Genomic DNA, 60,948 nt, shown 5'->3' with positions numbered 1-60,948 from the left:
TTTGCTTTCCCCTTGTTCTCTGGATTTCACAAATGGAATGGCAATAAGACTCCTACCAGCCCTGCAGCCTCGTGTCAGAGCACAGCATCATGGTGATACCAGAACAATGTTTTGGCAAAGGGATGGCTTTTTCTTTGTGTCTGATTAACTGCCTTCTACAAAGTAAAAACACCACCAAACCAACCCACCCAACCTCCCCACCTTCCAACCCCCCCAAAAAGTAAAGGCTATCCGTGTAGATCAGCGACAGAACACCTATGTACTACGTGTGTGATGGCACAGAATGTGAAATATGTTAAAAATGACATGAATATCACATCATTCTCTTCACCTCTTCTCTCCTTATCCCCTCCTTATCTCAGAGGCTTTACACCACAGTCATTAAAAGCAAAATGGCCAAAGTACGTGGGCCAGCAACTGTATGCACACACCAATAGGTTTTCACTAGAGCACCTGTACAGTAGGCTCCTCAACAATTAGCATCACTGAATCTCTCTTAATGAACCTTTAAATTCGTGTCTATCTCAGGAGTCATTTTTTTCCTTCAACTCAAAATTACTGACTAGCTTGCAGAGGCTAGTGAAATTAGTAGGCTGATGGCACTGCATTTCTCTTTGTATTTCTCTCTGAGATTAATGAAGAAACGATCAACAAATTATTCCAAAGGTATTTATTTTTTTCTTGCACATGAAGTAAAAATAAAATCTGAAATAAAAAATTAACAACTCTTTACTGAAATATACAATCTTATTTATACACCAAGTATTTTTTGAATATAAGAAGCTAGAAAAATAGAAATCTCATCTTGAACCCATATAATATTCTTGCAGTACTGCTTAGAAAATTATGTTAAAATAAACATTCTTTCCTTGAAAAGGCACAGTGCACTTTGCTTAACTAGACAAGTGAAAAGGAAGCAAAGAATTCAGTGCAAATTTATAAAATAAGTATTTGGATTCCATCTCCTATCATACACGATTTCTAAATGGTTAACCGTTTGGATCTTTCATATTCCAAAACAGAGTTGATTTAAATTGAAAAGAAAGTTGAACATGCCATTGCCTCTTCCTCTTGGAATTTCATTTTCAGGAATGTCCTAATAAACACTTCTGGAAGTTCTTGTTTGACTTGAAGTTAGGCACAATGTATGGAAGCAAAGCATCTTTTAATTTCTCACCTGGAATGCTTCATTTAAATTTTACAGAACATTTTGTCCATTTGAGGTATCTGTGAATCATCTTCATAGTTAAAATTTACAAAAGTACACATTTATTATGTTCAAAATCCTGTGAATTACCACTTTAAAAATTCTGTAACAAAAAGTTCCATGCTAAAGTTTGGTAGTTTGCTAAACCGTTATTTAAGTTAAAAACATCAGTCTGTGAAGCTGACAGACCAGTTAAGAATCTCATTAGCATCCATTTCCTCCGTGTTTTATGTGAACTTTGACATTTTTATTGAAGTTTACTTTACTTCAAGAGTCAGACTACTCACAAGCCAGAGCTAGGTGACATCTTCTGGATAATAGGTCAGGGTTGGTCAAACCCAGTCAAATCAAACTCGGTGAAATGGTTCTTACAAAAAAAAAAAAAAAGGATATATCCTAAGAAAAAGTTAACTTTTTTTTTTTTTTTTCATTTTAGATGATTCTAAGTCTGAACAAATGGACTTTTAGTCCAAAAAAGTATTTGGATAGAATTTGAAAAAGAAAGGAGAAAATTGTATGAAACATTTTGCTACGCAGCTTCTAAAGCTTGAAATTATAGCCAATAAAATCATATGCTCTGTTAAAAAACAGAACAAAGACTACAAAAAGGGAAATTAATACAAAATCAAGTAATTATTTAAGATTTGCTCAAGGATGCTGTTGGTCTGACCTTGCAAAATACTTAGGCAGGTGCTTAATTTTAAGCATGTGAGTCACTGTGCCAAGAGAGGTTTTTATGGCAAACACTAATGCACAAATATTAGCTAGACCGGCTCTTCCACTTCAAGATAAGCATGGACGTAAGTGCTTTGCTGGATATGGATCAGGATGCTCAGCACCTAACAGGACTTTAGGCGCTGGTCCAGCAAAGCACTTACCCACACGAACAACACTGCTGACTTTAAGAACACTGCTCATGTGCTTAACATTAGGCATGCTCGTAAGTGCTTTCCTGGAAGGGCCCGATAGACCAATAGTGTATAAGCTATAAAATTTGAAGCACTGTATGTTTAACACACCGCATATTTAACAATGTTAATCTGCTGAGATTTGCTTTTTCTTGGAACAGGGCATGTCTAACTTCAAGCATTTATTTTCAGAAAGTGCGTAAAAAAAGCCTTTAAAAGCTGCTTCGAGATTATGGCAAGTTAAAATAATATTAGCGAGTCTCCTTATGCTCCTTTCACTTCTTCTTTGGATGTCTTTGTGCAGGCATCTAAAAAGAAAAGAAAACCCTAGGCGTAAGCATTAATCTATTCAAATAAGCACCCATGCTTTTAGTTTCCCTCTACAAACCATAAAGTCAGATGCAACTGAACACGAGAAAGCAAGCATCACTGAACGCTTCTAAATTTCTGATCGGAAGGCAAATTCTGCCAACTGTGCCACCTTTTCCAATTAAAAAAAAAAAATCGTATCACCAATTGTCACTTCTACAAATAGAACTAATTTTACTATGTAAGACTGAAAATGATGTGCAAGTCCAACCCTGACATATCCTCAAGTCAGTGCTGGTATTTCCGTATGAAGTTTTCCATGCTCAATGATGTCAATCCGTTTGCAACGTGAAGTCTTAAAAGAGTTGGACTCTAAGAGCTGCTTAATCCGAAAACAACAACTATAAATGCATCACAACTCATCAGTTATTTACATGAGCATGTAAAGACAGCATGCTAATCCTGAAAAAGAAATAAAGTAAGACCATATTTCTGTAACGGCGCTGGCATATTGTCTCATGCTAAGCTAACCAAGCAAGAAATAGCAAAGCAGCACTTCATAATGACCTAGCGCTACCGCTGGCTAGTCATAGTAACTATATTTAAATCCTCGTTGTGGTAGGAAATATTGTTTTATGTATTTGGCACCACATGTTCTTCATAACGTCTTACAGCTACATGTTAAGGAAGTTTCAAAGTTACTAAATGTATTTCATTCTTTCCTAAAGGGAAAAAAGAGTTTTTGTTGTCACGTGAAAGCTGTAATGGCTCTTGGAAACGACTCGTGCTCTTTTGTCATGCACAAATTTCTGCTCAACCAAAGACACAGTTGCTAATAAAATTACTGGTGTTGTAAGTTACGGCGTAGCTGACAGCCGAGGCTGAGATGTGACATGCTACAGCACAACGCATCCATGCACAGAGGAAGAACTCTGACTAGTCCTTATGCACAGTGACGGATGTGAAAGTCATGGCTAGAGAAAGAAAAAAAAATTGGTACCCCAAATCAGAAGCCATGACAAAGTCTCCCATCTGTATCAGGATTGTCCTTCTGCCCTAAATTCTGGCCAAATAGGGGTTTTGTTTGTTTGCTTGTTTGTTTTCTTTGAAGAAATGTTCTCAAACCGTTCAGTCAATGAAAAGATGAAATTCCAAAATTTATTTCACAAAACCTTTGTACTATTAAAACCCCCAAACCTGAAAGTAGCACATTAAAACATTCAGAATAAGAGATACAAACATGCATCTGTCCCACCTCACAGCTCCTCTTTCTACTGTAACTCTCTCCCACTCTTGGATTTCCACTGAAACGTCCATCCCATGCTTGCTTGCTTGCTTTCCCAACACCTTCCAGTGCTTGGAATTGTCCTTCTGTTAATAGATACACAATTCCTCATTTACCACAACACTCCCTAAGACATTGCTTATTGCACAAAACTCCATTAACATGACAGTAAGTGCCTGTTTGCTCTTTTTTTTTTCATTTTATTACATTACATTATCCTGCACTTTGGTGTTTTTCAAAAGGATTCTTCTACTGATATGAACTTGGAGGGCATATTTGATTGTCAAAGAAATTCCTGGGTTAGTTTGAGTGCTTTTCAAAATCTAACCCTTCTAGTTTACAACTGCAGTTCCTCTGTCTGGGCTCACCAGATGCTAATTCTTCCCAACTCATAGGAAGAACCTATTAGATAAAGCAAGAACCTATTGGATAAGCCAGTAAGTGCTACTACAGCACTGGGTCTTCACTTATAGCCCAGACAAGTAAGGTAGGAAAAAAAGCAAGACGGCAATCCCAAAGGCAGCGCACATCAAAATTGTCATGATGCCTTCTATTACTTTTTAATCTTGTCTCAGAATTAATATCAGAACAGGAAACTCGATTGACAGGACTGCTGAAATTCTGCTCAAGAGAGCTGAACTGCAAGGCAGTGTGGTGTAGCAGGAATTTCTCCATGGCCCTACATAGCAATTCCCATTTTTTTTCCGTCCCCTACCATTCTCTACCTCTTATATTGTTTTAGAAAGTTTACAATCACTAATGGAATTTTATTAATGCACCAAATGACTTGGGAGAATGATTCTCACTGAAAAATCAACAAAGTGTCTGCATCTGAATCACATATTCAAACCCTAATACTATGGACTGACTTCCAAAGATAAGGAAGACACTATTCATTCTGCAAAATGTCTGAAAAGCATTTCTCCCAAGGAACATAATTTTGGGTCTGGATAAACCACTTCAACAAATGTTTTTAAAACCGGAAGCATTGACTCTGTATTTGTTCTCATCTCAGTCCAGTTTCATTGGGAAGGCACCCACATTTGTGAAATAAGTACTTCTGTAATCAGAGATAATTCCATAGATTTCCATGTATTTTCCTTTATCTGGAATTCTAACCATACCGACTTCTCCATTTACAAATATGACTTTGAAAAAACACTGCTTTGAAAGGCATACAGACCCCCCAAAACTGCGATTGCAAAAAAACGTACAAGACACAGCACGGTTTTTCATTCATTTCTGTTTGGAAAAAATGCCACGGAGCTCTTTAACCTAACAGAGACCACAGCACTTCAAAGGATTCAAACAAAAAGCAAGTCAGCTTGAAGTGGAACAATGGCCTAGTTACCAAAAATGAGTCAACTCCCAGTTTCACTGAAAGTCCCCAGTATCAAGGGATACAAGGGGGGTTCTCCACTGAGCTTAAGTAGCAAAGAATGATGTATTTTAAGATTCCCTTTCTAAAACATTGTAGCTCAACCAGAGTAATGGCTTGGTGCAAGAACTCCTGGAGGAAATCAGACGTTAGTATTGTGCAGGACTGGCTGGGTCTACACAATTGATCCCAGTAACTCAATTCTGTGATCAGGGAAACTGCAATACAGCAGATAGCTGTTTACCTCTGGATATATGGGAATACTCTCTAATAGGGAAAGAACACACCCAAGAGTGAGTTGTATGTTTTAAGCAATAGACAAACTTTGTGCGTGTCTTCATAATGCTAAGCCTTACCTAAGACACTCCGAGTTAAGCTTTTGAATTAAACATCCAGCTCCACGTGGACTTTTTTTTAACCCCCCCACTTTTGTCTTTAAATAAATCTTTCACTAATTATTTTGGTAAGGACATACTGACCTTGGAACTGAACAGAAAATAATTCTATATTGCTATGTGTTAAGAGATTTATCATTTAAGCCTGAAATGCTGTTGTAATTCTTCAAGGATTAATATTTATACACAGGAAAATACCAAAAGCCCACAAGAAATATCCTGAAGCCTAACCCAATTCTTGAAACATACAGCAAACACCACAAGCACAAGTTTGTTACATAAAGTACTTTATTGCATCACATGGATGTTGACATTTATTGCAATTTGTTTCTAGCATCTTCAAAACAATCAAAATCTGAATATAGACACAATATCTTTGCCTCAATAAATTGCAGCGCTTATCTCAGCACTTAAGATTTGGGTCAACATAAAAATCTGATGATGCCATCCTATTCTGGTGTCATATTGAGTAAAAACCTCCAGAGAGTCTCAAAAAATAATGCTCCTAATGAACAAAAAACCTCTCCTTTAAAACTTATCACAGGAGAGGGCATGTTTCCAGCCCACAATGGAGTGCAATGGAGAAAACTCTGCCGTGTTCTTGACTGAGCTTGCTCTAGAAGGCAAGGCAGTACATACAGCTGTGCTGTATGCTACGTGCTAATTCCAGGCTGGAATTTCTCCATGGTACTACCTTGCCCCACTGAGACAACAACTCTGTCCCACACTAGCTTGCAGATTTCTTCATCGCACTACACCGTGAACATGAACATGCCCTGCATATATACGTAACAAAAAAACTCCAAGAGACGTTTTTAGCTTAATGTAAAAATAAACACCGTATAAAACTTTTCCAAGAGCGAGTCTTTATTTTGATGCTTTAGGTTTGGAGCTAAAGAAAGAAGAAATGGATTTCATTCCACTCTTATCAACTTTGGCCAGAGCCTTCTGAGCTGCAGTCATCTTGCTGTTTGCCTGTAAATGAAATGCGAGGTAGAACAAGTTAAAAAGCATTTTTGTAGGAGGGAAGTATAAGCTACAAATTTCTAAATACAGAAGTCAAACAAGAAGCTGAATCGCTTTTTTAGTATACAGCAGGAAAGATAATTTTATGCAGGCTTTAAATTGTAGGGGAAAAACCTTACAAAACAAATTTGAGATTATTCAATCAGAAAAATACTTGTCATAAATTGCTTAACCTCAGACAAAGACAGAGAATCAATTACAAAGACAAGGAGGTGAAACATCTTTGCCTTCTGCAGAATGAGATATCCCAACTCAAACGTTTACTTTGGGATAATCCCTGAGTGTACATTAAGAGGAATAATGCATGCAATATAACAGATGCATACTGTACCCTCCGACTCAATCTCATGATTATGCTGTCAGCAGGCTGAATTACAGCCTTGCATTACAGATGATGAATAATTCACACTGATTTATTATCAAAGTCTCTATGTGCAGTGAAATAAAGGGAAAAGAGATGGAAGAGCTAAGAATGAAGAAGGTGACCAACATTTGCAAAGCACTTTGAGGCCACTGGGACAACTTCCCAGACTTTTACACCTAAAACACATTTTATGAGCCACGTTTTATAGAGCTGACCTCTTTTCTTTCTTACATTTTAAAAATGTTATGTTTTAAATCTCTAGCTGGTTTACCTATTAAGAAAACTTTGCGTTGACCTTTCTTTATGATATTTCTCAGTCTACAGGACTTCACAATTACACTACTTGGGATCAGCTAGAAGGTTGCGGACAGGATGGAGATATGCAACTGCAGTATGACTGTCTGTGTTACTGTACAAACAAAAACACTGCCAAAGTTATTAAAAAAAAAAAAAAAAAAGTAGTATACTGTACGGAGTCCAAGAGCTATCTTTTCTTTCCCAGATTCTCTCATCAATGTGCTTCGTTATTTTAGAAGTAAATCATATTTAGCATTAAAAGGAATTATCTCTCCTCGGTCTGTTTCTATCTTTATGCTCAGTTCAAAACCTATGTGTACATAATAGAGAGAGGGGAAAACATGCAGATTTTACACTATTTATTACCTCCACTTAGGGGGCAATCCTCTAAGTTCAAAACAAGTGTGTGTCCCAGATACGAACAATTCTGGGGGGTGCTAGGGAAAGAAGGAATCTATCTGTCACCAGCTGCTTCTCTTTGCAAAAGGATAAAGAGTAGTCAGCATTAGTCTGAAGGTCAAAGACCAGAACAGAGGGCCTTTTTAGTTCCCAATGGACTGCAGAAAGATTCATTTTCTTTCAATGCTCAGAGAAACAACCCAGTGCAAGCCTCACAAGCTTGGCACACACAGACAATCTATTTTTCACATCTCTGCTGCTCTCCTAGGAACGGTACAGTGGCAAGCACCACTGGACTCAGATTTGAATTGGCCTCCAAACTTGTGTTGGAGCTGGCAGTCAGCAAGCTCAGTGTTGATTTAACTGTATTAAATTGACATAAATAAGCGCACAAGCAATATGTCTAGGTAAAAATACAGCCTGTCTCAGCAGCCCTTGGAATTTAAGTGCATGTTGCCATCATTGTTTCTTTTTCAGATAACCAAAAGTTATCAGGTTGCTATCACTCAGGCGTAGGATTTCTCATCTGAAGTTCTCAAAGAGCTTTGCAAACATTATCTGAGAATCTTAATGTGTCAAAGTCTGCAAGGTTCACTGGCGTGTTCACCAATAAAATACAGTCAAACAGTAACGGTTTAGAAGAGTTCAGAACGGGACATGAAGACCATCAAAATCAAATTAAACCTGAAAGTTCAAGATGATACAACTGCAGAGATCTGCCATTTGGCTCCCCCCCCCCTTCTTGTGTGTTTTGGAGGAGAATAAAAGGGACTCTGTGCTAATGTTAGGTTTTAATCTATGCTTTAACAAAACATGCATGAGTGCAAGGCTGGCTTACCTTTTTGTTTTTCAGATTGCTGCTGTTAAACTTAGTATAGTCTTCTTCTGCTTCCACAGGGACATCTGATAATTTCCTTTTCTGAAATGTTAGAGTGATGAAGTTTCTCTGTCAACCACTTTTATGTGTACACACATGGAAGTTTAAAGTTCTGGCTTTATAAAGTAACCATAGCACCAAAACAGGACTGGCAATGAACAGAGGAATCTGCAATAACAGTGGAAAGGTTTCGTTTTGTAATTGTCTTCTTTACACATGATTATATACCATCCCTAAAGTATTCAGAAGAGATCATTCAATGCCGTAGGAAGCATTTTCTTCTCCCTAGCCTTTCTGAAGAATGACTTTACAGGAATCACTTTAATCCAGTTTTTAATTTCCATGATTGTGTCTGTGGTGTCGGAGTCTAAATATTTAGAGAACCTTTATGGAGCAGCTGTTGGAAGTTAATTGTCTAGCAGCCAGGGAACCCAGACACTGGTCCCCACAGACTCATGGAACCGTGAAGTACCAGCAACTCCAGCGTTACTGCTATCTGCCAGCACGAGTGGATCGTCATCAGGTCTGTTATCTGTTTGTGCACAACCTCTAGGAGTGATTAGTTTCTACAGTTTGGCCACGATGAAACACTGACATAGCTCTGCTGGCTGCATCAGCACTTGAATCCAACAGTACATTGAGAAGCTTGACTGTGCTTGTGCTGGGTGCTTTCTAAACTCAGAAATAATGGGAGTTAAGAGTCCTCAGCACTTCACATGATCAGGCTGTAAGAATGAATATTTCTTTCCATAAACTGTGAGCATGTGTTTAGTTTAAAGGTGAAAACTTTCTGGTATGCTTCCAAAAGGGAAAAAAAAGTATATGGTATTTTACAACACTGTATTTTTATTATTATTATATATCTGATATTACTACCCTGTCCTTAATATCCTGTGAAATCTAAGCTGTGGCCTTCCCAGGTCTTGTGCCAAAGAGAGTGATTTTGCAAGCAACTTGGATGGTACCGTACCATTTTAAGATCCTGTTTTATTCATTTTGTTTATGGTGCTTGTGATCTCCCTCCCTCCCCCCTCCCTTCTGGCACAGAAGCCAGGTCTGCAGCTTAGATTTCTCAGCTCTTAGAACCAGATCCAACAGCAGCCTTCTCTTCTGATTTCAATGGGATCTGGATCAGTCTCTCTGGGAGGCTGTTTACTGAGCTGTGATTACATTTTCAAATGACAATGTAATGAATAATGACTATTCTCCTCTTTTTGGAATCTGATAAACAAGTTTTTAAAACTTACAATAAAATGTTTGCATTTCGGCAAAGCATTTGCTGTTCAGTTGTAGCAGAGCCTACATATCCTTTGTAAGCTGTTATCGTCTGCCCATGGCCAGACTTGCCTATGCTGACGAACTAGACAGTATAATGATTACAACACAAGATCAGCGGCTTACAATTAATACAGATAACATCTTTTTGATTTAATCATTAAACCACAACGTCCAGACTGCACCCAGTCGACTTGATATTACAAGAGAGAATCTGTCATAGCTTTTCTGTCAAGCATTGATGTTTCTAAATCTCTTCTCCCTTCAGAATTTAACACAATTTCTAAACATGTAATTACTCTGCTGTATGAAGTAATGTATGTTAGACCCTTATTTGCAAAAATCATATACTGTGTCTGTCGATATACCTTGTCCTCATAAAGAGAAACCTCAATGCAAAGCAAGTAAGAAATTACAAAGTGAGTAAGTATGGTCTAAAGGAGACTCCAGAATTTAGTGTACAAGTCTGCCTTGCTCCTCTGAGGGTGTGAGATAAAGGAGAGATTTAAGCACCCAAGCTGCAAAGACTTAAACTCAGACACATCATGCACACCTTGGTCAGTGCTCTGAAAATTAATGGTATACTCAGTAAGATTTCACTGCCCAGCAACTGAACGGTTCTAAGCCTCGTTTCCTCTGTAACCCAACTGCTGAAATAAAACTATTTTTAAAAATAGAGCCTCAGAACTATCCCAATAGTATAAAAGCTATTCATACAGAATATGTAATGTACATCACATGTAGTTTAATATAGTTGTTGTAACATGCTTATACAGCTAATGAATATCAGTTGGCTCCTGATGTGTGTTTAATATTTCTTACAATACATAAAGATAATTCTTAACAGAATCAAAGGGCCAAGTAACTGTGCAGCCAGAACAACTGTCCAACCACATGGAAATAACTTATATCCATGGATATACATTGGAGAACAAATGCTATTAATAACAGTAGGGCCCAATTATTCCTGCATGTGCTAGCTGACATACGGCTTAACAAAACAGTCACTGAACCGGCCAGAAATGAGGTTATTTTAGACTGTGTTTCGGTAAGTAGCAGGGACTTTGCAGGAAAGGTCATTGTAGTAAGTAACCTAGTTTCAGTAGACACAGGGTGCCTCAGTTTAAATTAAATGAAAAGGAAAATCAGAAGTGAGGCTCTTGATCCCACAGGGGCAAACTTTGCAAACTGTTTGCCTTCTTTTCAAAAGCCAAAGCAAAGGGCTTGATGCGTGAGAGGAAGACTCTTGGAATGCAAAAGAAAAAGATGAAATACATAATTTTGGATCTCTTATCTTAACAAAGTGAAGAATTTTGAAGGAAAGAGCTTCTCAAACTAAACTAGATGAATACTCCCCCCCATACACTCACACAGATGCACACATTTTCCATCCCCCTCAAGTAAAAAGATAGTAGTAGTAAGCAAAATCTAAAATGAACAGGGCAAAAAAAGCATAAAGAAAAGATATTTGTTTTAGGCGTCAGGTAATACAGGGATAAAGGGAGAGCTGCCAAAAAGTCAAGCTGAGTTAGACCTTGGAAAGGAAATTAAAACAAATAGTAGAAGGTTGTTTAGCCACAGAAGCAAAAATGGAATCTAAAAAGCAAGGCTGCTACAAATGAATAGATATTAAAGCTAATCTAGGTCTAGCCCTAAAATGGAATAAATCCTTTGCCTCAATAAATTGTTTTCAGTGAAGATGAAGAGGTTAAATTCAGGGTTAAATTCAGATGAAGAGAAAAGAAATCACTCTGTTCAAAATAGAAGTAAAACTCAATATGCTGACACTGTTGGGAGACTGCCTCAGAAAATCACAAGTCCAGGAGCAAAACCTGGCAACCATTCTACTAGATAGGGACCACATTGCCACAGAGTAGCAAAACACCCATCTATTTGTGAGGAGGAAGAAAAAGTTAGAGTAGGCTTCAGCAGAATGGAAGCTGTGGGTGTGTGAAAGAAGGAAGAATAATTAAAGACATGGAGTAAATGAGAACTAAATGTAGGCAATACCTACTGACTTCTTTTTTTCCACAAAGATAATACAGTTTCTGGTGACAGAAAATGTAAGGGATTGCCAGAGGATTTGACGTGGTGCCACTTAAGCAACGGAAATGAAAGATGAAGATTGCATAAGAATTTTAAGGTATGTAAGAAACTGTGTGAAAGGGAAACAAAGGCAAGTAATGCAGAAAGGGATGGCATAGGGATGGATGAATATCACAAGTGGAGTGCCATGAACAATACCTATTCAAAATGTTCGTTAATTGTTAATTAAACATAACAGCATGCTAACGTTCAGTGAATGTAGACCACTGTGTAGCATTATGAATACCTAAAGAGCTTGTAACACTGTGAAAGAAAAGCAGAAGAGCCTTCAAGACTGGAAACATTATAAACAGATGAAATGTACAGAAGTGTAAGGTCGTGTATACAGCAACATCCTGCATGAATTTCAGTGTAGTGTAGAAAAAAAGACCTGTGTGTCTTAACTGTTCACTGCATGACTATCAGCTACATCACCCAGTAAGAGAGGCAAATGGGATATCTTAATATAATGAGATAAAGTTAAGAGTTAAAAGCTAAAGTTATGAGATAAAGTTAAAGTTAATCCCTTCTAGTTAAGACCAGAAGGGATTAATGCCATCACATTGTATTGGTAAAGATGTTACCATGAAAAATTATATCTGATCCTGGTCACCTGTTTTCAGACAATTGAGTTCATCTTGGAACAGGTGCAAAGAAATGTTCCCACAATGATAACAGAATGGAGAACCCATCTTCCACAAGCAAGTTTGGCTTCACAAAATGAAAACAGAAGGATATATATTTTCCCTTTACACGCTGAGAGAACTTATGTTAGGGAGGGAAAAGAGCCATTTCAATTAAAACAAACAATGATAATGTTAGCACAAAACCACAAGGGAATAAATTGGCCACGAATAAATTCAAGGTGGAATTTACAGGAAGGTTTCTGAGCATCAGAGGAATGAGGTTATACAACAGTCTTCCAAGAGAAGTAATGGAAACAAAAAATCCTAATGAGACTTACAGTGGAGAATGGTCAGTGTAGGAGAGATTATCCAACATGGTTGTCTGGGAATCCATGACCCAGGAGGTCCCTTTCAGGGTCCTCATAAATTACATATGAAAGAAAACCTATGAGGTCATAGCGTCCCATCAACCTCAATAAAACTAAATGAGCAAAACACAAAGGAGAAGACTGCTGACCAAAAACATAAAATAAGTCTCTTTCCCTCCCCTTTTTTAAACAACAAAACTAACCAAAATATTGCTTAACATAAAATATAAAAGTACCTGGTAATGTTCTCGTGTTATTTCAGACTGTGTTTTTACAAGGCCAATTTACTCATTGTATTGCACCCAGTGCTTGGCCTAGTTCAGTTTTAATAACAATTCAGAGAAACTAGCTTACAACATACTATTTCTTTTAATATCGTTCTCTTTAATGCTCTCCTACCTTCAATGGTGGCTCTGGTGAAGGGCTTGTAAGTTCTGGGAGGCTGCAGAACAAAAAACTTTATGTTATAAATTTAGACAGCTGAATGACCCAAATTTTAATTCCTTTCCCACAAAGGTTGCTTTGTGTATCAGCTGCTCACACATGGCATATGTTTGCAAAAAAAGTGGCTCATGGATCTTGCCTGTATTTCTGACTTAGACAACTGAAAAAGAGCCAGGCACCATGAAGAAACATGGGCTCTTAAAAAAAAAATAATAAAAAATCTTAGATTGGGCAGCCCTAACAGGAGAAACCCACATTACTTTGAAAACTTTGGCTTTATTAGTAAGATGATTTTACAAAGCACATAACACCTCTGCAATCAAACTCATAAGATAGGGGACTTCTGAGGTGTACACTGTGCACTTCTGTAGGCCACAACAACAGAACACAATGAACAGAACTGAACAGAGGGGAAAGTACAGGGTGCCAGTGATGCCCCCAACAATCTCTGCTGCTGGATGAGAACACCAGCATGAGGACGCTCTCACCTTACAGATTTAAGTATAAACTAGCATGGGTTACATATGTGAACTCAAACCCCACACCGAGTGAATGGGGAAAATTGCATTATTCACTGTAATTTTGATGACCAAACACCAGCATTCAATAGAAATGACCAAAAGGGTATTAATGCATGCCACATAAAACTAGCACCTAGCTGGAACAATACTTACCCTAAGTATTTTGACAGCTCCTTACTCAGATCTTCAGGAATATATTCTGATATTAACCCGTGGGCATACCGTACATAGTCTCCAGGAACAGGGCAGGGAATGAAAAGGAGAAGAAAAAGAACATTCACATTATAAAGTCATGCTGTCTTAGCCATGTTGTATGCACTACCATAAATCATAAGGTTGAACTAATAGTAAGAGACTTCTAATGGATACACTGTGATGGTTCTCTGTGTTGAGTAGTTTATGTTACATGACACTTGTAGGTTTATTTAAAAAGTAAAGACTTACTACACTCACTTTGTCAGCACATGTTATTAATATCTGCTCTATGTACTTTACAAAAGCTGTTCACTTTCTGAGAATACTAGATATCATGTATTTTTCCGAATAAATTAAATTTTAAAAACCTGCAAAAGTAAAAAGCTGACTCAACAGAACATGCAATCATTAATTTTAAAGCATCTGGATCTTACAATTATTTGGCAAGCGCTTCAGTACTAAAGTACATTTTCTGGCTTCAACTGAAAACAATTAGATGAGACAATGAGTCTATTTCAAAGTCTTGTACTTAATTTCAGTACTTTACGGAAAATGCCAAGGCCTATCTAAACATCACTGGCAAGACAGGATAATTATCTGTGGAAATATGAACTACTAGAAGCTGTTTTCAGTACAGGGCACTCCTGCTATAAATGTTTTTTCTGAGAGACGGGAAAAAAAAGTGACCCTTTTATAACATGAAGTCCTAAACCAGATCTTTTCCGGTCACGTTCTACACTCACACTTACTGATCACGGGCTGGAACTTTCAGACTTGCTGTTGTTGGGGCTGCTAGGGAGTAACTTTAGCCATGCACAGGAAGTATTTGCCAGACACACATTAAGCTAAAATCTCACCTCCAAACTCCATCTACAATAGGCCAGCTCTATCTTTTTGTATGACTACACACTTAGAGAGTTAAGAGGTACATGGTAAACTGGCCTCAGAGTAGTGAAGAATTTTTTTTTCTGCAACAGAGAGTTTCCTCCTTTTTTTTGAATATCTAAAAAGCCCAACGCAAATTGGCACTGAAGCAGAAAGCATTAACCAACTGACACCAGCATATGCATTTTGATCGGACTAGCATCAAACTCACAGTATCTCCTGTCTGCACTTCTCTTCCCTCCACTGCCTCAATTCATCAAGTCTTTGTCACTCCCTAAGCCCATTTTAGGGTCAGGAGAGAAGAAGAGAAGAATAAATAATTTAAATCCAAGACAACTTCACCTTTGCACTTAATATGACCAATTTATCTCTTAAGAAAAATATTTCCGTCATTTCACTCTTTGCATTATGACACTGAATGGTCAGGCCAAATCAACTGCTATTATAACCCAAATACAAAATCAATTTTCTTTGCATTTCTGCCCCGAAGGAATCTTCACTGATTTCCTTTACCACTTTTAAAATACCACTGTTTGCCTCACCTTAGCCTTGCTTTGTCATTAACCTCCTGTCAGACACCAGGAATAGTTGTACACCTCCCTTCTTTGTCTTCCTCGTGAAATATTCAGGTTTCATATGTTGAATCTTCCCTCCTTTCCCATTTGTACCCATTATATCCTCCCAAGTTTTTGCCCTACAACATCTGTAAAAGCTAACTACAATACCCATCTATTTGTGAGGTACTGGTATTTCATGATACCGTTATGCAAGAAGAAATTCTCTACCAAAATAAATTGCACTGTCATGGCAGTGAAAGGACCAGACAAGAAAATTAGGCTTATTAAAAGTAAGTGTTGAGTAAGGTCCATTTGACTTCCTGTCATTCACCTTGCTGTATACAGTGGGACTGCCTCCGAAACTTACCTATTTTTAAACCCTCATATTCCCTACTCAAATGCTGCTCTTTTAAATCTATACATCTAAAAAGAGAAATATATGCATGTTTTTGTAAGTAAGCAGGAAGGTGGAAAAAGCACTACAGATTAGCTATTTGATTGCTCATTTCAGAGATAAAGTATTTAGGCATAGTCAAGACTGTCACTGTCAGGACAGGACAATTTTCTGTTTCTTTAAAGAAGTAGGGGTAGGGAAAAAGGGTAAAAAGCTACTGTAAAGTTAAAGTAACTTACAAATTTTGCAGCTTTGTCTCCCTTTAAAAACCATATATTACAATCCCTGTTCTATAAAACTGTCGAGCTGCCTCTTAAATCTCATTTATGTTGTTTCCTTTGATATCATTACTTGGTAACTCATTTTCCACTTCGTCAGCAAGTTGCTTTGTTTTCCTTATTTTTCAATGGCATGCAGACTTCTGAAAGTCTTAGTAATCAGAAACAATTTGCCTTTGTTCATTTTGTTCTGAACCTTTCTTAATTTCCATTAGTGTCCGTTTTCAGGTTTCTCTACACAACTTCATATCCCAGTGACATTCAGGATGCTGCCCTCCCCAGCAAAAAGGTGACTAGAAGCAAGCAGGATCACTCCAGACTTTTTGGTATCAGCACTGTCACTTTCAGAGAGATTTAATATGCATACACTGCTGAAGTTTTTGCCCTGAGTAAGTGTACACATCTATTCTGTCCATTTGTCACATAAAGCAATGTTTTTGGTCTATGACTGTGCCTTCCTACCATCCTTTCTCTTCTAAGAGACTTCTATCAACAGCATTTGCATACTAATAAAAAAAAATAGACTTTTCTAATACAGAGGCTTTTATTGTGTGGATACTCATACATATTATGTATGGTCTCAGTTCAGTAAAGCACTTCAGCATATATTTCACTGAGAAAACATCTTCTCTGTAAACTAAGGAGAAGCCAAAAGAACCCCAGTTGTGATCTAATGTCAAGGAGCCCCTAACAAAGATACCAAAGAACTCAAGAAACTTCAAGAGACACAGCCACAACATGTATGGATTTTTCTGTGCAAGGAATACATTTACAGCAGAGACCACTTTCAGTCCATTTTAGATGCTAATCATGTATTTTATCTGCAGGTATGCGGTTTCACAAAAACTGAATTCATTACAGCGCTTAACAATGGTTAGTTTTCTTACCTTCTTCAGCATCTGTGATCTGTTTACCGCTGATAAATGTAGGTGCCTGTACCCTTTCACCTACAGATATATTGTTGCTTTTAAGTGCTTTCACTGTTTGATTGACCTATAGGAAACCACAGAAAGAAATGTCTATATCAGTGTTGTTATGCACATGTTAATGCAGTGACAAAGCTCTTGTAATTTTGTTTCAAGCATATAAAACACTCAAGTTATGGACTGTGGTGAAATTTAATATACATTTGTAATGACTAGCATATGAGCTCAAAAACGCAACAAAGCTAGCCCGTTTTTGAACGTGTTGCCTTGGCAACACAGCACCACTTTTGTGGCACCCTAAGATGCGATGAGCTTTTCAGATGTAACAGCCACCCTTATCCAGGTGAGAAATACACCTGCTGGAAGAACAGAGAATGTCTCAACCCAGTTGGATTGCAAAGGCAGCCCCGACGGAAATCAAAGATTAAGAACATTGCAGGGCACTGTGATACTGTACCTAATGCAGAGATCACTGGCAAAGAAATTTTCAACACAAATCGGCGCCTGCTCAAACATTCAGGCATTCATTGGAAAGGAGATAACCCCCAGCTTCATCGGTGCAGAAAGCAGACCAGATTTTCTGCTCGTAGCATCATAGTAGAGGCACGTCTACGTGTAAAATTAGATACACCTTCTTTACACCAAAACACAGACAACACTGAACTCAGTCATACGAGTTATTTCTTTTCAGCATACTGTACTGACTTCTTGAAGAGTGTGGTGGGATTAGGATAGCAGCAACCATATCAGGACCGTTATGAAAGTCTCTGCCAAGACTTCAGGAGGGATCACATTTACAGCACAAACCCAAGCTGGACTATCTGTCCAGCTTTAGGGCACAGCAGAATTTAAAAGCTGCAAAGAGAAACACTTTAACCCTACCTCTAGCCCATTGGCAAAGCAGATAAGGCAAGAAATAAGCCTCTCACTTCGTGCAAAGCCGACAGAGCACAGCGATAAACTCAACTTCAGCTTCTTCTCCTGCCTCCTCACTTCAAATCCCTTTCACACCAGCCCCATCAAAATGAGAAATGTAGCAAACCTGTCATTTCCCTAATACCTCATCCCCTTCCTGCATGCAGCAACTGCAGTGTGCTGTCTATCCTTCTTGCACAGGACATGTACTTTAACTGAGGGATGCCACATGGCTCAAATAGATACGGACAAGTTAATCTGCATTTTCCATTTAAACATAAAGCAATTTAGAAAGCAAAATAGAAACGTGATACCTTTTTCTTTAACCACTTCAACGTCTTCTCTTGGCTGTACTTGTGAAATTTCTGACTGCCAATCTCTGAGATAAACCAAGAAAGGGGAAGAAAGTCATGACTGGTTTAGATTGCATTTTCAATACACTTAAAATCTTCAGAGTTGTAGACAGAGCACGGAAGTTAATTTGCAGCTTGCACATGTTTGATATCAGGGCAAAAAGTTCCAAAAATATTGGAAACATGGAAAAATAAACAGACTGAGCTGATATGCACAAGTTTGAACAACCTAACAATCTTTAATTAGGCCCTAATCCAGCAAAGCACATATTTTATTTATATATGTGTAATCTTGGGCTGCCTGAATTCAGTAAGGCTCTTCTCAAGCCCTTGTAATTTGCCAAACTGTCACTACCCTGTGTCACCAGACCGGTCATTTTAACCACACCGTTTGCAACATAAAAGATTGTTTGCATGACTGCAAAAAACCACACAAGCACCCACAACAGAGTATCTTAAATCTTTGGCTTATGAATTCCAGCACCTTGTAGGGGGCCAGGAGAGTTGGGTAGGGAAGACAAACCATTTGCCCTTTCAATAATCTCTTTTCCTATCATTTCTCCACTCCCATTTCACAGGGTGACTATTGCAGAACTTTTCTTCTATCCCCCTTTTACGTACTTTAATACAGTGTCAAAGGAAAATAAAGAACTAAAATAATGAAACACACTCCTAGTGGGAGGAAGTACATGATTCATTTATGATTTATTGAGCAACATAAATTAACTCGATGATATAAGAATTTCAAAAAGTGTTTCCCCTGTGATAACTGGGGTACCACAAACATATGTGAGTCAGGATGCTGAGGCAGAGGAGAGAGAAAATTGCAAAAGCTCATGGAAATTTCAGGATAAAAATTATTGAGCTTTAATTCACAGTGCTCCGTTTTAGAAACGGAACAAAATGCCTAGGAAGATTACACAGGAGATTTCAGAGCCCACTGTGTTTGAATCTATTTCTTCAACAGGTATTTCAATAGCTTTTAATCTCCTGTATACCGTTCCCATAAATACATACATCTGTTTCATGTCATTTACTGACCCAGTATCATATTCCAACACTAGGTTCATGGAGTTTCCTTCTCCCCTTGCAAACAACAACATTATTTATGATTGTTTCAGCATTTCCTTCTTTGGGGTTTATCTTGGCTCTTCCAAATTGCATACAAATATCTAACTGTTATGTGCTCTTTGTGAATGCATGGTAGGGGGTACGGAGAGGTCGGGGAAAGCTGTTTACAAGATAAAGTTTAAATCTATCTCAGCACAACAGCTGTAGAAGAGTAAAATGCAAAAAATTCTTCAGAGCAAAAAGGAAAAAAAATGCTGATATATACTTTGCTTCGTGAAGTTGATGAGTTGCAGGTAAAATTGCAGCTGTGACAGTACTGGCTGCAGCCTTCAGGACTTTGAAGTTTCTAAATGGCTCTGAAAGAGAATCAGCAGAAATTGGGGGAGACTGTCTGTATGCTTGAACCTGCTTCTCAAAGAGCTAACGTGGTTTGGGCCAAGCACAGTGAGTACAATTCACGGATTCCTCTCTTATCTGAGAAAGTTCGAGGAAGGGACATCCTCCTGCCACCATCCCCCAGCCCATGCTGAAAAGTAATTCTCGTCCAGATTCCCAGGCAGACTCCCCCACAACAGCATGATTCAGAGTGACTCAGTTAGAGAAAGGAAACGTAGAACTGTGAAGCCATTTTCATTAAAACATGTGAAAAATAATTACATTGAACCCTTCAGAGATCACTTTGTTTGAAAACATTTTGTGTGCTTGACAGCTTTGACTATTAAACTCTAGAAACTGACAATATTTGAGACCTCTGAAGAATTAAAGTGAGTTATGAAAGTCACAAACTGCTGACAAAAGGATTCAATATTGGAACGTGGATTTAACATGTGATGCACATTTGATATTGGTGAGAGTTAGCGACTATGTTTGATAATATGAGTATATATTGGAAAGCCTTTTGTTCCCTAATGTGTCTGGTGCCTATAAAACTGGTCTGAGACATCTGGAAAGATTGGGTTTGAGAAATACAGATGGAATATAAGTGGTTCTACAATTAAATAATATGTTCAGCGATCGGGTAATCGCTATGTAGACTTGGAAGTTTCCCTGATGTATTGTTGAGCAAACTGCCTAAAGCACATTTTAACATCCATTTTCTCAGTGTTTTCCATAACTCAGAAACTCATATGGCCCCTTTTTTCCTACCTTCTGGGAATACAAGCTTGGCAATATTACTTAGTTATTCTAATCAGGTAAGTTTTCTTGGCTCTTCATGTTAATCACATCAGACAAGATCACAGTGCAGTTTTTGCCTTGCAAAATGAAACAAAGAGTAACTCTCTAGAATTGGAGTTCATAACCCTTTCCTAATCCTCCTCTATTGTACTCTTTATCCAATCTTTGAATTCATTAGCAAACAACCTGCCTCACCCAGATTCAGCAAGCTGTAACACACCCTTTCCCCAACTACTAAAGCAGGTAAATGGGAATTTAATCCAGCAAAATGAATTTTCAGTGCCCTTCAACACCGAGGCCAGGGAAAGTGGACTTTCTGCTAATTCAGTAAGTGTAAACTGTGAGTGCTCTAGGGTAAGAATTTGTTATACAGATGTTAAAAGTCTTAAGATTAAATTAAGAGTGAAATAATTATGTTGTCAGGTTCTGCCAAACGGATCAGAGTTGCAGAAGACCGAACACAACAGATACTTCTTGCCCTAAAGCCCTGCTCCTTAAATGAGAAAGGCTATGTAGTAGACAAGTCTTAGAGCTAGAAAAGAGTACATTAGTCATAATATTGGTATTTTTTACAGGCAATAAAAGAGATGTGAATATGAAACACGTAGAAGGGGAATGAACAGAACGGTGACCTGTGCATGACAGGCAGGCAAGCACTGATGTGTCTGTTGCATAACTGTAGGTTTGGTGTTCTAAAAATTGAAAGAAATCCTAAGAGCAAGGTCTAATGTTGTTACTTTCAACACAACCCAAACATGAACAAGAAAAGCAGCAGCAGGTACATGTCCAAGATTATCACATACAGCCAGTGTGCAAGCACACACAGCATTAATGTCAACAGCAATCCTTGTCCATTACGTTTCAAAACAAACAAACAGAAAAAAACAAACAGAAAATGAATGTAACTGCTTTAGCAGTTAATATCATTTGCTGACAAAATGTCCCAAACTGATTGGTGTACATAATACATTATGAAAAGCATCAATACAAAAAAAAACAAAACCAAGCAGAAAACAAATTTTCATTACTATCTACTGATACAACTTATCAAACAATGCTCTGGTGGACCACAACTGCAAATACGATTTCAGTCTAACCTCTGTATCTATTCTAAGATATAAGATCTTGTCTATGGCAAATCTGTATACTTAGTTATTATTTTGCTGTTCAAATGGAAACACTAATACCACCCAGAGGCAGCACTGCTGTTTGGAGGAAGTGCCTCTACAGGAAAATAATGCTGGCTTTGCCCTATATTCCTTTGCAAAGTTCTTAGTTTGACGGTCAAAAGGATCTGGCAGGATTTTTCACCTTCTGAGGCAGCAGGGCAGAAGTTTAGTATCCCCTCTCTCACCCCTCACTCCTTAGCCAGTATTGGACAAGTTGTAGAGGACAGTAATTGCCTAGAAGTTTAATCTTAGTTTTTACTGGAAGCATTTATCACTCCATGGGAAGGCAAAAGCAGTTTTGTAGTTCAGACAGATCTGTCTTAAAGAAGCCTTCTTGAAAGTCAGAACTCACCCTAAGAAAAGGGTTGCCTGCTCCCACTGATCCTGAATGTAACTCAATGCTTTCCAAAGGTTTTTTTGGAAATCCAGGACAGCACACAACTCCAACTACCCCAGTCTCAGCAAAATGTAACAATTGTCTCACTGCCCAGATTTCCTGCTGTCTTGTTAAAGTGATCATTTTCAATGGAAACATGTCCCACCCTGAAGTTCAAACTGATCCTTTTGGGGAAGTAACTGCTCTGTATTAATGCACATGTACCATATCATACAGGAAATATTTGAGCTTGTACATCAAAATCCTTCAGGAAAATCTCACAGTCCCCTATCTTGATGCTCTATGCAGCCTAAAAGAGGTCTGGCATTTCACTCAGCAGCATTTTTCTTCTTCTATCACCCTTCCTCAGCCTATCTGTAGAGGAACAGCTAGACAGTTCATATTATATATATATCAACAAGGGCAGAGTGCTTCTTGAGAGCATATTCATAATATTTCTGACTTTTAATCTGTGTACCTCTACTACTTGGAGGTACCCTATACACATAAAGGGTCAGGCAGTTAACATTTTTTCACTTGGTAGATTCAGTGTTCTCAAAGTCCTGTACAGGTAGATCTCCACTATCAGAAAGTCAGCAAACAGAAGTATAATGCCCTTTAAAGAACTGAATGTAAAAACTGAAGTCTTGCATCTTTTGCAGGTCTGCCAAGCTGCAAAAATTATTATGTAATGCCCCTTTCTCTTCCCCAGAAAGTATATATTGTCCTCAAAACAAGAGCCCCCTGTACCAAAGGGAATTCTGGGCAAAGCTTGAGGGCACTATGTATAGAATTGACACTTTGCTATTTTCTTCCATTCAGCTTTTCTCTCACAGTTATGAATCCCAATCAAGGTTTGCATGTAAAAAATTAAAATAAAATTAAGTCTTTGAACTTAATCCCACAATAAATTATGCAAAGCTAGAAAACTTGTGCTCTCCTTTCTCAGCAGTATATTCACTCTTCCTGAGCTTTGTTCTGCTTATTGTTTGAATGCTTTGCTACAAAGGGGAAAAAAAAAAGTCACATGGACAATGGTTTCACTTCTTCCACACAAGACTATGCTACACTAAAGAAAGACTTTAGGAAGAAGTAAAATTTTTATCAAAAGGCAAAGAAAATTCATAGCACATAGCCAGCTCTGATCAATTTATCATTTTTATGCCACCAGGCAGGAAGACTTGCACAACTATTTTAGCGTTACAGCAGATAATTTGAGATCCACATTTTACTATTCACAATACTGTAACAAAGACTTCTAAGCCTAAACTTCTGCTTTTAAAATACAGCTTCAACCAGCACTTTAAGTAAAGCGAAAAACAGTACTTAAATCTATTTTGTAACGAAGTAGCACTAATAAATCCAACCTCCCCTCCCTCCCCCGCCCAAATCTTTTCACCTTTTTCTTCCGTTACATGATGTATGGACTGTTTAACATCTGCACACTTCAGCAGCAATGGGCAATAAGGGTACTCCGAGTCTAGCACAACTTGATCCAGTGGCTGGAACTTTCCTTGTTGCTGAAAACACATCAAAGGAACAATAAAAGCATTATTACAATGTTAAGACATATACGCATATAGAGAAATATACACGCATGCAATTGCCACAGTTTTAAACTAAAGTATTTAAAGAAGATCAGATTTTGAACGGTACCACATGACACATTTAGAAACTGATTACAAAGCAAACTATAAATATTTACTTCAAACCAGTAAGTAATCTGCAAAATGCTGAACTCTTCAATTACTGCACTTAAGAGCCCAAATTTAAAACAACATGGGGAGAAGCTAATGTGAAGTACAGCGAGATTTTTTGGAAGATGACATAAGACACAGTAGTCAGTGTGTGCCAATAGTGTTTGAGACCAAAACCTGTTGGATTAAACCCAGTGTCATAACTTCCATTCAAATTTTGCTTTTCCTTCCATAAAAGATAAATCTCAAAGGAGCAGGGCAGCTTCTGGAACACACTATTAACCTTTCACCTCTGCAAAGTCAATTCCAGTTTGGCCAGAGTATGCATATAAAGGGATTTTGGCACAACTTAAATAGCCCCACACATGACAGAACCATCAAACAAATCTTGTCGTTGCCAAACAATGCATAATCATTCAGCACAGTTTGGCACAACTGGCAGCCTTCTCTTTGGAAAGCTCCTTCAGCGCATCAGTACAAAGACTCAGCGAGTTCTCCATCCTTGGAGAGCGCAAGGTCTCAGGAGCCAAGGCTGAAGTCATTACAGCGGTCAGTATGAAAAAAGCACTTGGGTAAACTGTTTTCATTATTAATTAATCCTCTTACTAAACAGTCAGAGGCTTAATAAAAATAACCATCCACTGTTCAATAAGATTTAAAAAAAAAAGCAAAACCAACCCACAAAACCAATGAATTTCAATTTGTTTCTCATGAAAATTGAAAAGGTACAATTACAATGGCAAAAAGGTTATGATGGGCAGTATGATGGGCAGAAATAAAGCTTCAGTGAACTATTTCCCATGGATAACTCACCTGCACAAACCACTTTGTGTCCAGAAGCAAGACAGCCATGTTCACCTTGTGCAGCAACACAGAGCCTAAGCTAAGATTGGATAAGACATGGCTCTGCTCAGAAAGCATCATCTCCCACTATCAAAACCAGAGGATGGTGCAAAGAATGATTCTACAATACTCAGAAGGTATCTGAATACTCATTAGTTCACACCAGAAGTGAATGTGCTGTATTCAAGCTGGCCTTGCTTGAGACATCTGCTACAAAATCCTCAAGACTTCACTTTACTGAAGGATACGCTAATTTAGGCAGGGCACTGCAGGAATGCGTTTGTCCTTAATTAGGAACCCATAACAGCCCTACGAACTTACCAGGCACCATTGCCTGGTTTAGAAAACCCTTCCAGAAGAAGGTACCTAAGAAGCAAATGGCAGTATTGGATGCTTCCAATGCAGAGAAGGCAGCAGCAACGGTCATCCTTTATTCAGGCTACCTCTTCACTGTCACAGTAGAGATTTACTCTTTCCCTAAGTTTGGTTTATAAAGCTTTCAAAGGAGTGCTGAATTCAAACAGAGTGCAATACTGAGAGAAACAGCTCAGCTATTCCTGTGCAATGAGTTCTTCTGATGGCCCACCCTACAGCAGGAACAGAGCAGAGAATGACTGAACACACCGGCACACCCTACACCATAAATTATTTAGAAGTAATTACTTAACAATAGGTTACTATTACAAATGTCTAGTAGGACTTTATTTCTTCAGCATACATGAATAGTTTTCCTGCATTCTCCACCTGCAACCCAGAGCAGAAAACAGCAAGCCACTTGATAGGAAGTGCTCTTAGAAGAAAACCTCTTAGGATGCATAAAGTGAAATTATTGACCCCATGAAATACAAAACGAGGATTAACATTTTTATTTTATGCTCTCTTTTCACAGGCACATTACAAACTATAAATCAATAATATTGCCTAGGAGTTTTGATACATGTTGGATATTTAAGTAAGGTTTTGCAACACCCTTGATATATTGATTAACCCATTTATTACTCATCTTTTGGATACTTGGTCATCCCTTTGCTATTGCATGATACACCAGTTCAACAAATACTGTTTGTAAAAAGGCAATGTTTCCTTTCAAGTTCAAACTGCCACAGAAATGTTTCTTCTTCATCTCCCATAGCATCCAAAATCCTCTTTCTTTCTTTTGTTTCTCAGAGTGATTCATCTGCTCCTTAGGACGGGCTCTAGTTTGTTTTATTCTGATGACATCTATCATTTTAAATTCAATAGTTCTGGGATAGGCTCTCACAAAAGGACAAAAGATTCTCTGCTTCTCTTACAAAGAGGGGATTAGGTTTTGTTCAGATTGCAAGCTGACTCCTGGAATATTCTTCACTGGCCAAGAAAACTGGTGAAAACAGAAGTATGTCTAGGGTGGACATCTCTGTTTTAAAAGCAAATTTAATTTCCCATACTATAGAAGTCCCTGTTCATAAAATCAACATAACTTCAGCAGAAAATGAAGACAGAGATAATGCTTTCTCCTGAGAATTCCAGTGAAAAAAATAAGCAGGCTTACCTCCTTGTCTGCCTTTATGAGGTAATAAAGTATCAGGAATAAGGGGTCCATCGGCGTCACGAACAGCAGGCGCCCATCTAAGACAGATATACAAAAATAAATTCAGTACCAAGAGACATGAGTATATTGCTTGGCCATTTTTTAGGATGTCATTTTTTAGGATGTCTGTCAGGATCACGGGCAAGAAGAGTGGATTTTTTAATGTTAAGTAATCCAGTATTTCAGTAAAATGGGCAAGAAAACAGTATTTGGGATTTTATGTTAAAAATATAGAGAGCTCAGTTCTCAACTCTGCCAAACAAAAGCACAAACTCTGTTGCAGGTCTTCTGGCTTCAAGCACTCTCAGTTTTCCCTTTTTCTGGACTGTAATAAAAACAGCAAAATTAAAGCTGCCCTCTATTGGCAGATTTGGGTGTAACAGAACCTTGTTTTGGGATACCAGATAGACCCAGTATACTCCACTCCAAACACCGTGCAAGAAAACACCATGCTGGCAGCAGAGGATGGCCATGCAAGAAATAATTTCGAGAGATAGTTAAGTTGGAGCTGCCTTTCATTTGGAAGGGGAGAATCTGCATATAGTCTCCCAATAGAACAAAAGACACTGCAACAGATCAGAAAATGTTTGTGTTTTTTATTCAGAATTACAAAGGAAGAACTTGGTCTCTCCTTGAAGCTGACACCTCTGCCCATATGAAGCTCATTGCAGGTTAATAGCTCAGTCAGTCTTTCTGTATAATCGTAGATAATTGGAAATAAGGAAATTCACTAATTGGAGACAATAATCAATGTCAACTTGACATTAATTAGCAAACCAAAGGCAAATAAATGTAATTCTTTTTTAATTCACATGATTAAGACATTTTTTAAAAAGGAAATCTTTTTGCAATGGTCTAAAGCTGACAAAAGATAGGGTGGGAAGGTGGTTTGGTCAAAGCTCACACCCAATCTAGCATCTGCACTGCTACCATGATGCATTATAGTGTGAAGTCCCTGCAATATATCTGTATAGCCAAATTAGCCTGGGGATCCAGTTTACATTTATCTCAAAGCTAATTTCAATTCTTTCCAGAGAGAGTACCAACAACATGGCTATTATGGGACTATTTGTACGGCTTCTGACAAGCCTGAAGAATCCTAAATGAATCCTTGGCTGGAGCAGAATGGGCTCTCGCACTGTACTCTGTCATCTTCCTTTTGCAATTCTGTAATCAAAAGCTAAGCCTAAAGGTGACAGCCTCGAAACGTGGTTCAAGTGCTGTGTGAGCTCAGTAAGACAAACATAAGGCACCTCACATTTATATCAAAATGATACAGATCAACCCATGCAAGCAAAACCAAGATAGGTCTAGGGCATTCGGGGTCAAAACATTTCTCCAGCTATGTGAGTTTGTAAGCTGGTACTATCACATGCTAAGACCCCGGAAGAAAACTACCCAGATTACAAGGGAATACACTTCCCTGACAAGAACCAGGCAAAGACAGCTCTTAATCTCAACACCACAGCCATTAGCTGCGGAAAGTACCTGGACTACTTAATCATAAAGCTGAATGTTTTGATAATAAAAATTGGAGGAAAAAAAAATGCTAGCCACTTTCTTAAAGTTTCAATTTAAATGCTTTCAACTGTACCTCCAGGAAGAGTATTTTTACTTGTTCTAAGGAGTTCAGACTCACAGTAGGTGTATAAAGACCTCTGTCCTTCTTTGCAAATAATAATGAGATGATTTGCTTTAACTGCAAACACACAACTTTTTTGTGTTGTTTTCCACCTGACCATCGTGAAGATGCAGCGGCCCAAAAATTCAGGAAAGAAAATCCTTCCTTTATATTTTAAAGGAAACTGAAGCAATTGCTCCTTGAGGCAAGCGTTTCCAAAGGGCCAAAGCGGAGGTCAGAAAAAGAAAGGGGAGAATACAACATGGATGTAATTGGGAGCAGGGAGCAGACCTGGTCTTTTGGCTCCCCCCCAGATGGAACAAGAAAAAGCTCACAGACATGCTGTTTGCATTGCTATACACACCTGCAAAGGATGTTTAAAAAATAACACACATTTGGGATATTACCATTAAAGAAGGCACATGTCTGGTAAGGTTCTTTATTTATTTATTATTATAAATGCTCTTTTTTTTTGTAGTTGAAAATGGACAAAAAGGGTATACGTTCATCTCCTGAGTTGATACTTACTGCATGGTCTATGGACGTCCTGGGAGAGAAACACTACCCCAGTGACACCCTTAATGATAAAGGATTGTTAAAGCTGTCATGAGTGGTTATATAAGTTTCTTTCTCATTTTTAGAAAGATCACGGACTATGATACTATAGATGAGCTCACTTCAGACAAAACACTGAAATGGAACCCTCAGACAGCAGCCCTATCCCTGAGATCACAACACTCACCCAGAGGACTACAGAGGTAATTAAAAGAAAACAAGACCGTGCATTCCAACGCTTGGAGCTCTAACACGCTGCTCTGCTTAGCTAGCTCACGCCTTCCAGCCCTTTTTCCCTGCCGTAGGATAAGACATATTTTACTTACACTGAGGACTTTCTGGTCTGATTGACAAGGCAAGCTAAGTATTTTATAGCACTTCAGTTTAAATACAATTGAACGACTCCCCCGCCCCGCTATACCCTTCCTCAAAGACAAACGAACATCTGTCTAATTGAGGCTGCCAAAGGCAGCCTTTTAAAGAGAGACCACAAAGCCCCTAGCCCTGGTTAAATCCAGATGGCAAACGAGTGTGTCAGAAGGTGGGGATGTGATGCAGCATGCCTCAAACAACTAGGAGAAACACCTGTAAATTTACTAGAAGAGAGAGGGAAGGTGTCTGTTTATGAACATTAGTTACAGTTGGGGGAAGGATATGTTATATTACTCACCTTGTTGAACAGTCTCACCTATAAACCAGGAACGATATTCTTCATGAAAAGCTTTAACTTCAAACAGCTGCTGTGCACCACTATTGAATAAGTAAAGGGTTGCTTCCCCTGTCGAAAGAGAAATCTGGTTTGTGTTTGTAAGCTTTCACAAAAATCAAAAGAATACCCAATACATCTGAAGAATGTGCCTTATATACATACACACACAAACATACACACATTCTACATAAACTCACTACAAAGAAAGCTCAGACAAAGAAAACTATTATATACAGATGTTCGTTTACCAGCTCTATAAACCAAACTGAATTTGAATCAATAAATAAGATGTGTGAATAGTTCATCTTACAACACAAAGCCTTTGATCCAAACCCAAATCAAAATCACACAAGAAATTAGCTTTTGTCTGTACTGAAGGGGGAAGGTGGAAAACCAGAAAATTTCCTTTCCCTCTCTCATGCTCGTTCCCAAGAATTAGATGCTGGGTTAGGGGAACAAAACTCTCAAACTGTCAAGTGACAATTTGAAACCTTTTTTTTGTGTGTGTGTGCATGAAAACGGACAACAGATAATTCAACCGAAGGTGAACAAGGAATTTAAAAGGAACTGCCACAAAGTGCCCATCAGAATCTTGATAGTTTGGAAAAGGAAAGAAAGGATTTATTTTGAGACACTTCACAGCTCAACTCTGCTGTTTCTAGGTTCTAATGAGAAGATGTGTTACGAAAGGGACTGGCATTTTCTTCGTCTCAAACAAGACACCAGAACTACAGAAGGGGCCACTGAAGTTCAGTTAGTTGAGTCTGGACTAGTTCTGTCTTGGTTATCAGTGCATCTTCAAGAGACAACATCAACTGCAACATGGCAGTCCTGCTCAAAACACAAATTGCAAAGTTGCACTGACTTGCAGATCGCATGCTGGCTCAAAAAAGTGTCAATGCAAGCCCTCGCAAGCTGATGTCAGCACTACTGTCTCCAGCCTGAAGAGATTCCTTAGGTGCAGAGGAAGGTCAGCTAAAACGGGCAGATGCATCTTTTCCCAAAAATGACTGATGATGCTTTTTTTTCCCCCTTTATCCAAGAAGCTGACCAAATGTTTAACCTCACCTAAGGATACAGTTTCAGTTCTCTGATAATCATTCTTCTTTTGGAGAGGGGAGAAGAGGAGTGAACAGTAAATATAAGGGGGAGCAGAGGTTTCAATCATTACCATGTGCTTCTTAACAAGGGTCTACACCATAGTTTGATCAGTGCCAGACATCAGACTATTCATGGAAGCATTCGTCGAACAGCTTAAAGACTCCTACCAGCGAGCGTGCTTGCCAAATGCGGTGGAGAGCTAAGAAATGTTGGGAAAGAGACCATTCCTACGGCATAACTTCAGCTCCTTATTTTATTTCTTTACATTAAAAGGACAGTCACCATGGGTCCCCAGTTATGTCATTAGAGAGAATCTCCAGGAGATGGAGAGAGAAGCTAAGTAGCTCTCCTCCTAACTTTGCCACTTCAATAAGTTACTTAAGTCTTGTGGCACGGGTACTCCCCTTCTTTTAATTTAAAGCTTTGAAAAATGCTTCTTGTAGGACTTCTGAATTACAGGCTGAAACACCAGTTTATAGTCTTTGCATGGGATAGAAATTTTGTCCTTTTTTACCTGACTATAAAAAAAGACCGTGCGTACTTTTATTTAATAAAGTGGTTAGCATGACTATCCACAGCGCGCTCAGTCCTTCAGTGGGTATTTATACAATATCTGGCATCAACAATTCATCCATTAGACCCAGACATAAGGAAAAGACATTATTAGGGTGTTCTCAGTCCTTCCATTTTCAAACCCTATACTTATAATAGGCTACATAACTGAAAGTTTATGCATGTCTATAAATAAGCTTCTGTAAATTCTAAAGGAACACACCCAGGCTTTTGGTCAAATCATTGTACTTTAGGTTTTCCCCAGAAACCTTTCCCAAGATCTCTGATTCTACAAGCTAAATAGTTCTCTTCTTCCACAGAGAAAAGCAAATTAATATCTACTCTTTTTAAAACATAATAAATTACAAAGCCAACATAATACAGCAGGTGGAAAATTTCTCTGGCTGTATATTCTCACTGTAAATCTGAGCAATCAAAAAACAAGTACCCTGACGAGAATAAATGATTTCACATTCTGTATCTAGTTTTTAAATTACTTTTTCATGTAGAAATTAGAGTACTGTGGTATTAAAATGTACCTAAAGACTTTAGTTACAAATATATATATAAATGAACGGTGAATTTCAAAAACAGAAGTATGTAATTTAGAAAACAAGCTGGTGAAAAAAGAAAAAACAAGCACAAACCATGTTTTTTAAACAAAACATGCTAACCCTAACCAAGGCTTGCTGCAGATTTCTGCTGCAGTATCTTATACCGCAATTATTATGTTACTCATATAGAAATAACAAATCCTTGACAAAAATGGCAATCTGACTAGAACAAAGTTACTGTGTGTGGGATGGTGGTGTCATTATATCACCTGCATCTGCTGGTCTTTCCAATGTATTTTGAACTCAGAGTGCCTCGTCATCTATTAACGGGAAAAGAGATACCACCACTTGGACCAAGGAAACAAGAAAATTAGATTTAAAAATGTAAAGACTCAAAAAGCTTGGTAAGTATAATTGAATCATGTCTTGTGACCCTGCCTATTTATTTTACAGCATAAGATGAATGGTATGAAGCCTAAATTTGGATTAAAAAAAAAAGCCCAAGCTCAACACCCAACACTGCAAGTTCCCCAAAACTAATGCACTTAAAAACACAACTTAAATTACACCTCTTTTTTGTGCTGCCAATATTCCTGATGAATAAACATTTCAACCAATTAAAATTATAAAAGAAATCCTAAATGTTTGCACAGCATTAACTATCTGGCATCACCAGCAGTATCTTTGGCACATAAGACTTACATTATCATCACTATTTCAGCTTGCAAAATGCGAATCATTTGGTGGTGGAGGGAATCAACCAGAACATTAACAGCCTCATGTCACTATTCCAAAACTTGCCTGTGCTTGGACTGCGCAGTCTTGTAAACATAGGTTCGCTGTCAGGTGTCTTAGGGGGGTCAGTAGCAGCCTCTGTGGGGAGAAAGGAAAAAGTTAGAAACTTGTAAATTGAGAAGCATTTCACGTTCTGCCATGCTTCTCCAAGACGCTCAGAATTAATTGGATTGACACTTTTTGAAAGCTCACATATTTTCTGCCTAAAAAGCTATATGCCTCGGCCCAAATTCATCCTACCCGATCAAGGCACCTAAATTATGATTCCAGACTTCCTGGCACTCTCTATTTGCCACAGGAAAGATACACACCTGGGGATGATTTAGGTTTTGAAAACCACTTCCCCCCAGAGAGCCTCAGGCAACAGAGCTCCCAAGTTTGACATCTCAGTTAAGTGAGATGAACTGATGTGTTGCCCCGATTAGTCTCAATGACAATGAGAATGCTTTGGCAAATTAGGCCAAGCATGGTGTGGACATTAAAAAGTTAAAAGTGCATGTGGTAAAATATTTGTAGGAACAAACAGTGGTCTTCTTTCAGGAACTAAGAATATGCAGCAATATGGGGCAGGAATTGTCTGAATGGCTGTTACTTATGTGAAAAATACGCGCCCTTGTTTATCTGTTACATATAATCTTGAAAAACAATGAGTGCGTTTCGTTCTCCCCACAGGAAAAAGAAGCTGAGAGAATACAGCGCCTCTGGCTTAGGCTCCTGACAGTTGTTCTCTTTTCTGTGTTTTTAAGCAAAAAAGTCAGACAAAAAGCAGAGCCACAAAAGTACAATTTCTCTGTGAAATTTAAAAAAAAGAAAAATAGAAGGGAAACAGCTCCCATAATGATGCTGATTCGAGTCTGAAAAAAACATCTATAAGGATCCCCAGTTACGTGTATTCTATCCAAGTTCTCTTCATTGGGAAAGTCTAAGTTATATGTATGAAAACGACTTCCAACATCTGAGTGAAGACCAACATGACAGCATCATCCTTCTTAGCTCGCAGACTGCCAGTTCTGTCCCAATTCTTCTCATAAAGGCATTTATCAGAGCAAGCAAAATTGCTAAAGCATTTCACATACACAACCAGCATCCAGCCCCCAGAGAACGGACTGACAGGGACCAGGCTGATGCTTGGGTTATGGTGCTGCTGCGGGAAGCGGAGAGTTTTGGTAGTATCCAGGAGGATTGCTGAGACAGCACAGTCCTTTTCCTTAAAAAACACGGAGGTAGGAACCTCAAGCACATTCAGAAATCGGTGTCCACTCTGGCTGAAAGCCTGTCCTCAGCCTTTCAGGAAAATACAGGTAGATGTCTCACAGGCTGTTCACAGGGACCTCAGTACCAAAAAAAGACCCAGGTAAACCTCATCTTTCACATTTACACCTCCAAACAGAAATTGTCCAGATGAAGACATAAGCAGGACTTAAAAACCAAACAAGTGTGTTTTGTGGAGTATTGGAAGATAACGGTTCCTAGAGCTGTTTGAAGAATTTGCCGCTCTCTTCTTCCCCCCGAATTTGCATTTATTTGAGTCTTCAGGTGGCTTGAAAAAGTGCTTGAAAAAGTTTCAATATATGTTAGGGATTTTTAATGGAAAAAAAAAGTCCATATTTGCTAACCAGACTTACTGCATATGCTGATACATAAACACACACGGTTGTCAAGCTACATTTGTCCTGGCAAAGGAGAACTTCAAATTTCTAAAGCTGTGTATATTTCGATTTTTGACCACAGTTTAACGTTGGTGTATTTTTTGTTACTTTTTAAAACACTACAGTGATTAATGACAGTGAAAGAAACACACTGCATGTGTTTACTTTGATGTGTTTCGCATTAACATGTTAAAATATACACACTAAATGTGAGTTTCAAAATTTGAAACAAAAAGCAAAGCAAAACAAAACAAAACAAAAAAAAGTGAAGGAGCTTTTAGCGCTCACTTGCTCCGCTTTCTTCATGCATAGATTTATGAACACCAGGAAGGCGTCCAGCTGAGCCCGAAGTTGCATTGTGTATAACGTGAACAATTAAGTAGACAACCCTTCCTAATGAAGCTGGTTTTAATGAAGTTCGCAGCTTTATCCGGTAGATCTGCTCTTTTCCCAACCTTCTCATGCCACCCATCTCCACAAAGTCTGGGAGATGCCTGCAGCGACCCCGCTGCCTCCCAACCCTGGCATCTTCCACTGCTGAGGGCCACCCCGTGCCAGCACCCTCTGTCCTGATGGATTCCCCTTTATCTGCTCCAGTCCCAGCATCTCAAGCCCATGGGATCAGAGCAATCACCCCATTCTCCCCACAGCTGCTGCAGAAGGCAGCTCACCAGAAGGGACGCACGTGTGCACACACAAAAAGAAGGGAAGGTGTGGGCAAAGGCAAAAGTGTTTTGATTTTTTTTTTTTAATTTTGTTTTAAACCTTGGGATTTCTTCAAAACGTATTCAATACCCCACTCCATTTCCAGGGGCAGCTGAAGTATATTTTTGTTACAGATTGGCTCTACTAGATGTCAAGTTGGCAGATAAAAAGAGGCAATTGGGAGAAAGCCTGCTTGGAAAACTGGATGCAATAGTAACGTGGCCTTACGGACGAAGAAGGCCCTATTTATCTGAATTTAAACATTTCACGGCTAGGAAAACGCTGAGCAAGGGATTTTTGAAGTTAGGTGTCCCAACGCTTTCTTGTGTGTGTTCTGGCCTTCAGCCAGGAAAGGTAACTGGATTTCTTTAATGTCATTACATTTATCAGTCCTCGTATTTGGGCAAGGATCTCTTCTAGCTAAGCAAACAAAGACTTCTTTAAAAGCAGTTCTGTAGTGATTTTCTAGCAAAACTAAGAGTTAAACCGGGCGTTTGGGATTTTTGAATTTTAAGATTCACAACCAGATAAGCTGTAATCTTACAGAAAATAAGCAGACAAAAGGGACATTACAGGAAACCCTAATGCAAAACATCAGGTGGTTGCCACTACGCTTACTCCAACAGCTTCTGTAGCTCAGCTCTGAGAGACCTGTTCCTCTCCTGGAATAGCAAGTGAGAGAGAAGAGACTTTTCTGACTGTTCTGTTCTCTACCAACTGCAGCTGTACGTGGCAGGTAACGCACGGGGAGCACAGGTCAGCGAAGTGACAGATGTGTCAGTACTGCACGCTGCTCTCCAAGGACAATGTTCACTGCAAGGATACAAAAAGCAGACACACAGATACAGAGGGCCCTGATTAATCCTGTCCCAGGGAGGCATCTGAATTAGCTAGCCACTCTCTAAAGTGCCAGGTGCTTCCAGGAGGCAGCTGAACCCCCCTGCAGCCTGCCCCATCCCTGGGAGCACGCTGCTGTCTCCCTCAACCTTCCCGACACCTCCAGCAACCGGGGTGAGGCAGCGCCGCTGCTGCACCAGTGGAGGGAGTTCTGAGTTAAGCACAACGCCGGACAATGCAACTCCAGCACCACGCTGTTCTGTAGGTAGACTTTGCTTAAGTTATTTACAATCTACCATTCATTCACGATCAACCAAGTCACACAAAGCCCACCTAAAAATGTGGGTGATACGTCCAGCAGCTGTACTGGGGTCTCCAGAGGGAGCATCAGAACCCTGAAGGTGAGATGAAGAGACTACAAAGCCTTCAATTACACGAAAAGAGAGAAGCCTGTCGGATTTCGTGGAGGTCAGACATACAACCAGGCAAATTCCGTAAACTGTAGAAACAGAACAAAGTGAAAATGAAGCGGCTGTCAACGGATTTCCGGCACTAATTTATTCCACAATGGATAGATATGTGGCGTTAACAAATGTGGCCATTAAAAAAAATAAAGGGCTAGCCGGTACTGCAACATGAATAAACTGGAAAAGAACAAAACTCCCACTAATATCTATTAAACTGTTAGAGATGATGCAAGGTTTGTTCACCTTTTTTCAAAAACTGCTTATAGAATACGGTATATAACAGACTACTATCAAATTATATGGAATTCCCATGCAAAAAGCTGCCAGCCAAGCAAGCAAAAGGCTGTAAATATCTGTCAATTGCGTAAGAGGAAAAAACCCTCTGAGAGCACAACTTTCCCCACCACCACCCTGCAAAAAAACAGGATCATTTAAAAGGCTGGAAATATAAAGTTAAGATTTCATTTAAAAACAGATATTAAACCATACGTCACCTACACAAGCCTTTTCCATTCCCTTCTGAACTTCTAGTCATGCAGAAAAGGTGTATCAGATGGAGACACAATGATGATGGAGCTCATTTAACGGACATTTTATGGAAGCCTTTAAACTATGCAGTCTAGGGGTGCAGATATGTAAGAACTGATAATTGTTTATTTTTACATTCTTTTTAGAACCAGTTAACCCTGAAGGAAACAGTTTTAATTCAGTGTCTGTGCCAATGCTACATAAGCAAAGCATCCTCTGTCCTGCAGCACACCCTGAAAAAAAAAAAAGTCCATTGAAAAGTAATTAATAAATCCAGGACTTTATATCAAACAAATGTTTATTTTTTAATAAGTTAAAAGATAATTACGTATTAGCATAATGGATCCATTCAGGTATGCATAGACTGAGGATGCAGTCCCATGAATGGGACCAAAGATCACAGGTCATTATAAAATGCAGTCCTGAGATCCCGACCTCTGCTGCCTTCTCTCCATTAAAACCAGCATTTCTGTGGCCGTGTGGCAAGCCAGCTCAGTTCACTGACCGAGATGAGCAGAAACAAGCCACAAAAAAGTCTTCATTTTCATCCAGATCAGTAAATATTGCCGGCCACCACGTGGTTACACGATCAGAAGAGAGGGACAGAACTTGTGGCAACAGCAGCAGACACCACAGAAAATCACCTACTCTGTACAAAATAACGGGCTCTTTGGTCAGCTTAGGCTAATTAGAAAAGTCAATCTTATCCAATTTACAGAGGTGGGAAAGCAACAGATGAGCACAAGGTATCTTTGCTTCCTCAGCTGACAGTGCTCCCTGGAGAGCACTAAATGGTGCACAGCTCCATTACCTCTGCAAACAGCCTCCCCTCCACACGCCTACACAGGAGGCACTTGAACCTGCTTCATTTTTGGAAATCTTATCTTTGTTTTTACTCAGTTACAATAGCCTGATGTTACCTCACTTCCTTATCCTCTCGACCATACATAGTACTGGCTTCAGCAAGGGGATTTCTGTGATGCCTGTTGTAAAAGCTAGGATGGCAATCAGTTTGGTAATTATTAGTATATATGATTTGACATAATGTGCAAATAAGCAAGTAATGTTTGATGTGGTGCAATCTACACCCCTTGAACCCTTTTTGGCTCCTACTTCACCTGCAAATACTGACAACACTTTTGTCAAAAAAAACCAAACAAAACAAAACATTACTGAGATACAAAAATGGCACTAAGTTTTCTATCTTGAACAAAACTTGATGCAGAAATACTAGCAGATGGCTCGAGTAGTCTTCTGTCCCAGTACACAGCCAAGCAACTGCGCTTAATATTAAGGCTTCTGCCTGAGAGCATCCTTTAACGTCACCTAATGCTGGCACAGATCACTTCTTAAGCCAAAAACACATGCTTATAGACTCACTGGCAACAAAGAATACTAACTCAGCTGTTACTGAGATCTCGATGTTAGGCAGATCATCCAGAGGAGGCTGAGCTGAATGAAGGAAAAGTCAATCTTGAGAAGTTCGAGAACAGGTTATCACTTGAAAGGATAAAAACTTCAGACTTCCCTTCCCAATATTTATAGGGTCAACACTGGTGCAGCTGTGTTACTGGCTGAATCAGCCTTATTCCCATGTGCAGAGAGGCCTAAGTTGGCATAAGTTGGTCTCTTCCAAGCCAGATGGCAGAAAGCAGAAGTAGGAGATGGTGTTACACATTAAAACATCTCTTTTCAGTTATTTTATTTGCTATGCTTCCTTCTGGCTCCTTAGCTTGCCAGTTATATCTGCTTTATACACAGCTGAGCTCAGTATGCCTTTTAAGAGATGACATGCAAAAAAATAGTGCAAATTACCTGCAGGCAAAAGGCTTTGTTCAGGAGATGCAAATGCCAGTTTAGGGAGGGGTTAAGTAAAATATGCCCGCAGAGTGCTGACTTCTACAGTAAGTGTATCCACGCTCACTTTATTAAGAAGTTAGATAAATACGGGCACGTATACTTACATTATCTTTCTGATGTTTCAAGTCAGCTCCTTAAAAACACACATTTTTAATTGTGAACATTATTTCCAAGTTCTTTATCTGAATCGTTCTGGAAGTATTAACGTTCAAATGTCCTGCTCAGTTTTGGCATTCGCTACAACTTCTGAAATAAGCTTTCTAACAGCCCAGCATAGCGGTCTGTTTTGCAGCAGATACTCAGAATTTATTTCTTTAACACTAAATAAAAGCATGTTTCGAAGTGTTTTTAAGCACAAGGTAAGAGAATGGAAAATAAAAAATAATAATAAAAAAAAACCACCCTGCCTATTTCAGATGTTAAAGCAAACTACTTTAATGCATTATATATTCAACAGCTTCTTTTGATATGACATCTTCTCTCAATATGACCCCAAATTTTCAAGTCAAATGCTTCCTCTGTTGCATGGAGACAAAAGTTCCTTAGTCTCATTTGAAAGAAAGGAGGATTAATTTAATGCACGCTGATGCCCTATGGTTTGGCATCACAGTCCATTTATTTCTGCCTCCATCTGACTTTTGGCATATGAGATTTGTTCAAAAAGCTTGCCAAGTCTCATGTGAAACTGCTCCTTTTATTTTTAAATAAGTAATTCCTAAAAATAATAGGATTGTTAAATTTCCCTCCCTTCTTGCTATCATTCCAGTGCCATTAAAATAACAGTTCCCATAAAATAATAAAAAAGCTAATCAATTTGCTGTTTAAGAAAACAACAGACCGAAAAAATGTAGTCATCTAAACTTGTCTAGCTCAGAAAAATAGAGCTGGAAATTAATCTTCAGCTCGCAGCTAACCCCTACTTCTTTTACTAATACAGAACAAATGAAATACGGTGCTCTTAACCTTGGGTGCTGAGTGGAACGCCAAACTTAGAAAACTGTCTTCAATTCCTGACCTCTTTGCTAAAACCAGCGAAGGATATAAATAGCATCAGCTCCGACATCACACCTAGCCCCGAGAAACTGTACTGAAAAGAGACTGCCCTTCACACCCCTCCTGCTAGGCAGCTAGCGGGAGAGGTTGGTCGCTTTCACTCCGACCAGTCTGAGGCCATTATGTAAGAAAGCTACTTTGTTACACAGATCCCAGATCGGATCTGTCACACACTGTGATTTCACAACGGCACCTGAAAGTTTTCCAGATCTCTACTCTTATAAACCTACAGTTAGGTGGGGTCTCAATATTATTTCTTTCTCGAAAAAATCATTTCTAGTCCTTAAGATTTTCAGAGAAAACACTGACAACGGTAGTTCCACGGACTCTGCGAAGCAAACAGAAATATCCTATGTGTGTATCACAAAAGCACCTCACTGATTCAGGTGATATGATTTGAAAAAAAAAAACCACCACAACATAAATATTCAGTAACCACAGAATCTCTTCTACAAAAGTACAGCATTAGCAACCTTCTAGCTATGAGACAGATGGGCTCTAATCCTCAGGAGCCACTTCTTTTCCCGTGGACCTACTCAGGAGCTACAATACAATGGGAAGGCTGTATAGGAAGCTCTGCATTCTCAAAAGTGGAGGGTGTGGATACACACACAATAAAACATCACAGATTGTCCAACTGCTATGAGAAATGCAGAAGAGCACAATCTGCAAACTCAGACAGCCACCAGTGAAGTCCAGGCGGGTCCTTCAGGGCTTACAAACACCGTGGTGCCCCTGTACCACGATTCCTCCAGCGCTCCAGATTCTGGAGGTCTTCTGAACCGTCGACATCAACTACCCCGAACAAAGCAAGTTCAGATCCAGATTTCCAGCCAAGCTAATAAAATCCCCTGGAACGTGGAACACAGCACAGAAACACCCATGTGGGTCTGTGCAGAGCCAGCTCGGTTCCATCAGGACTTATTAGTTCAGACACTGTCTGAAAGCAGCTGCACTGCAAAGCTGGTTCTGGAAACAGCAGAGATGTGTTAACATGGCACAGCACTTGAACCAATAAACCGTGTTAGTGCTGAGCGGAGCCTGCTCTAGGCCAAATCTGGTGCCTGTGTATCCACAGAATAGTTAATCTGCAACTGGAGAAACTGCCTGAAGGGTTGGCTCTATTCTGAGCCCAGCATGCACAGCTCTACTCCTACCTGCATGCCCCGGTCTTCTGTCCTCACCCAATTTTATGTCCTCATCACCTCACTCCATCTGACCAATCCCCCTGCCTACTCTTCTGCTGTTTGTTCATTGCTCTCTCTCAACAATTCACACCTTTCCTCTACATGCTCATGTTAAGGCTGCACCATGTCCAGCAGTGGCTCCCAGCCTTTAGGAGTGATCAGCATGGTTCCCATCCTCTGTCCTGACTGCCACAGCTTCCCCCTTCATCCTGCCCCTGGTGCTTCAATCCCTCACGTGGGAACAGCTGTGCTTATGAAAACAAAACAAAAAGATGTTTTGGCATATCAAATCCTCCTGTGCCCCAGGAAAAAAAAAATAAATCAGCAGAAACACCATGACCAGAGCTCTCACCAGGACAAGGGCAGGCTACCTTGTCTAAAAAGGTCAGATTTGTACTTCGCCTTGACGTTGCTTACCTGCCAGCCTGGATAGGGCTGTCTGAGGCTCTCTGCCCTCTTCCTACTCAAGATTTCCCCTGTGAGACTGTCCCGTGCCAAACAGGCTTGAGTATTGTGGTGTGGCAATGGACTGGTGAGGGCAAAGTGCTGTCATCAAGCTTCAAGAAATATGTGAACAAAGCCCTTTCATTGCCGTAGAAAGGAACGAGGGTAGACAAAGACTGAGGGAGGTGAAGCACAGGGTGCCTGGCTGACTGGACACCAGGAGACATCCTGTACCTCAACTCAGGCAGCTCTGTGCCCTCCTCACCTTTACCCTATAATCTAGGCAAAATACCTGACAAGCTGTGTGTGCTGTAGCTGTCCTACCACTTGTAGGCAAGAAATGGACACCCATGGTCACAGTTTTACAGTACTGGAAATATAACGATACAGTTAATGATTTGTAACAGAAAGCAAGGGAGTCTGGCCCTCTAGGACAACTCAAGGGACTGCTGTAGCACGCATCAGTGGTAAAACAACCACTCCAGCTGTACTACTCCTCTAGCTACACTCGTGACTTGAAAAAACAACACAGGGCAGTTCTAGCTGACAGAGGAGATTCCTGGTGAGCTGGTTCGAGAACGCTGAAATCAATATGAAAATAAAGAAATCAGAACCAAAACTGAAATCTATCTTCTCAATTTCAAACACCCTGCAAACAACAGAGCCACACAATATAATGTATTCTACAAATGTTGTTGTGAAGCAGGGAAATTAGCAATAATTTTAGAGCCTTCAATCCCAAAGCACACAACTCTGCTCACTTTCTATGGCAAATCAGAAAATGAAATCCATCTGTTTTTTAGCTGCTGTGTTGCAAATATCACAATGTTGCCAGTTGCTGAAGTCCAAATGAGAAAGAATCTCACCTTCCTCTGGCATGAGCTTTTTACACTTAACTAAGCGTTTCTATGTGTCATAGAAGTAACAAAGCCGTGCTCAGAGACTTCTGCGAGAGGCTCAGACTTTTCTGATAGAGTTTCAGAATGGCACAGTGAAGAGATGAGAGCAACACATGTATCCTTGTCCAGAACTCCAGCCACATCCCTGCCTTGTTTCGGGTTAAACTGACTGAGAAATACTGAGTTAAGAAAGCAAGTTTCAGTTCTCTCAGCTTTAAATTCTACCCTTCTGACAGACTTCATTCTTTTTAAACTGATATCTAGCCTCTCTGCAGAGCTAGTCATCATCTCCAGCCATACAGGAACTTTTAAGATGTCAAAATCAATGCAAGATGAATGACGTATCCAAGTGGAAATGCTATTTAGTTGTGTAGGATGGTATGCATTATTAACCTTACAAGCTGTTTTAGGGAGATTGCTCTGGTGAGTAGCTCAAACTAACTGAATTACTTGAAAATGGGGCCTTAGAAAGTGCTTTTAGTATAAGAAAAGTTTTGGAGCTCCTTATGTAGTATTAAAACATGTCTTTCCCTTTCCTGCCACTATTCACACGATACACGAAGATAAACTTGCAATTTACATCTACAAGGTGTTAGCAGACATTAACAGATGGTACTAAACTCCCACCCATACCAGATCCCAGTTATTTACCCGAGTCGCTTTTATGCACGTATGTAGCATAATAAGACCAAGCAGGTCTTGTGAAGGTACAGATTGCCATATAGATAAAAATTAACACTATCACAGGAAAAAACATCTCTAGTTATACAGACAACTATGTCCATCTTCTTTCCTAAGAGCATTCGGGTCTTCTGATTACAATTTCTGCTAAATGGCCAACAAAGTCTTTCTGAGATCCATCAGACAGAGCAGTTCAGAAACGTAGAACTTTAACAAGCACAACAGACACTGACTTTAAGAATCTCCCTTCATAAAAACCAGGAAAAGGAAACTAAAATCGTTAAAACTATTTAATTTTGGTGATCCTATTTACACATTATGCAAGTTTCATCAGCTGGGGAGTTCTGAAATTATCAGCCACACACTTTTCCTAAAAGTCACCATGTGCTCTGAGGTTCTACTACGGCTTAATAAACTTTCTTACGGGTCTGGAGTACTATATAAATTTTGTCAGAGCTGTGCTGGCATAATTGGTAATACAAACTGTCTGGCTTCATGAAAGTTACAAGCTCTGGCTCCAATCCTGCAAACACTTACTGAAGAATTTAACTTACTGCACAGAACTGACTACTCATGCATAAGTTAAGCATATTTGTAAATATTTGCACAGTATGGACATCTGTTGGCATAGCCAGTCATCTGATACAAGATTCAGCTTTAAATCCTAGTCTGCAGAGAAAGGAATTCCTCGCTTATAAATTCCTTTCTTAGGCATCAAGCATGTCAGATACCGAAGGCTGGAACTGGAAAGATAAAACCAGAGGAAGAGAGGAATCAGGGAAACCATAACACTTGGTTCGGCTGCTCTTGTAACCAGAGAAGCCTGGTTTCTTAATGCCTCAAGACTGAACTCATGCCTCGTTTTCAAGCCTTGGTGAACTAAGCTGATTCTCTACCTTTCTGTTGGCGGTATCACTTACAGCGCTTATCACATTGTCACAGGCTTTTTCGTGAAAATTATAAAAATACCCCAAAAAGCTCCTCCTTTTTACCAGGTTTGGCTGAAATTAACAAACAAGCTTGTAATTGTGGGTAGGACAAGACACAGGCACAGTACCAGGCTGACCCACGAGCAGTTGTGGAAGCCTCACTGCCTCGGGAGATCAGGCTATAAAAAGGCACTTGTGAAACGCCTCCTTCCTCTCTGTGCCTTGGAGTTTGAGCGCATCCTGTTTGCCTCATCCTCCTTACCACAAAACCCTGTTGTGACCTGCGAATTTAAGGGCTGATCCTAGCCAGAAATAAATGGGAAGGGTGGGAAAAGGCATCTTTGTGTGAAGTGAGAGAAGCAGAGCCTACACAGCGCCCGTGGCCTCGTGTGCGCCGGCTGCCATGTGGAGCTCTGCTCCTTCAGGGGAGATCTCGGTGTGGAGCAGGATTTCTGTTTGCCATGCAGGTGGTTTTGAAGCGGGAGCTGAGGGACCGAGCCATCCCCTCAATAAATAAGTAAATAACGGGGGGCCTCGCTGACAGGACCTCTCGAATCTTCCACAGCTCCCCTCTGCAGGGCTCACAGCGCTGGGGCGAGCCAAATTTATACAAAAATAATTAAAATAAAAGGCGGTGAGGAAGACTGGGTCCCCGGGGAGGGCCCTTGTGTCGGGGGCTGTGTGACAAAACCGGGGCCGGCCGCGCCCCGCAGCACCTCACAGGGCGGGCGGGCGGCCGCCTCCTGCCCGGCTCCGCCGCCGGCAGCGGGGCGCTGGTGGCGGAGCCCGCCCCACCTCGGAGCCCCGCGGGGTTACCTGGCGCCACGAGCACCCACTGGGCAGGGTGCGCGGCCGCGGGACGCTGCAGCTCCGGGCCCTGCATCCTCCGCCACCCCCGGCGGCAGCTCCCCACAGCCGCCGCCGCCGCCGCAACATGGCGGCGAGGAGAGGCGGGAAGGGCCGCCACAGAGCCCGGCGGCGGGACGGCACCACCGCGCGGGATGTAAGAGGGGGGAGCGGGTGGTAGCACGGAGCTCGCATAGCGGAGGGTGTCCCGCCTCGCTGCTTCCCCCCCTCCGCGCTCACCCCCTGAAGGGTGAGGGGATGGTACGCGCCGCTGAGGGCGGGAGGAGCGGGAGGAGGGCGTGGGGGAGGAGGGGGGTGTGTGCCATGGCTCTGGCGGTCCACAGCATCTGCAGCTGCCCCCTCGCCCTCTGAGGGCTGTCCCTCAGCCCCGGGCTGTCGTGTTGTGGGGTGGCTGTCTCTGCCAGCATCTTATCCGGCTAAATAAACGCCTCATGTTATGGGGGGAGCGAGGGAGACGGTGTCCGGCTCCTCTCAGCGGTGCCCGCTGACAGGACTTGTGGTGACAGGCGCGGACCAAAACACGAGAAATTCTGTTGAAGCATAATAAAATGCATTTCGTGTAGCATCAGGGTGGTCAAACGCTGGAACGGGCTGTCCTGACAGGTTGTGGAGGCTGATCCAAAGCCTCTTCTTAGCAGTCATCCTCCCTGCTGTGTAACGTCCTGTTAAATGTGCCCTGTATCTACAGATAGCCCCAAAGACCCTAGTTATAGAACCACGGAAACATTAGGGTTGGAAAAGCCCTCCAAGGTCATCTGGTCCAACCATCCCCTACCACTAATGTCACCCACTAAACCATGTCCCCAGGCACCAGGTCCAGCCTTTCCCTGAACACCCCCAGGGACGGTGACTCCACCACCTCCCTGGGCAACCCGTCCCAGTGCCTGACTGCTCTTTCTGAGCAGAAATGTCTCCTCATTGCCAACCTGAACCTCCCCTGGTTTAGTCCTCCAAAATAAGACCCATGTATATGCATACACATTTACATGTACATAAAAAGTAAGACCCAAGCATACACATGCATATATATACACATACATAAACTTAGCTTCACCAACACAAGAATGGGTTGATGGCCAATGTCCCAGAGATTTAGAAGACAAATGTTATATGTTATCAAAAGTATTAAAGTATACATATCAATTGTAAATCTCAGAGATATGAAACAAATATTAAAAACATACTAACATTTACACTCCAAACAGAACAGAATTAACCAAGGCCAACATATGCAAAACAGCTGAGTTGATGTAAGGCTGAAAAAAAATAATTTCCTGAAGTCTGAGCGTATACATTCATAACTCTGAGATTACACTAATCTAAATTTGTTTTAATTTTCCTGATTTGTTTTTCCTCCTGCCTGAAGTGGGGAGGGTATAAATGCCAAAGACCACACCACATCATGTGTTTTGAAGGAGAAGTCCCCACTGAAATCACAGGGAAATTCTGCTTTCAAAGTGATTGCAAGTTGCTATAGCATGTGCCTGGATTGCAACATTCACTGATGGATGTAGTAAAACCCTCTTTAGTCGTTGTTTTAACAAAGAGAAAGAGGATCCCAACTGTTCCACTGTAATCCATGCGAAAGCACTGGGAGAGCAGAGTGGGAATGGTTCCTGTGTTTGAAACCTTTTTGGAAGGAAAGCTTCCCATACAGAGAAATGGTTCCTTGTAAATAACAGCAGTTTGGCTTCCAATCTTGAAAAGAAAATGCATGGCAGGCTGTTGTACACTGATGAGCTTAACAAGGCTCTGGAAAAGACAGGACTCCAGCCCTGCAAGCCCCAATCTGCTGTGTGTGTCAAGGTCAAGGCCAGAGGCATCACCTGCAGTTGTTCCAGACATCCCATTTCCTTCCCTGGCTGTGGTGTGTGCAAGGCTGCATGTGATGGAAATATTACAGGAAACAGTGCTGTACATTTGCAAAACTGACTTGTTAAGCTCATGCTTTTCAAAGCACCAATCCATCCTAATTTAGGCACCTGATAAGCTGATAAGCAAGCTAATTTTCAGAGGTGCTGAGTGCTCCTAGCATCACTTGAACTGAATGGATATTCCAGATGTCCTTTTTGTTTATTTATTTATTGGATTTATTATCATCTTCCACAATCTCTAGATGCTGTATTGGCCCTGAGATATATAATGCATTTTTTTTTTCTTCAGGAATTTCCACTTAGAAATGTTTTCCTCAGATATTTCAAAATGCCCTAGACTGGAATTCCCAAATGGGCCTGCATAAGGTTTTAAAATGACATCAGTTTGGAATAAAAATAATGCAGTAATTTTTACATATTAAATATTTAAAACTTTCTGTTGCTACTCATGCACATTTGAGATATACTATCTGTCTTTATAAGTCAATGATACACTATATCATTATAAATAAAAGATATACTAAATAAATAAAAGATATACTAATTAGGGATTTCTGTCAGGAACTGATGGTACTAAAATCTTATTTGCTTAAGAATTAAATATTTTCCCTCCAGCCTTGCCAGCACTTTGAAATCTTACTGATATAGCCTAGGGAAAAAAAAAAAAAAAAAAGCTGAAGTTTAAAACTTTAGACTGATCTGAACTGCTGTGGTGATATCATTGTGAATACTCACATCTTAATTTTACACACATGGGTATTCTCATTTGGGTCCATATGACTCATCACGTACAGAAAGCTAAATGCATGCAATATGGGACTGCATCCTATCAGAGGACAATCATTTTACACATTTCAGAGCCATTTGATATGCATTCAAACTTCACCTGCATGCTGTCCATTCATTCAGTTTTGCTAGGGCTGCTTCCAATAATCCGAATGTCTGTGCAAATGCAAGCATCCCTTTTTGCCAAACAAAAATTACTTTCTGCTGCCAAAGAAATGCTACCTTTGTCCACCTTCAGCTGTGGAATTTATCCCTTCCTCCTCTGCTACACAAGCTGAAGTGAAGCAACTTCTAAATCTTGCTTGGAGCAAGAAGTAAACCAAAGTTTAGAAAGAAGCCTGTTTCATTGTTAAGTCAAGGTTGTCATTTAAAAGAAAAAAATGTTTCCACTTATGATTATGTTTCATTTTACAATGTTTCAACAAACAAATTACAATTATGGCCAAGTTTAGCTATTTCATGCTTCAGTGGTTCAAACAGTTACATGCATAACTTTAAATCCATTGATCTGCATGTTTAAGGGTCAGCTGTATGTACGCAATTGTGTTATATTTAATCCCAGTAAAACTCCTATTGATACATGCAATTTTAGCTGATGTACCAGAATATAAAAATAATTGTAATTCATTTTAAGTTATGTAGTTTGAGATATTGCTCTGCATACCCGTCAAATTATTGTTTTGTTTGGTTTTCTTTAAAACAAAAATATTCCTGGCATTGAAACAAATTGAAAATATTTTATTCATTTTTTTCTTATTTTTCTTCCTATTAGACAAGAATCACACTCCTTCATTCTCGTGACTAATGGTGGATACAAACAGAATAAAAGAAAACAACCAATAAATATGAAAACTGAAAAGGCTAGTAAAATTGTATAAGGAAACATGAATCATGCTTTATTGCACATTAAAGTAAGTTCATTTAAATGATAAATGGTATATTCTTAGCATGCTTTAACAGAGGATAAGCTGAGGATGAAGTATGTGTATTCTGACCTGCCAAAACAAATTATAGTCCTTTCTCATTCTGTGATCAGAAGTAGTCTCTGATGTGACCAAAATGTGACATCCATCCATCCATCCATCCATCCATCCATCCATCACCCTCAGTCCAGGTAAGGGGATCATCTCATCACACATGTGATGGGATTGTCTCATCACACATGCGAAGTCTCATTCTGTGGCAGGAAAAACTGCCATTTTGGTCACATGAAACACACATGCTGGCACATATGAGGAAGTAGGTCCAAGTGTGCAGCCTTCTTGTCCATCAGAATAGGTTTGCTTGCCTCAGAAAATGCTTTCCCAATCTCAATCGTCTTGACTTCAAAAATACTTAAGAGCTGGTAAATCCCTCCATTTAAATACTAGTGAACTCAGAGGGTTCTCTTGCACCTCAAAAGAATATGCAGAACTCTAAAATAGAGATGCAAGTCCAGAAAATAGGTGCACTAACATAAATATTACAAATTTATAAGATTCTCAAAATTATGTTTGAATTTGTAACTGAAATATGCAATCCCTGTTTTTTTTTTTTTTTTTTTTTTTGATCCACAGTACCTAAGTTTAGACATTTATACCATAAATGCCTATTTTCAGGCTGATCATTTAGTGCTTTTTTTTCTAGTTAAATGCGGGAATCAGGCTAGCATTCATCTGAGGCATTTTGTAAGTTTATCTCTGCATTAGCCCATCTACCTAAAGGTTGAGATGTGAACTGTAGGTGTCTCAGATCAGCAGGTAAGATGTTTTCTTCATTACATTTTTAATGTACCAGGACAGAGCCCATTTTAAAAATAGTTGTTATCATTCTCTCTTAATTCCTCTCCCAACACCCCCATTTTTATACATCCATCACAACCTAAGGATGGATGGATGAGGACCTTACTGTGCGTTTAGCACAAACAGATATTTGTTGACACAAGTATGCTGGGATCTCACACTTTTCTCTCAGAGAACATGAAAAAGATCATTTTTCTTCTGTTTAATCAGCCAGAAAATTCACTTATTGGAGGTGTGTTGCTATAGCAAGCTGAACTTGGTCTGTTTATAGAAGCTGCTCAGAGTGATGTATGTTGTTTGGAGAAAAAAGTTGAATGAGTATACAGATTGTGAGCTGGCTTCAAGTGAACAGTAGCAACACTTGTTTAATGTGTGTGATACATTCATCCACAACAGTGAGTTACTGCAAAATATCCTCCAGATTATGAGTCAGACACTAGAAAGAAAAAAAAGAAGAAGAAGAAGAAAAAGAAAAAGAAAAAATAAAGAAAAAGAAAAAGAAAAAATAAGAAAAAGAAAAAATAAAGAAAAGGAGAAGAGAAGAGCTGAGAAAAGAGAAGAGTAGGGAAGAGTAAGGAAGAGGAGAGGAGAGGAGAGGAGAGGAGAGGAGAGGAGAGGAGAGGAGAGGAGAGGAGAGGAGAGGAGAGGAGAGGAGAGGAGAGGAGAGGAGAGGAAGCAATATGCTGGCACATACTTCAAAAAATATGTGTTCTCAGGCACAACCATTTCACAACCATGAATCTATGTATTTTCCATATAAAATGTATGCACATATGTGTATATCTACATGTATCTTTTGTGTGTACTGAATTGTTTCAGAAGTCTCTGTGCCAGTCTATTGGACTTGAGGCTTCATCTTTTTGATGTTGAGAAATAGAAGCCTAGACATCTCAGACAGATCAGTACTATTTGTCTTAAAATGCTATCTAGATAGACCAGAAAATGCCTCTTCTCCTTCCCCTCATCCATCTTGAAACAGCTTTAACTCTCTTTGATCTTTTGTGTTCCCATTTTTCCCCTTTGAGGAATACTCACTGAAAAATCACCGTGTATTTAATGGCTTAATTTTGCCACTTTTTTTCCTCCCTGCTTTTTTTCCTAACAGCAATCCTGTCACTAAACCAACACATCCATAGTTCTAACATCCAGGAATAACTAAGCATTCCAGAAATCATTACAGAGGTCCATTGTGGTTAATTATGAGACTTTAGTAGCTAAATTCTGCTTTCAGCCATACAAGGGTAAACCAACAGCAAGTCATCTCCTCCCAAAGCTGAAGGACAACCCAACCACTCTCTAAAATTCATGACATTTACTTACTGCAGGCTTAATGTGGTTGCTGAGTGGCAACACCTGGCCACCTGCTTCTGGTCCAGCAGGGCACTGGTCTCCTGCAGGTCTTTTTTCATACCTTCTGGTTCTGTATGCATCTGTCAGATATCTTAAGGTATCTCAGATGATGATAGTGCCCTTCATGGGGGAGGAGAGGATTATGAGATGAAGAAATAAAATTTGCAACCTAACTATGAGAACTTTGATGTTCAGGCCACACAAGGCAAAAGGCAATGGAGTATCAACATCAGAGTAAAGGCTTCTCTCTTTTAAGAAACCTTACATGTCTACCTGAGTGGGCATATTACTGAAGCTTTCCCTGAATGACAACATTCATAAGGTGGCTAGCATCTACATGGATTATCAGATGTCTAATAAGAAGATGACCTTATGCCATAATTACAGGAAAACTCAATCAGCTATGGGACACAAATCCACTACAAATCAGACTTCAATGGTAGATTTGAAAGATTATTATTATTTTTTCCCCCTAAAAGTCAAATGCAGTGGGAAAGGTGGCTCTCTACTTGCATCCCACCTGTTGGTATGCATAGAAATGCATAAACCTCCACAGGGCCAGAAATGTTGGCTGTGTAGTGACCGTGGGAGAGCTGAGCATTGCTTACAGGCAGAAGCAGGGTGATCTGTAAGCAGAGGTCACTCATATGAGTGGATTTAGAAAGATTAGCTTTGTCCAGTGCCAAATATTATGCCCCTGGATGTTGTAAGGGACAACATGATTGTCCCCAGTGAGTGTTAGGAAAAGGGACACCCTATTTTGGGGACAGAGTAAGGCGTCATGGACATATACACCTGTCTCTTCCCCTAGAAGAATGAAAGGGGCTCTGGCCTGAGTTATTTATGAGCATAGACACAGCCATACTTCAGTATGTGCATCACGTTGTGGTCAGTGAGGATTTTTGCCAGATTATCTATTCTGCAAGCAGGCACAAGAAGTCAGCATTCAAATAACCCTTACGAGGCTCAGCTGCTCCAGATCTATTGTGGATGAAGAGCACGTAGGGGTGGCCAGTTCATGCAGTGTGACCCTGACATTTCTGGAAGTGCAGGGCTTATTGCACATGCAGAAGGCATGTCACACACCTGCATCTGTAATGTGTGCAAATAGGCTGCTTAACAGCCGCACAGGAGTGTGGCTGCTGGTGCATGCACGCTGACCATTTGCCCAGAACTGACAGCCTGGGCAAAGCTATTGCTACTGCTCCAAATGAATGGCCAGGAATGCAGAAATCCTTGACAAATGACCATGTTTTCTTTTTTTCTCCTGACAATACAAAATTTTTAGAATGGAAAAAAAAAAGCCTTTTTTTATTTTTTTATTTTTTTGTGTGTGGAAAAAATCAGGTATACCTAACTTACGTATTTAAGACATTCAATTGTTTCTTGAGTCAATGGTTTCAGCTCCCATACAATACAAAGCTTTTCATTTCACAAGCCTTTTGTTTGCCTTTAAAAGTAATCTGAATTCATGTGCAGAACGAATCTTAGTGGTAATTAGGTATTCGGTGACTCCGTAGCTTGCTACATGTGTTAATCATGTTGAAACTAGCTGCATTCTAAAGTTACGTTTAAATCAGGCTGAAAATCAGAGCTCTCAGTTGAATTATATTTTGGCTTATGAAGTGTTGTGTCTTCACTAATGTAAGTAAGTCCATTATTTTGCGAGCACTGCAAAGAGACTATATTGTTAATATACATAAAAATTGATTTCAGCCAAGTATGTACTCAAGGGAAATTCTAGAAGGCAAAAGGTCCTTGTTATTTGAAACCTCATTAACAGTATTTTGTTACCTTCAAAGGAGATCATTAGAAAAATTACTTGTTAAGGTATATGTACCATCCATGGCTTTATTTAAACAAAGGGTCTGTGTGAGATGCTATACCAAAAATTCTGTACAGATCAAGAAGTGTTGTCTTTGACATAACCCTTATCAAGTACATCATACCAGAAAAGAAGAATTGGCAATAAAGCATCTCCTGTACTGGGTTTGGGAAGGAACCAAACTGATTACAAAGAAAGATTGTAAATTGATTTAAAATGTGAAAGGGTAGTATTAAACTTAAAGACTGCTGTACTTGTTCCATATCTTTAGAAGTGACTGGCTGAAGACTGACTTGCCTATAGTCTGAAACAGACTTTTTATCATCTGTCTGCTGGACGGAACAATACAGACATGTTTCATTTATTTAGGAAATGGCCAGGGGCCAGAGAAAGATTAAAAATGTAAGCAAGAGTCAGTGCAATGGTTGTTCCTGTAAGAGCTAGGCATTTGGACTGCAATATCAGCAAATCCTCCCACAAAAGATATGTTCCTACAGTGCAGGATTTCCATTTGGTATGGTGAGGACGGGCTTACCCATTACTCCAGCACAGTTGAATTTGAAATGCATTTGGTGTTCAAAAGAGTAAACAAAAGCAAATGGCATACTTAAAGAAGTTGTTTTGTGAGCAGCAGAACTAATGCATACAAACAAGTCCTAGAAGGAACAAATTGCTTCTTATGGATTTCTATCTTAATTCCTCAGCCCCCCATCATACTAGCGCCAGCTCCCCTGCTCTGGTTCTCTGCAGCGTTTCAGCCAGCTGAGATTCATCACACGCTGCAGCTTATCTAGAGTGTGTGCTCTGGCCCACTGGCCACAGACCTTGCAATAGCTGAGCTCAGCATGTCTCCATCTCAATGAGGTAAATTGTCTCCGGAGCTCCATCCTCCAGAAGATCTTCCTTGATCTATAGACACTCAAGAAGGGATCAAGCCTGCCTAACCTATGGACCTAACTTGAGCTTCGATTTAAGGAAACTAGTGAGCCAGTCTTCTTGCAGTGCTTCTGTCCCCTTCCACAAACAACAGAAGATCGCTGATGTTTGTTTGTTTAATACTAGACATCTACATTTCACAAAGGTCTTCCTTCAGAGACTTCCAAAGATGTTTGCCTATCTCCACGGACTGTGGAAGGAAGCTATTCTCTCGGAGGGCTTCTTCTGCAATTGTCTGAAATTTCAGTTCAAGTTAGGAACCTAAGATAAGATTCCAGTTTGAGCCTTATTCTTCCCAGTTTGATTGAAACTGGCCATGAAGGTCAGGAGAGGAGGACAGACAGCCCAGTGGCAAGAAGTATGGGAAACCAGGCTGAAACTAATAACAATTAGGGAGCATGTGTATTTAATGTAGTGATTTATCCACTTTAATATCGATATGGCCAATGTAGGAAAATATTGTGAAGAATTCAATAAATTTTCATTTAGTTCCATTAAACTGTTTTATAAACAGGCGAATACCAGTCCAAAACTTGAGTCTACCTGGAACAGTTTAATTCAAGAAACATAGGAAAAACTCAGTCTGTGATTTCATTTCAGGTATGCTGCACAAAGTGAATTGAACAAAAGACTAAAGTGTTTTGAACACAAACTTCAGTAGAAAAACTGTGCATTACCAACTGAACTCAAAAGGTTTATTAATACATGTATTCCTGAATCTCCTGAATCTACCCAGATTGGTGGCCGATGTGATTCCTTAACCTTTCTCTGAAATATGTTTTTAATTTTTGCTTGACGCTCAGGTTCAGCAGAGATCCATTGTTTTATGATTTAACTGCACTCAACTGTTTTGGAATGCATACAGCTCATTACACAGGGAGAGCAGGAGAACAGCTAGTTCAAAAGGACATTAACAGAATTTGAAATAAGTCAGTTCAAATAAAATAAGAAACAGGCTGAGCCAATATCCAGAAAATCTGACTAGTTTCAAGCTGAAACCATTTTTCACATTTGAATAAGTAAAGAATAGGATTTGAAGTACAGTTTTGTGCCTTCTTTTTCTGTTGGAGTGAAACTGGGATGAGGAGATACACTGATAGCACTTCCACTGCTGTGCTAGCTCGAAGGCAAGCATGAATGGGAAGTAGAAACAAAATCTCAAAGGAAGTCCATTTCATGCTCAGTTGTGCAGACAAAAGAAATGGGCTGTTTGGGAGTGAGCGCATGAAGTTCTCTTTGGTGAATGAGGATTTTACTCCAAGACCCTTACATTTAGAGTATGGAATACCTCTTTGTCCACTCATTCTTAGCACTTTTTTTTTTTTTTTTTTTTTTTTTAATAAATTGAGTGCCAGTTTGGCCAGGATATTTATTCATGACAAATGTTAAGCGATCACTAGTCATTCCTGTCTCTCAGCTGTGACACTGGCACAAAGAAGAGCAGTCATCCCCATTGCCAATAGCCAACCTCCCATCAGTGGGCAAGGCTGTGAGCTCCTTCAGCTTCTTCCATCCACACACAGCGGGGCCGTGTTGGTTCTCTGATGTGCAAATACACTCAGAAGCTGCCATGATCTGGCTCTAGATCCACATTCTGTTTCATTGGGATGAAATAAAACTGTTAAAGCCAGCTTTGTTTTAGCAGAAGAATGCCTGGGGAAGAATCCTGGACTCAGAGAGAGGTGTTTGCACTGAGATTCCAAAGATACTAATGTACTAAAACTATTATATAAGTGTTTCTGAAAAAGAAGGAAACCTAAGTAATGCAGGAAATATCCCTGGTTTATTTGTGGAATATAGAATTCGCGACTTCTATAGAATACATCTAGAACAGAATCAACATTTATGGGGATACCTTAGTTCTGCCTGATGGGATTTCTACAGTCAACAAACTTAGAAGTAGAGTGGTAAACAAAAGCTAATGCTTTTTTTTTTTTTTTTTTTTTGCTTTTTTTTTTTTTTTTTTAAACTAAGACTTTGCTGTTCTACTTCTAAGTGTGTTAATGTGGAAATCCTGGGGGACAAAAATCGAAGGAAGGAAAAAATAACTGGAAATAAAGAAGCTGGATCTAACCTCCAGATGCCAAGGAAAACAGCAATAAAGATGAAGAAAGCTCATTGCCCTAAAAAAAAAAAAAAAAAAAAAAAAAAGTTTTTTTCCTTAAATAAAAGCTTTCAATGGACTGTCCCCGCTTCTTATCTTCTGAGTGAAAAACAGCAAGCATCAGCAATGGCTGTTGGGCTCCATCATCATGGACTTGCTTACACAAGGAATTGCTCACAACCTGGACAGCCAGTGTGGACAAGGCTAAGGGGTGATATAAAAGGAATGATATTTTTTTGTTGGGTCTGGGGTTTTATTTATTACAAAAAAGTAAATAAAAAAGCTCTTCATCTTAGGTCTCTACCTAGGCTTTTTTTTTTTTTTTTTCCTTAACCTAGATATAAAACAGTTTGGCTCCATCCTAACTGGCCAGCCAAACTGCGTTATAAGGTCAGGCCATAAGCAAATTTAACAACTGTTGTTAATTAAATAGTTATTGTAGTATAGATGGGGTCAAACAAAGGGTATGTGTGGGAGGGGAGGGGAAGAGAGGGCCTAAGTGGCAAAAGGTGGGGGGAATCTTGGCTCCTGATTTAGAAGGAGTGAACAAGCTCAACTCCCCGGATAAGGCCTCTGGGACATAAGAATAATAGTTAACATTTAAAATGTTGGTGCAAATATTAAGCAATTAATAGCGAAGGACAGCTCATGTTCTCTCATTCATGCTTCCCCATGAGCAGGCTACGTGCTCGGAAAGCATCTCGGTGTGTGAGATGTGGCTTCCCTCCAGCAGAGAGCCTGCATCGACCTCTACCAGTGGCACCACCATCACGGCAGCACCGCGCCGACACGTTAATGCCTCCCGTGCCAGGCCCCAGCTGGCAAAAGGAGTTGCTACAGAATGGGAATTGCAGAGCAACAGAGGAAAAATAAATAAAAAAACAGCACCAACAACCATGCTTTCCTTGTCATAGAAGTGGAACCCCGCCTGCAGCCTGCCTTGCATGCTGATTTTGTTTGTGCCTAGCCAAAACTGGTGCACATGGTACGATCCCATTTCGACTCTGCAGAGGAGGGCAGGAGGAGTAAAATTTATGTTTCAGGTCTGCAAGGCATTTTAAAGTTAATCGGGTCCTCTGGGTCTGATATAATTTGCGTAAGATTGCTGTTGATGATTAGAAGAGCTATTTAAGATTTTTGTTAATAGTCTGTTACATGGACCCAGTGGAAAGATTCCAATAGCAGTCTGTTAGTTTTTCCCTGTCACATTCAGGTTACAGACCCTTCACAGATGTTGTAAATAGACATCAATACTAAAAGGGAATATTACACAAATTAAAATCATAAGTGTGCTCAAACTGCCAACACAGACATTTTGTTAAAAACATCTGTCACATAAAAGCAAACATTTAAGGCCATTATATTTATAACAATTGTTTTCATTTTTAATATGTACTACATATTTTTCTTTTCTTCTGTTATTATTGACTTGAATATTTTTTCTTAGACTTTAATACTTATTTTTTCCAACATTACTTATGTTCTTGACCATATAAATAATAATGTGGACTTCTAATGAAAAGAAATAAATCTCAGTGGTTGGAAATCTAATAGATACTTGCACAACAAATGAGTCAACTGAGAATCCAACACTGGGTTCTCCAAAGAATATACCGTTATCAGATATTATAAAGACAAGTATAAAGCTGGATGTCTGCTCAATTACATACCGTTATTTCATTCTGTTCTGCAATTAATTCCTCAGGTGAAAAGGATAACTGAAATATAAATCTCTCAGTCTGGGCTTTTCTGTTGAATTACTGCTGATTCAGCTCTTTTTGTACCAGTGCTCCCCGTGATGCTGTGCAAGGGGGTTCCTACTACACCTACAGCTCTGGTGTCACCTGTCCCTTCCTTTTCCCCTTCCATTGCCGCTTGTGGTTTCTGGGTACTCCTGTGACATCTCAGCCCATCTCTAGACTTTTCTAAGCAGTCTCTCTTTGTAGTTTCCACTACCAAGTAAAAGGGTAAGGAACCTCCATGCCCCTCAATTTCCCCTGCGTACAATTCTCCCGTCTCTCATAGGTTTGTTTTTGGGGACAGCTATTTGGACCTAGCAGTGAAGCAGTGGGCACAGCTGGGACCTTTTGCACAAGCTCACACTCTTTTCTCCTTCCATTAGTTGCACAGTCCACCTCCACACTTCTTAGCAGCTCAGACTTCTCATAAGCTTATATAAATCCAATGAATTGTTACGATCAGGAAGGCTTTGCTGAGAACAGAACAAGTGTATTGGTCTGATCAAAAAGCAAGTCACTATTTTCTATTTTTTTCCTGTGTTCTGAAAACCATTTAAATACATCCTTACCTTTAACTCACTCTTAACTTTTCCCTCAGTCAACGAGATCAAACAATTTCTTGATATAAGACCTCCATATAATTTGACACAGTTGAAGAACAGTTACAGTCTCTTGAGACTCTGATTTCTGTGTGGCACAGAGGGTGTGCTGGACCCTTTATAAATGTAAATAGAGACACAGCCCGTGTCCTGGGGAATTGATGAACCAGCTCAAACTCACACAGAAATGCCCTGGAAAAAAATAAATACTGACTTCTGGTTCAACTCAGGAACAGAGCAGACCTCACAATGAGATTAGAAAGATGCTCTGTGTTGTAGGACTGAGTAAACCAGACCCACAGAATCACAGAGATGTTGGTTGGAAAAGATGTCTGGAGGTTGCCTGGTCCAAACCCTCTCTCAAAGCAGGACCACCACCAGCACTCAAGCAGCCTTTATTTTAAAGGAATATTGAGATTTTATTTTTATTTTTTTCTGGATGTAAGGAGATACCCATAATCACTGCTCCACAGCACTGCGTATCATATATCTGCTGTAAAGCTTCTCCAGAATTATCCTGCATGTCAGAATCAGGGCCATGGGACTCAATAAAGGCAATAAAGCATGTAACACTCAGAAGTGCAATTATTAGATTGAGGTAAACTCAAAATCCGTCACTGGGCTCTGTGGAGTTGCTGAAACACAGTCAAGTGCCAATTTAGATAGGAAAGGGTATCCCTGCAGCATCCAGCTGCTGCTGCAGCAGAGTTCTGGTTTGCCATATGTCCCATAAAAATGGTCTGTCATATCTGCCAGCCCTGTACAGGGGCCTCCTTCTTGTGGATTAACCCTGGCAGGCGGCTTAGACCCACACAGCTACTTGCTCACTACCCCCAAGTGGGATGGGGAATAGAAGCAGAAGGGTAAAAGTGAGAAAATTTGTGGGTTGAGATGAAGCAGGAATTCATTCACTGCTTCCCATCGGCAGGCAGGCAGGTGCTCAGACACTCCAAGGAAAGCAGGGGTCATCACTCACAGCAATTTCTTGGAAAGACGAACACCATCAATCCGAATGTCTTCCTTTACTCCTCCTTCCCCCCATTTTTATCTCTGAGCATGCCGCCATATGCTGTGGGACATCCCCTCGGCCAGTTTGGGCCACCTGTCCTAGCTGTGTCCCCTCCTGGTGCCCCCCAGGCTCTCTGTGGGCAGGACAGCACGAGGAGCAGAACTGTCCTGGCTCTGTGTGAGAGCTGCTCTGCTGCAACCAAACATCAGTGGGTAATAAGGAGTGTTTTACACAGCATTATATGAGATACTATGAAGAAAATTAACTCTATCCCAACCCAGCCTAGTGCAATCCTTATGGTACAGGGGGATCTCGGTTAGACCCCTATGTTTAGGCACTTGGAAAAGCTCCATTGATGGTACCAAATAGATTTCAGCTGACTGCAGCTGGAACGTGTAGTGGGAACAATCCATCCCTGCAACAACCTCCCCAGCGAAATGGTAGAAGCCCCATCATCGCAGGCTTTTAAGATGCAATTGGAGAGGGTGCAGGGTAACCTCATCAAGGCTCCCTTATCCCACAAAATATTGGGCCTGATGGTCTTCAATTTTTCCTTGCAATCTGGGCCAGTTCAATGAGTCTTACACAACATGATCACAGATACCACGTGCATATAGGCACCTGTAGGAGCCATGGGAAAAAAAAAAAAAAGGGTTTTGAACATCGTCTTAAGGAATACTGTGTTCATCACCCATCTATATCACACATCCCATACCTCATACCTGCAGTGTTTCATTCAAAGAGCATGATTAAGAGATCACATTGTGTGAGCCTGGACTTTCAGTGAGTCTGTACAGTAAACTGGCCACACACAGGCTGAAACATCAGAATTTAAGCATCTCTCATATATTTTTCAAGGTTTGTCTGCTATTTAGCTAACACTGAGCTGTATATTCATTGTATTTTTTATTTAAACACTTCATAGTATTTGTTAAAGTGTATTTTGTTAATATTTTCCACAACATTTTGTGTAACAGAAGATACTTGAGAGAAACAACAACAACAACAAAAAGGTAGCAAAAGTGCATAAAGATGATTAGATATTGCAATTTCCCCTGTTAAAATGACATAATGTATTTTTAGGCTTTTTCGGTGGGAAAACAGGAATGCAATAGGTCGCAAATAAAATGTTGCTCTCAGCGTTCCTGCTTTTATGAACTGCAAACCAGAACCACCAGCCGTTCCAGCAGCGTGTAGATAAGAACCATCAGCATCAAGGCACTGAGCTGACAGATTCTTGTGAAGCACGTAGCCCCTAGGTACGTGACCTGTATGGGATCCTGTGCTGGAAAATATACAATTCCTGCAACATGTCAGTTCCCCTGTTTCCTGGTGATTTTATTTTTTTGTATATATCTCAGTTCAATGTGTGCTATTTGCTGTGCTCTGCATTCACTTGGACAAGCTTTTCTCAGTCTGCTTTTGTGTGCTCTTAGCTCCTTTATTTCCACTATTTTGCTCTGTGAAAATAGTTACTGCTGTTTGCAGCATGAGTTCTGGTAACATTGTTCATCTTGGTCCTTTATGAGCTTGAGAGTGCATGAATTTGGGCATTTCTATCTCTCTCTTCTAATCTAATGCTAAATTCAACTATTCTCTAGAATTTACTGAGTAGAGATTTTCAAAGAACTGGTCTACCATGCAGCTACAAAATATCTATTTACTGCCAAGGCAAAGGAGTTTTTCTTCTCTGGGATAAGTGAATTGGAACATTTAACAGGAAAAATATGAGAATCAAGTTGCTATGCTATTTTTTGAGGGGGGGATGAATGAAGCACTATAACTGAAGAGGTAGCTTAGGGATAATGTAATATGTACAGGGTTCCAGACGGATTTTCCTCCCAACTGATTTTCTGTTTAACTTCACTGCAGCTTTGCTTTGCAACTAGACTCTGCTGAGACAGGTAAACTACTATGGCGAAGAGCCAGCAAGCAAATATTTGCTGCAAATCCACTGTCAGATCACATCTTGGTAATGCCACGGGCTCTCTTACCATGCAGAAGAGTTGTCCTTTGAAATCTTTTTCTAGGTCCTTAGAAAGCTCAGTGGGAAATTGCATTGCTTTTTCTGAGTGCTGGCTGAGACCCTCTATGCAGAGATTTCTCAGTACCCAGTTCTGATCCTTCCCTGACGAACACGGGTTTGTAAACACTTGGTAGTCCGTAGCGCTCTGCCTTTGTACTTAGCTGTTGCATCCATGGCTGGTCTCTTCCTTGGTGTACACAGCTGCACAGGAACCTGTATTTATCTTCTTATTCATTGTGCTTTCAACTGTGCTCGGCTCTTGCAAGTGTCTTCTATTTATTATTTTTTCTCTTGAAGCCTTTGTTTGCCCAATTCTTTGATCTCACGCACCCGGATATAAATACTCTCTCAGACACTGTGCTTGGATGGCCAGAGGAAGGAACAGTCTTTGCAAATATGTATTGTGTCTATCTCAAAAATCAGGGAAAGTCACATCCATCGTTATCCTCTGTTTACAAGACAGTAAGAAGGGGGGGAGCCTCTTATCACTGCACAGAGCAGCTCTGCACCGGAGGGAGGCACTGGAACGGGCCAGTCCTGTGTTGTGGGGTGATGGGGAGCATATTTATGGGGCTACCCCAGCCACACGAACTCTGCTGCTGCACATTTATGGTTTCCAGTAGAGTATCTCCTATAAAGACGACTTCTCCGTTTCTTCAGAATAAACAAAACATCTCATGTGACCAAAGGCCCGTCCCCCCAAATATTGTCTAATTAATTCAGATACAATAAAAAATCAAATGTTTATCAGAACCAA

The 60,948-nt window shown here is 39.9% G+C and overlaps 1 protein-coding gene and 1 long non-coding RNA gene across 5 annotated transcripts; both read right to left on the bottom strand.

Moving 5' to 3' along the window:
* Positions 1-655: 655 nt before the first annotated feature.
* Positions 656-44,353, bottom strand: RNASEH2B (ribonuclease H2 subunit B). 4 transcript variants are annotated; one of them, XM_027471241.3, is made up of 11 exons: positions 44,112-44,353; positions 32,063-32,134; positions 29,016-29,123; positions 26,131-26,207; positions 23,459-23,579; positions 18,229-18,293; positions 16,961-17,066; positions 13,918-13,996; positions 13,199-13,241; positions 3,680-3,795; positions 656-2,423 (listed from the first exon to the last, which is right to left on the bottom strand). In XM_027471241.3, the coding sequence occupies exons 1-11, from the start codon at positions 44,176-44,178 to the stop codon at positions 2,243-2,245; spliced, it is 1,035 nt and encodes a 344-aa protein (XP_027327042.2). In that variant the 5' UTR covers positions 44,179-44,353; the 3' UTR covers positions 656-2,242. The 4 variants fall into 4 exon arrangements, with proteins under 4 accessions (XP_027327042.2, XP_027327072.2, XP_027327058.2 ...); XM_027471257.3 differs by lacking the exons at positions 656-2,423; positions 3,680-3,795 and adding exons at positions 5,753-6,457; positions 8,407-8,487; XM_027471271.3 differs by lacking the exon at positions 3,680-3,795 and having other exon boundaries at positions 2,247-2,423.
* On the bottom strand, positions 32,461-42,994 carry LOC140001322 (uncharacterized). The gene is made up of 3 exons (XR_011806443.1): positions 36,209-42,994; positions 35,581-35,746; positions 32,461-35,223 (listed from the first exon to the last, which is right to left on the bottom strand). It is a non-coding gene; the product is annotated as an uncharacterized lncRNA (long non-coding RNA).
* Positions 44,354-60,948: the final 16,595 nt, after the last annotated feature.

The sequence above is a fragment of the Anas platyrhynchos genome, chromosome 1 (assembly GCF_047663525.1).
Source record: "Anas platyrhynchos isolate ZD024472 breed Pekin duck chromosome 1, IASCAAS_PekinDuck_T2T, whole genome shotgun sequence".
In the NCBI taxonomy this organism is placed as follows: Eukaryota; Metazoa; Chordata; class Aves; order Anseriformes; family Anatidae; genus Anas; species Anas platyrhynchos.
This window is presented reverse-complemented; position numbering and strand designations above follow the sequence as displayed.

Coding starts and splice junctions, on each gene's coding strand:
- RNASEH2B (XM_027471241.3), bottom strand. CDS start 44,178: ATGCAGGGCCCGGAGCTGCAGCGTCCCGCGGCCGCGCACCCTGCCCAG. Junction 13,997..16,960: donor GATCACAGATGCTGAAGAAG/GTAAGAAAACTA, acceptor CTGTTCCTGGAG/ACTATGTACGGTATGCCCAC. Junction 2,424..3,679: donor GTAGAAAGAGGAGCTGTGAG/GTGGGACAGATG, acceptor TTTTCTTTTTAG/ATGCCTGCACAAAGACATCC.